Source organism: Papaver somniferum, chromosome 7 (genome assembly GCF_003573695.1).
Source record: "Papaver somniferum cultivar HN1 chromosome 7, ASM357369v1, whole genome shotgun sequence".
NCBI lineage: Eukaryota > Viridiplantae > Streptophyta > Magnoliopsida > Ranunculales > Papaveraceae > Papaver > Papaver somniferum.
In genome coordinates this window covers 29,316,831-29,388,919 of record NC_039364.1, presented here as the reverse complement: position 1 = coordinate 29,388,919, position 72,089 = coordinate 29,316,831, and the positions used below count along the sequence as shown (strand labels likewise).

At 36.1% G+C, this 72,089-nt stretch overlaps 3 protein-coding genes and 1 non-coding gene across 10 annotated transcripts; all 4 read right to left on the bottom strand.

Annotated features, from left to right (window-relative positions):
- Positions 1–9,291: 9,291 nt before the first annotated feature.
- LOC113300813 lies at positions 9,292–9,395 on the bottom strand. The gene has a single exon (XR_003335927.1). It is a non-coding gene; the product is annotated as a small nucleolar RNA R71 (small nucleolar RNA).
- A 6,445-nt stretch (positions 9,396–15,840) lies between these two features.
- Positions 15,841–21,119, bottom strand: LOC113296833 (ankyrin repeat and SOCS box protein 3-like). 6 transcript variants are annotated; one of them, XR_003333164.1, is made up of 11 exons: positions 20,980–21,119; positions 20,822–20,887; positions 20,577–20,753; positions 20,170–20,301; positions 19,367–19,506; positions 19,022–19,108; positions 17,750–17,902; positions 16,865–16,966; positions 16,426–16,568; positions 16,194–16,316; positions 15,841–16,086 (listed from the first exon to the last, which is right to left on the bottom strand). XR_003333164.1 is itself a non-coding variant. In XM_026545187.1 (11 exons), exons 1-10 carry the CDS (start codon positions 21,020–21,022, stop codon positions 16,233–16,235), a joined length of 1,155 nt encoding a protein of 384 aa, XP_026400972.1. In that variant the 5' UTR covers positions 21,023–21,119; the 3' UTR covers positions 15,841–16,086; positions 16,194–16,232. The 6 variants fall into 6 exon arrangements, 5 of the variants coding, with proteins under 5 accessions (XP_026400972.1, XP_026400971.1, XP_026400973.1 ...); XM_026545187.1 differs by having other exon boundaries at positions 16,398–16,568; XM_026545186.1 differs by having other exon boundaries at positions 16,237–16,316; positions 16,398–16,568.
- A 1,243-nt stretch (positions 21,120–22,362) lies between these two features.
- On the bottom strand, positions 22,363–31,373 carry LOC113296832 (sterol 3-beta-glucosyltransferase UGT80A2-like). 2 transcript variants are annotated; one of them, XM_026545184.1, is made up of 14 exons: positions 30,836–31,373; positions 29,848–30,035; positions 29,276–29,551; positions 28,956–29,067; positions 27,142–27,312; positions 26,731–26,794; positions 26,438–26,495; positions 26,151–26,328; positions 25,760–25,890; positions 24,908–25,010; positions 24,697–24,773; positions 23,322–23,369; positions 23,074–23,223; positions 22,363–22,810 (listed from the first exon to the last, which is right to left on the bottom strand). In XM_026545184.1, the coding sequence occupies exons 1-14, from the start codon at positions 31,032–31,034 to the stop codon at positions 22,631–22,633; spliced, it is 1,935 nt and encodes a 644-aa protein (XP_026400969.1). In that variant the 5' UTR covers positions 31,035–31,373; the 3' UTR covers positions 22,363–22,630. The 2 variants fall into 2 exon arrangements, with proteins under 2 accessions (XP_026400969.1, XP_026400970.1); XM_026545185.1 differs by having other exon boundaries at positions 29,276–29,512; positions 30,836–31,368.
- Positions 31,374–37,575: 6,202 nt separating this feature from the next.
- Positions 37,576–41,916, bottom strand: LOC113296831. Its single transcript, XM_026545183.1, has 5 exons — positions 41,244–41,916; positions 38,798–41,138; positions 38,534–38,594; positions 38,215–38,438; positions 37,576–37,957 (listed from the first exon to the last, which is right to left on the bottom strand). Exons 1-5 carry the CDS (start codon positions 41,359–41,361, stop codon positions 37,900–37,902), a joined length of 2,802 nt encoding a protein of 933 aa, XP_026400968.1. The 5' UTR covers positions 41,362–41,916; the 3' UTR covers positions 37,576–37,899.
- Positions 41,917–72,089: the final 30,173 nt, after the last annotated feature.

The window sequence follows — 72,089 nt, the reverse complement described above, 5'->3', positions numbered from 1 at the left end:
CGGAGAGGTATAGGGAAGGAATATCCTTCTCGATAGTGCTAGCTGTAAGGTTGGACTCAAATTAGTCGATTTTGGACGCAGTAACATCAAAGAAATCCTAGAAGTCAAAGATTACGGCATGATTCAACCAATAGGAAATGAGATAAGAGTTAGAAATGGGTCCTACTAAAACTCGGACTTTGTTTGTTTGCTTGACTTTAACTAGTTTTTATTCAAGTAGGGAATATCTGTAGAACTCGATATTACATGTGCGGATAAATGTATATGGTAACGCTTGACTATAGTGACAGTCACAATGGTGAAAAAGTTAAAATGAGGATTAAGAAAATAATTGTTTTCTTTTTGCAAACGAAAACCAAATGGTAAAAACAGTAGGATTTTATGTATAAATACCGTTGTATGTCTCCGTACGAACTCACCATTCTCAAAACTCATCAATCAAACAAACAAAAAATCTCTCTCTTTCTCTGAATATTTTCTTCTCATTACTTATTTTTTATCTTTCTCTCCAAACAGAATGAAAATGTCTGCATTTTTCACAGTTTTCTTGATGTTGGGTTTATTGACATCTTCGTCAATAGCCCAAACCGAAACGCATTGGTATAAAAACAATACGTTGTTTATTGGTTATTTAACAGGCGAGATCGGTTTGTGGAAGCTTAATGAACCTCGTGATGAACCTATTGTGTCAAATAACGGTGTAGTGGGTGATTTCACATATTTAGGAACCGTGCCGGATTATCTATCTTTAGTAGATCACTCTTTTCCATGGAGAAAGAGTGACTTCGATGCTATGGCAGCTTTCATATACAAATATGATTGCCTGGTAAACTCTTGTGGTGAGCTTCTTCCCATAACTTTTCCTCTTGATAGATTCAATAATTACCTACCTCAAATGAGCAAACCAGTAAGGTTCACGGCGCGTGCGGTACTGAACATGTCCAGTTATGGTTTATCTGCTTCGCCGATTCCAAATCGTGAAGTTACATACATAGGGAGGGGTTCCATTCCCGTGTAACCTACAAAATTGACAGATGGTGAGGAGAACGTGCCACTTTTGAAGGTAAACTGAAAAAAGAGAAGAAAAAAATACGTAAAAATTTATCGATTCTCGAAAAGGCGAATATAAAAAGGTTGGTATAGCGGATTAATTTCGATATCGTATAAGCTCCTCCTATTTACTCTGGGTTCATGTGTTGCTCTTCGTTTTATATTTAAGTGTGTTTAGTATGATTGTCAGTTGGTCACTGTATTGTTATTGCTTTGGGTTCGTCTATTGCCCTTCGTTTTATGTTCGTATGTGTTTAGTGCAAAATAATGTATGCCGAATCTGATGATCTCATAATAAGTTGTATGGGTTTGAAAACCTCCAATAAATTGAATGTGTTTGTATCGTAAAGTGGATTCAAAACTCATGAGTATCTATTAATGCCATTAGAAAAAAAAAGAAAACAAGTGACTATTAACTGTAAATTTAATTACGACCACCCATCATATAAGTATGATTGTTTTTATGGAACCAACTCGCTAACAAAATGTGAATTTGGACAAAGCACAATGGTAAAGGATATCCCTTAGTTATCCCTTACTTAAAGCAAAATGTGAATCTGATGATCTCATAATAAGTTGTATGGGTTTGAAAACCTCCAATAAATTGAATGTGTTTGTATCGTAAAGTGGATTCAAAACTCATGAGTATCTATTAATGCCATTAGAAAAAAAAAGAAAACAAGTGACTATTAACTGTAAATTTAATTACGACCACCCATCATATAAGTATGATTGTTTTTATGGAACCAACTCGCTAACAAAATGTGAATTTGGACAAAGCACAATGGTAAAGGATATCCCTTAGTTATCCCTTACTTAAAGCGTAACGAAATGCACCGAAAAGTCATCTCACTATAGAAAAAATGCATCTCTTATCTAAACAATACTAAAATTTAGTTTCCGTGCGAATAGTGCAAAACAGTGAGTTCACGTTTATTTTTTTCTAAATTTTTTACCATGGAATATTTTTATAGGTTAAAAAATAATTTAGAAGGAAAAAAAGGAAATATAATAGATAAATAAAAACAGAAGTTTTAAGATAAAAGAGTGAAAACCAGAAACGGATATTGAGTACCTGCTGGAAATTACACATGAACTCAATTTCCGTATAATTTTTCTTCGCTACAAAGATCATTAGATCTGATCAACTTTGAAATATATCCAAGGGATATCCCTACTCTAAAGCGACATGGAAAATTATAATATTTGGATTTCACTTCAAAGTATAGTTAAAGGATATCGCTATTCTAAAACGACATGAAATACCATAACATTTGGATTTCATTTCAATTAAGCTATGACGAAACAAAATCATTCACCATAGTGCTCGGCCTTAAAGGTCGCTCAATACTTAAGCGAGTGCTTTTAACAAACCTCTATAAAGTATAAAGCGTGTTACCAAAAATAATGTGACACTTTGATGATTTGATTTGACTAAGCCGCGACAGCAAATCCCTTCCCAATACCATTTACAAACCACCCAAGTACTGTTACGTAGAAAGAGATAATTAAACAAGAAAAGAATAATCTCCCTACAAGTATGTTGCAGATGAAAAGAAAATGCTCAACCATCCGCAAGCTGCGAAAAGAAAACAAAAATGGTCTTTGTATTCGTATAAAACCAACTAATGGGACGACAGATTACAAAAAGAAAAGTCCAGCCTATGTCGATACACTAGAAGTCTACAACCAGTCTTTGTATTCGCATAAAACCAACTGAATATTGATATTCATTTTCGGTGTGTTTTGCAGTTATCCTTTAACCCCCTCTATACTCATTTATCATTGGCATTTGTGTATCCCTAGCCAAAATACTACTTAACGCTACTCACTAATTCATTGGGTGTAAAGCGAATCATGGAGATTTTCTTTCTCAAAAAAAAAAGTTTGAAAACCAACCACCATTGGGCTTGCTTATTTATTTCATATCTGATCAAATAGTGGTCTAGACTGTCTAGTGTGTATCCGACCACTCCATGTTCACTTGAAGAAAATAAGCTAAATTTAGAATTTACACAATTAGAGGCAGATGATTGGGTATCTGCAAGGGAATTTCTACTTCCAGACTTGCACAAAGTCGTGGAAGTGTGAGTAAGAAAATACCATAATCTTGCACCTATAAGTACTTAATATGTTCCTACTTACGACCCGTCTAGATTCTAGTGTGGTAAAACAAGGCAGCAATTTTTCTTAAACGGATGGACAAGTTTCTCCATGGGAGAAGTATTCTCAAATTTGAGAAAATCAAAAACAGTGGAAGTTTCTCCTCCTACATCCGTTTAGTTAACTTTAATTCTGATTGTCACTGGCAAGTACATGGAAATGGGTCCCCCAAAAAATCCCAATGATAAGAAGAATGTTTCTGCATTTAGCTTAATTTGAAAACTTTCTTTATCTCAATAGGCCAAGAGAATCTCGCTACACATGTCAATAAATTATTTTAGGTTGAATAGATTACTAAAGACAGTTCTCTTGTTGTCATACTTAAACATATACTAGTTCGTTAGTATCATGGATGAAGAATAGAAATGGAAATTTTCTGACTCATATCACCTTTTGTGAGTTTCTTCCACAAACATGTGATTTTATTTGCAACGTATCTTTTGAAACTATCGACTCTTTAATAGTCGAGCCAGTGGATTACATCCCACGAAAAATTTCAAATTTGGGGAGAAAAAAAATAGCATTCAACCAATTGAATCGAGTTGGTACAAACAATTAAACAAAAAAACACGATTCAACTATAGCCAATATCATATTCAAGAGAACAAAATAGCGTTAAGACCAAAATTCTTAATGATCGAGATCAACAATCATAATTTAAATTGACCGTTCATTTGTTGTGGACTTATCTTAAGACAAAATAAAAAAAAAACTAGGCATTTTCTGAAAACAAATAGATAAGTCTAACAAGTATTCGATGTACAAGTCCGCGTTATAATTACATACCTCGGACTTTGATTCCCGCCATATATAGACAAAATCGGAACAGTTTTAGTCGCGCACGGAACATGAATAGCACAAGACCGACTTGGTTGGATCGGACTAGGTTGGGACGGGTTGGTCGGACCAGGCTGGACCAGATTGGATTGACCGAACCGGGTTGTACCGGGTTGGATGGACCGGACCTGGTAGGACCGGGTTGGCTAGACCAGACCTGGCTTTCCTTCTCCACTTTCCCCGGATCTAACCAGCATACGCTTTTCCATATTCTTCTTCCCAGAGGATTCCAGACGACGCATTATTTGATTCCAGACGATCAACCCCAACACAAACATACGCATATTATATTAGAAAATGTAATCACTTAATTGATTGATCAATCCAAATACAAACGATCACTCAATTGATTAATCAATCCCAACACAAACGATCACGTATATTAGAAAATGTAATAACTCCATTGACTATGTGATTTCCATAGATATAGTTTAGATGTGCCAAAATCAAAAACAGGAAAAAGAAAAAAAAAATCAACTTAACTTATTCCAGCGTTGATGGAAATCATTCATGTAGAAAAGGAAAAAAATCAAGCGATCTCATATAGCTCTGCGATACAACATCGTGCATGATAACGTGTTGCAGTGGAAATATAGGAGAAAGTACAGAGGCAAAAAATAGTTTCTATTGAACAGCATTATCAGGTTACATGGAACAATATCCTATATATATATAGAAAGAAAACTCTAGATATTATATTGCATCCCACATCCATGGGCTACAACCCCTACAACAGTAATAAATTTTTACCAAAAAATTGTGTTTGGTAAAAAAAAAATTAAAATGCTTTTGGACAAAATCATTTCCATTTAGGCCTGCTTTTAAAAGCTGAAAAAGCAGAAGTTACGGGCCCCACATAATTTGATTTAATCGATTTTCTATTTTGACCTTGTTATTTTATTACAAATTTTAGCCAACAATATTGTACATTTATCATTTTTTTCTATTGTGACCTTGTTATTTTTCACATTTATCATTATATTTATAACTTTTGTTTGTTCCTTTATTTTTCATTTTTTCTTTTAAAATAATAAATAATAAGATAATAATTATTATTATTATAATAAAAAAATTGAGGCAAACCATAATCATAATATTCTTTATTAAGTTATAAAAATAATTATCAAAAATAAAAATATTATTTATTTATATAAAATAAAATATATTACTTATATTTTATTAAATATATTCGAATTAAAAATATAATTATTATAATTATAGTGTATTTAAAACTAATTTTAAAACATGTCTATTTTTGTCATTAACTACATCATTGATGAGTGCTAAAAAGTGCATATTTCTATATATTTTTCTTGGCATTTAACTCATCTTTTATGCTCTAATTCTCCATTTTAACCCATATTCTGTATTTTCATTGTTTTCAAGAATAAATCTTTTTATTAATTAATTTTGCATTTTTAGGTACCAAATAAAGTTTGGATGAATAGCGGAGCGAAAAGAGCAAAGACACGGGAAAAAGCCGGAGGAAACTCTAGCGGAAAAGAAGTGCAGAACGCGGTATGGAAGACTTAAGGATGAAAATGGGCTTAAAAAGGAAGAAATTGTTCTTAAAGAAGAAGTGGGCTCAAGATTACCTAATCCCAAATCCAATTCCTAAACCCAAACCCATATCCTAAACCCAAAATTCAATACCCAAACCCGTTTTCCTTTTTAACCGTAAGATTGGATCCATTCCATCATCCAACGGTCGCTGCGTCATCGTGCATCAGATTTCGATGCATCTGACCAACACTACAACACCTAACTCCATCTGGAGCCGTCAGCTTCGTTGTATCACTTAATCCAACGGTCGCTCAGAGCTTGTTTACATCGTGCCGTTCGATTCAATTAGTAAGTGATTATCCAACGTATCACCTCGCTGCGCATCAACTTCAGATGATTCCGCTCAACACCCTAGCCATCGAACCCTTATACCCCAAAACAAACAGCCCCTAACCCATTTTTCTCTCGAGCTCTTCTTCCCCTTCTTCCCAAAATTTGCAGAGCCTGCAAATCCCTTTCCCCGACCATGGCAGAGCTGCTCTCTTCCTCCACCTCGAGCTTCACCACTTCCACCTTCACCCGACACCCCAGAAACCAAAACCCATCACTCTAAACTCTATCTCTCTCACCTCTATCTCATTCACCCTATGAGATAAATCTAAGAGAGCTAGGGTTTGAGTATCAGTCGACAGGAGCATCAGAGAGTATGGGAAAAGAAGGAGAGGACGAAAAGGAAGCATGGGTCGAGCACAGGGGAGACAAATTCAGAGGGTATGGTGAGTTTTTCCCAAATTCCTATAAACCCTAATTTTGTTAAATTTGGGGGTTTGGTGTAAAAACCCTAATTGGGTGTTCTGATTATAAATAGAAAGTGAGGGTGTAATGTTTTGGATATGCCTGGGTTAGCCAGTGTGTCACCCTAGAGCACTGGAATAGCCAGTGTCTCAAGGGTTGGTATTTAATTTTCAACTATTTTTATGTTTATTCCATTACTCTTAATCAGTTTCAATTCAGTTGCTGTTTTTGTGTTTCAATTCAGTTCATGTTTTTGTTTTATGTCTTCTGTGTTTGTTTATGTTCAGTTCAATGCTCTGTTTAGTAATTGTTTTGTTGTTGTTGCTGTTATGTGAGCTCTCATGTGTATTTGTATAGCTAGGCTGAGATGATACCTTAAGTCACTGTTAGAGGTGGAATGTTAGGTTATAATTCTTGTAAATTGAGCTAATTGAGAAATGGAGGAATTTAGTGCTCATTAGCAAGCTTCTTCTCCTTCCATTCCATTTATGTATGCCCTGGAACATAGGCAGGCTTGAACCTTCACCTAGCTCCATTAGGGACAGGGATTTAACATAGAATTACACCATCTGGCTAGGTCACAAGGTGGATTCATAACCTAGTTGTGATGTTTACTGTTTTGTGTGAATGTTAGGCTAAATCCTTTGAAGCATTGGATTGATTGAGCAGTGGGGAGAAACTAGTGCTCACTAGTGACTGTGAGCAAGCTGGTTCTCTTCCCACTCTAGTTGTATGCCTAGGCTCCCAACTTTGCCTTTCATTTTTTGTATCTTGTTCTTTCTTCACTCTTTGCCTTAGGCTAGCTGCCTTTGTGCCTTGTTCTCCCACTGCCCTTGGCTTGTAGCCTTGGTTTGCAACTATCTCTGTTTTGTTATTACTTGGCTTGCACTATCACATTAGCACTATGTCACCATTCATTGTAAATGCCACCTTAGTTTCATAATTGTTTTTGGCCTTTGTAAATACTCCAGCTGCATTGTCACTTCTCTACTGTCATTGCCATTACCACATTGTAAATATGCAACACCATTGCCACTGTCACTGTAACCTTACTTTGTACATAAGCACTGCAGCCTTGCCCTATGCTTCATGGTTTCTTTATGTCATTGTCTTGGCTTGATGCCTTATTCTCCCATGTTAACTCACTGCATTGTTGCACTTCCTTGACCCTGTTTTGCCCTGTCTCAGCTTGGTCCTAGATCTAGCTATCTTGACTTAGCCTTTGTGCTAGTCTGCCTTGGCCACTGCCCTGCAATCCTGCCAGCAATCCTGTGGCTGCTCCCAGCTCCTGTTGCCTTCACTTCTCCAGCCTTGTTGTGCTCCTGCCAGGCCCAGCCTTGTTTGCTGCTACTGCTCCAAACCCAGTTCAGCACAAGCCCAGTTCAATGCAGCCCAGGTTCAAACCATATCCAAAGCCCAGTGCACTTCAAAGGCCAAGCCTAGTGCACTTCAAGACCAACTGAGCCCAAGCTCAGTTCACTTCATTATCAAACAAGCCTATAATCCAAAGGTACCCTAAGCCCAAAAGGCTTCATAGTTAACCAACAACAATTTAGGAGCCCAAAACAGCTACACACTCCAAAACACACCCAGTCTCTGTGGATCGACCCGTACTTGCACGAGATACAACCGACGACCGTGCACTTGCGGTATTACTGTAGGCCCGTTTTCATTACGCTTCAATTTTATACGCTTTCCCGGGTTCACCAAGTTTTTGGCGCCGCTGCCGGGGATTGGTGCTGTGTTTTTCTTGTAGTTTTATTAGCTATTTTTGCATTTCACTACATAGCATTTGCATCTGCATCTGCTTCACTTCATTTGCTGTTGGACCTGCTGTTCTGAACCAGTTTTTCCTCTGCTGGGACGCCACCAAGGAAAAGAACCAAAGCCCAACTGGGTTTTTGCAACAATATCAGAGCAGCTGGGCTGTGCTTAAAAGGTAACCCATTTAAGAGAACCCGAATTGTGGGCTTCCAATTTTTAGTTGTGGGCTTGTAATATTAAAGCCAATTTTTGGGCTTTTTATTTTCTGTTGGGTTTGTAATTAATTTTTGTGGGCTTGTTTGTTTAATTTGTGGGCTTGTATTTAATTTTTGTGAGCTTGTTTAATTTGGACTGGTATTTTGTATTCTGGGTTTTTAAACCCAGCTGAGCTTGTAACCGATCACGCTAGGTTAACTCGTTAGTGGGCCGAGTACCCAAATTCTAGGCCGAGATTTTGGACTCAGTTTCACTAAACGTTTTCAAACCAGCTGAGCCAAAGCAAACACAAAACCAAACAGTGGGCTTGCTCCCATTCAAAAACCAAATTTTATTTTCTTTTTAAAAAAAAAAAAAAATTTACTTTTCTCCCATTCAAAAAACCAAATTTTACTTGCTCCCATTTTAACAACCAAATTTTTTCTTCTTTATCCCATTAAAACCAAACTTGCTCCCAAATTAAAAAAAAAAAAAAATTGCTCCTTATTTCAAAAACCAAAATTTTCCCAAAAATCCAAACCCATCAAAACCAAATATTTTTCCCAAAAATCCAAACCCATTAAAACCAAATAGTGGGCTTTGTGTCTTTTCAATATGGGCCAACCTAGTGCTCTCCATGAATACATGTATCCCACAATAAAAATTCCATTATCATGTATTGTATTACCTCAAACCAATACCCCTTTTAAAATAAATGCAAGCATGATACAAATACTTCCTATATTTCGAGGGTTCGATTCTGAGAACCCCTATACTCATGTAAGAGAGTTTGAACAAATTTGTCGGACTATGCAACCTGATCATATGTCCGAAGACTCTCTGAAATTGCGTTTGTTTACATTTTCTCTAAAGGAAAGGGCTAAAACATGGTTTTACGGTTTGAGACCACAATCAATCACCACTTGGGAACAACTCACTAATCAATTTTTCCAAAGATTTTTTCCACATCATAGGACCATCGCTATTCGTCAAAATATCAATTGTTTTGTCCAGTTGGATGAGGAAACTGTTTTTGACTATTTTGAACGTTTTAATGATTTGTTGAGCGAATGTCCACACCATGGATTTGAGAAGTGGAGACTTGTCGCTATCCTCTATGAGGGACTAGACTTTAAATCTCGAGCCATGGTTGAGTGTATGTGTAATGGTGAATTTCTTGATAAAACTGTGGATGATGCATGGAAATTTTTAGCTGAGATTGCAGAGAAAACCCGTCACTGGGAGTCCATTAGGGAAACTGAGACACTGTCACATGATATTGGTGGTAATGAATTGAACTTTGGAAATAGCATGTCTAGTCCTTCTCATGTGTATGATATTGAATATGAACCTAATCTAGAGGAACATGAGTTGACTAATGACACCACAACTGCTAATAGGGACAAGTATGCATATTACTATGATGATGATGATGATGATGTTATGTTAGAAGAACATGTCTATGCTGAAAATGTTATGGAACCTTTGGGTTCAAATACATTAGGCTTCTCTGCCTCGACCTTCATGAATGATGTTTCTTCTAGTATTCCATATACATGTGATGTTGATACTGATTTTGAGCATGTGCATTTGTCCTATGAAGATGACTTAGGTAATATAGAATCTTCTGTTGACACTAATATGCATGAAAATATAATTGTTGTGTCTGATTCTCTACCTGGGTCACGTTGTGATGTTTCCACTGATTTGCCGATGCATGAGAATAATTCTTCTGATGATGTTGATGATTCTGATTTGTGTGAGCATGGTGAGCATGTTGTGACACTTGTAGAAGACTTAGGAGATGTTGATGTGATTAATAATGATGTGCCTATCTTCCTACATAAGTCACAATCCGATGGCCTTCCACCAACCTAGATTTGGTTTGTACCCATATTGTCAAACCGACTTTTCTGAGAGTCCCTAATCTAGGTTTGGAACTGTGTGCTTCCCAAGTCCTCTTGGACTATTTTGCTTCTAAGTATAATACATTTGAGGAACCACAGTTGGAATTAGCATGTTTGCCCGTCCCTAGCACAGTTCACTTTGAGTTAGACCTTGTGCATGATGAACCCCCGAAACTGCGCGATTTTGTTTTCAAAATTATATCTTCTGTAAAATCCAGGTTTGGGGGTAGCTCATTTTGTTTCACAGCTTCACTTGCATGCCTACCATATTATTATTGTGTGAAGCTGTTGAAACCTCTACACTTTGTCTTTTGGGTTGATCCTCAACTCTTTAGATTGTTAGTGTATGGTGAATTTTTGTATATAATCCAGTAGATAAATTTTAAAACTTTTTGGTTTCTTTTGTATATATTTTTGCTAATCCAATATGATCTAAGTTGAAAATGTTGGATTCTTGCCTTGAATAACGGAGTTCTAATATTGCTTTCGCCGAAATCGGGTATTCTCTTTCCTTTTTCTCTACTCAACATGATCCTCTTCATATGTTGTATTATAATTTTGTTCATATTTTGAAACATTGAGGACAATGTTTAGTTTAGGTTTGGGGGTGAAAAGTAGATACTTTGATATATGCCATAATTGAAAACAAGAACTCATTCTTTTTGAGAAAAAAAATGAAAAAATCAAAATTAAAAATTAAAAAAAAAAAAAAAAAAAAAAAACGATGTATATATTCAGAAAAAAAAATATATCAGAAAAATACAAAAAAATCAAGTATTTATCAATTCCATTCTCTCTTGTTCCAAAAATAAAAAGAGAGTAGTCAATGTAAATAAGAGTCATGTAAAGAGTCATCTTTTGTTGTTTCATTGTAATAAGCAAGGAAGGGTGTATGACATTGATGTACAACGCGAGTAATTGTGAAACACCTCCTACTCATTCACAATTCTCGTAAAGTCCGGACAGCTAGCTAGATTTCGACCTTGGTTCTTAGCCTGAGAAACTATCTCTTGGTGATTAGTAGTCATAACTTCAGATCTTTCTTTACACATGTGTAGATACACTTTACACTCTTATCACATGTCTTTATTTGTTATCAGTGCTAGGATTGTGCCTTTGATAGCTAGATTGACATCTCCATTTTGCTGTGAGCTTAAACTGACTTGCACATGTCACATTTGATGGAATCTGAGCTTATATTTTGACCTAGAACTTTGTAGGTACGTTCTAAGCAAACCTTCACGAGACTTAACTCGTCCACTAGGGACACTTAGTGGTTTAAAAGGCTTATTGCATACGCTAAATGCATTCGAGAGACCAGCGACAGTGGTATAGGTAGGATTTCCTTAGTTTTGTTTTACTTGAGGACAAGTAAAATTCAGGTTTGGGGGTATTTCATGAGTGCTAAAAAGTGCATATTTCTATATATTTTTCTTGGCATTTAACTTATCTTTTGTGCTCTAATTCTCCATTTTAACCCATATTCTGTATTTTCATTGTTTTCAAGAATAAATCTTTTTATTAATTAATTTTGCATTTTTAGGTACCAAATAAAGTTTGGATGAATAGCGGAGCGAAAAGAGCAAAGACACGGGAAAAAGCCGGAGGAAACTCTAGCGGAAAAGAAGTGCAGAACGCGGTATGGAAGACTTAAGGATGAAAATGGGCTTAAAAAGGAAGAAATTGTTCTTAAAGAAGAAGTGGGCTCAAGATTACCTAATCCCAAATCCAATTCCTAAACCCAAACCCATATCCTAAACCCAAAATTCAATACCCAAACCCGTTTTCCTTCTTAACCGTAAGATTGGATCCATTCCATCATCCAACGGTCGCTGCGTCATCGTGCATCAGATTTCGATGCATCTGACCAACACTACAACACCTAACTCCATCTGGAGCCGTCAGCTTCGTTGTATCACTTAATCCAACGGTCGCTCAGAGCTTGTTTACATCGTGCCGTTCGATTCAATTAGTAAGTGATTATCCAACGTATCACCTCGCTGCGCATCAACTTCAAATGATTCCGCTCAACACCCTAGCCATCGAACCCTTATACCCCAAAACAAACAGCCCCTAACCCATTTTTCTCTCGAGCTCTTCTTCCCCTTCTTCCCAAAATTTGCAGAGCCTGCAAATCCCTTTCCCCGACCATGGCAGAGCTGCTCTCTTCCTCCACCTCGAGCTTCATCACTTCCACCTTCACCCGACACCCCAGAAACCAAAACCCATCACTCTAAACTCTATCTCTCTCACCTCTATCTCATTCACCCTATGAGATAAATCTAAGAGAGCTAGGGTTTGAGTATCAGTCGACAGGAGCATCAGAGAGTATGGGAAAAGAAGGAGAGGACGAAAAGGAAGCATGGGTCGAGCACAGGGGAGACAAATTCAGAGGGTATGGTGAGTTTTTCCCAAATTCCTATAAACCCTAATTTTGTTAAATTTGGGGGTTTGGTGTAAAAACCCTAATTGGGTGTTCTGATTATAAATAGAAAGTGAGGGTGTAATGTTTTGGATACGCCTGGGTTAGCCAGTGTGTCACCCTAGAGCACTGGAATAGCCAGTGTCTCAAGGGTTAGTGTTTAATTTTCAACTATTTTTATGTTTATTCCATTACTCTTAATCAGTTTCAATTCAGTTGTTGTTTTTGTGTTTCAATTCAGTTCATGTTTTTGTTTTATGTCTTCTGTGTTTGTTTATGTTCAGTTCAATGCTCTGTTTAGTAATTGTTTTGTTGTTGTTGCTGTTATGTGAGCTCTCATGTGTATTTGTATAGCTAGGCTGAGATGATGCCTTAAGTCACTGTTAGAGGTGGAATGTTAGGTTATAATTCTTGTAAATTGAGCTAATTGAGAAATGGAGGAATTTAGTGCTCATTAGCAAGCTTCTTCTCCTTCCATTCCATTTATGTATGCTCTGGAACATAGGCAGGCTTGAACCTTCACCTAGCTCCATTAGGGACAGGGATTTAACATAGAATTACACCATCTGGCTAGGTCACAAGGTGGATTCATAACCTAGTTGTGATGTTTACTGTTTTGTGTGAATGTTAGGCTAAAGCCTTTGAAGCATTGGATTGATTGAGCAGTGGGGAGAAACTAGTGCTCACTAGTGACTGTGAGCAAGCTGGTTCTCTTCCCACTCTAGTTGTATGCCTAGGCTCCCAACTTTGCCTTTCATTTTTTGTATCTTGTTCTTTCTTCACTCTCTGCCTTAGGCTAGCTGCCTTTGTGCCTTGTTCTCCCACTGCCCTTGGCTTGTAGCCTTGGTTTGCAACTATCTCTGTTTTGTTATTACTTGGCTTGCACTATCACATTAGCACTATGTCACCATTCATTGTAAATGCCACCTTAGTTTCATAATTGTTTTTGGCCTTTGTAAATACTCCAGCTGCATTGTCACTTCTCTATTGTCATTGCCATTACCACATTGTAAATATGCAACACCATTGCCACTGTCACTGTAACCTTACTTTGTACATAAGCACTGCAGCCTTGCCCTATGCTTCATGGTTTCTTTATGTCATTGTCTTGGCTTGATGCCTTATTCTCCCATGTTAACTCACTGCATTGTTGCACTTCCTTGACCCTGTTTTGCCCTGTCTCAGCTTGGTCCTAGATCTAGCTATCTTGACTTAGCCTTTGTGCTAGTCTGCCTTGGCCACTGCCCTGCAATCCTGCCAGCAATCCTGTGGCTGCTCCCAGCTCCTGTTGCCTTCACTTCTCCAGCCTTGCTGTGCTCCTGCCAGGCCCAGCCTTGTTTGCTGCTACTGCTCCAAACCCAGTTCAGCACAAGCCCAGTTCAATACAGCCCAGGTTCAAACCATATCCAAAGCCCAGTGCACTTCAAAGGCCAAGCCTAGTGCACTTCAAGACCAACTGAGCCCAAGCTCAGTTCACTTCATTATCAAACAAGCCTATAATCCAAAGGTACCCTAAGCCCAAAGCCCAAAAGGCTTCATAGTTAACCAACAACAATTTAGGAGCCCAAAACAGCTACACACTCCAAAACACACCCAGTCTCTGTGGATCGACCCGTACTTGCACGAGCTACAACCGACGACCGTGCACTTGCGGTATTACTGTAGGCCCGTTTTCATTACGCTTCAATTTTATACGCTTTCCCGGGTCCACCAATCATCAGCACTTTAAAATATCAATTTACCAAACAAAATTTACAGTTTGTTAATTTAACAGCGCTTTTTAAATTGAGAAGGGATCCCCTCACACTTTTATTATCACGCTATCTCACACATTCGACATCATTTTTGCGAATAAAAACCAAATTGTAACGGATTTGAAGCTAATATTTTGGGGATATGTTAGTATTACATAGCTATATGTTCCTGCCGAAAAAAAACATATTCCGAGATGTATAACATCACCATGTACTACTTTGAAAATGAACCGTTAAAATTAATGAATTTCTGGCCCTCGAAATTAAGACCAGTAGATTGTAAGGTTTATATTTCGGAATGTGCTCATTTTTGGTAGGCATATAGAACTTGGTAGGAGAAAGATATCCTCAAAATATTAGCTTCAAATCCGTTACGGTTTAGTTTTTATTCGCAAAAATGACACCGAACGTGTGAGATAATGTGATAATAAAAGTGTGACGGAATCCTTCCTCTTTTAAATTATACGCCGCTTTATTTTCGCAGCACAACACAGCAACATAAAGGTACTTTTTTTAGAATTCAGATCAATACCAAACTAGCTTTTAAATGAAGACTATTATTGGGGGGTCACACTCCAATAGAGGGGCTTCACTTGGATTCTTAATGTTCAAAAAAATGGTTATGTGATATCCTAGCACAAATACAAAATGTCTAGATTACCCTTTAACTAAAATAAAAACTTAAAAACCTAATCTTTTATATTCTAATTCAACAACCGATTCAAGCAACTGAGGAATCAGAATTTCAAACTCCTCAATAACAACCCATGGTGTATGTTAGGTAATAATATAACAAACCCATCTTTGTTTACCCGTTTTTGTGCTTAAAATATGTTAGATTGAATGAAATTGAAGTAAAATTAGGGTTCCAGTACGTTTCTGCGAGTGTTACGTCTAGGTTCGGTACTGCTTTTCTAGCCGTAACTTTAGTTTATGAAGAACTTACGGCCAGGTTTGGATTAATTCCAACCGTAAAATTTGATTTGCATGTAGTTTTACGCCCCAGGTTTGAATTAATTCCAACCGTAGAAGTTGATTTTACGGCCTGTTTATTGACTAATTTTTCCAACCCTATCGAGTTACGTCCAGGTTTATCCAAACCTAACCGTAAGTACAGATTACGGTTGAGAACGAAGCTTCAACCCAACTGTAACATGAGCAGTAAGTGGAAAAAATTTAATTTTTTTCTTCTCTCCAGTTTTTCTTCCCACAAAAACTGTCCCAGAATTCATCAAGTATATAACAAAATTCATTAATTTAATTATTATTTAATTATGGGTGACCCGTTTTGGTTGTTTAATTAAATTAAATTAAAATTAACTAAATAAGGGTTGTTTGATCATTACAAAATTATTTGAGATAAGGTGTTTTTGAAATTATTTATGGGTGACCCGTTTTGGTCCTGTTAAGTGACACCGATCTAATGAAATGTGACGCCCCAATAATAACCTTCTTTTAAATATGGACTGTTATTTCAATTTCCCAGTTATTACACCACTTTGTTTATATATGTGCATATAGATATATATACATATAAAAAAAAGCCACTGACGTCTTGCACGCTTGTATATACTTTCACTTGCATAATTTGTTCCCATGTGAATATCTTCTTGTCAATTTAATGCTTTCATCTCCACATTTCACAGCATTCTCTTCTTACACTCTGATAGAGTTCAATTTAGCTTCAATAGCTTTCCTGGTAAAGAAATACGGAACAATATTAGTATCAAGGAACCAACTAGATCAGCAATCAGGGTTCTTGATGTTGGAGACAATCAGGGTTTCTCGGATGCTGGAAAATACCCAATCAGGGTTCTTGATGTTGGAGACAAGGTAAAAACTTTACATGTAGGCCTCTTTAAGCTCTTTGTTTCTCGGATCGAGCGTCAAACCCTTAAAAAAGGCATCTGCTGCATCATCATACCTCTGCAACAAAAAATGCAGCAAAGAGTTGAAAATGGGTATTGTTTACTGGATAGAGCAAGGTAACAGAGGGGAAATGCATGCTTTATGTATATTGAGCGCGACACCTAACCGATAGTATGCCTTGGGCCATTCAGGACTTTCATATATGCATTTAGTGGCATAGTCAAGCGCCTTGACTCCATCATCCAGATGCGCATAACAGGCACTCATGTTAGATAGTACAGCTGCATCTTTGGGAAGAATGGACAAGGCCTGTATTCCATTTTAAAAAAAAAGGCTAAATCATCAAAGTAATCAACATTAGAGGAAATATGTTAACTAATCTAGCTAGTGAATGTGAGAACAATTCAGTGACGGCAAAAAGGTTACCTATCTGCCAATAGAAGAAAAAATACCTCGTGCAAAAGACAAATCAAGTAACCCAGTTTCTAATTTACACTAACTGGCATATTTGCTATAAACACTAATTTACACTAACTCAGTCATTAATCACGATCCAGTAATAACACACAAAAAAGTAAAAACAAAAAAAAACTATTGAAAACTACCTCTTCATACCAAAGCGCTGCCGTAAGATACTGCTCTCCCTGGAATGCATCTCTTCCTCTTGATTTTGCCTGGTGAAATTTTTCCTTTACATGGACTACCCTCTGCCAAAGATATTCCAAATTGTTGATGAATTCGCATCAAATTTGGGACTTCCAACACATTCAAAGTACTAACTTAACAGCGGATGTAAGAGATGTGAGATGACAGAAATTAGCATTGGTATCGGTTCACCATAGCTAGATGAGTCAAACAGGTGTGCTTGTCGAGTGACAGGGAAAGACAACCGCGCACGCTAACAACTCAAGCTAAACAGCCTGGTGCCACACCCATTGGCTAGCCTATGTGCATGTTGTTTTAGTTACTGGGAATACAAATTATCGTGTGAGAGACAATAAATAGTCCGAGTACTGCAATATTTCATATTCGACTTCAAAAAGTATATCCAGCCATCTCAAAGAGCGTGAATGAGGTTTCATTATACAGTGTACGAGCCTTAAACTTGAAGGCATGCTCCACAGATAATTGACTAGTTGAGGCAATAACATCATGGCACGACTAGCATGTGGTCATGAGCCACCTCATGGAGCCATACTTGTTCACAAGAATATTGGTAAGACGGCGTATTCAGAGTTTTAATAACCTAGCAGTACTGCTGATGGTTTATACAAACTTGATGACTCATACTGAAGGCGAAAAAGAAGGCATGGACTAGGAGGGAAGTCTGCTAGAGGTTGACGAACTAGTGGAGAGGAAAAATAAAGCTGTCAACGATTTTTCTTTAATGAAAAAAGAAGGCAGAGGAACACACTAGATAATATACCGTGAAAGTACGGGAAACAAAGCCATGTGAGACAACCTCGAGACATACGACATAAACTCCATACCTGCATTTTGTTTGCATCAGAATTTACATGCCTTATTAGTCCGGCGATGCTCCAATCAGGATAAGTTGGAATGCGAGACGTCACAGGAAAAAGAACCCCAACAATTTGATAATTGCACTTAATAGCGGCAATTTCTAATGCTGTCATCCCTTGCTGCAATGGAAAACAGATTCAAAATTAGATAAGAAATTGAATGTCACACAAAACAACATTTTAGTAGGGAATAAACATGCTACTTATAGTTCTAATGCAATAAGGTTTAAAGCAGTTGGGAAGTCTCACAAAGTCCCTTCTTTATTCGCTAGACGTGACATAGATATAAATAGACTACGAACATCAACTATCATATGTATCAAATATAGGCCAAGAACTAATACCCAGACAATCATTAGGGTACAAAGTTTATGATGATATTGTATGGACCTGCATAATCATCTGTGTGGAGATAGCACATATTCTCAGAAGAATTCAAAATTTGGACAAAAATGTAGCAAAATTTAATACAGCAGTACATTCATTTTATAATTTGGATCTGCACCAGCTTCCAGTAAGGGCGTAAATGTCATCTATGCCTCTATCTCTTGCTGCAAGTGTCAGAGGTGTATTTCCATATGATAAAACATTCGGGTCAGCGCCTGCCTATATATATATATATATATATATATATATGTGAATTGAAGAAGTTATTACATGCTTTGGCACAGGAAAGCCATGAAAGATGCATATAATAGGATGTAGATTTACAGAAGCATGTGGTCCGCTATGCCAAGTAATAAGATTGAGAGTTTTTCCAAACCACCAGAATTATTACCCCTTTTATTATTATGGCCTAAGAATTATGTATTCTCCCATCCAGTAACATTACGTTATGAGGCTCCATATTAATTACTAAGCTTTTGGCTTTTGTTCAGAATTTCAATATTAAAAGGAATGAATGATCAAGCATAAAAAAATACTAAAAATATAAAAGGAATTGAACAAATCCAGTTACGAATCTTACGACAAACAATGTAAACCAGTTTGTTAAAACCTGGTGATCTTAACTGAATATATCAAAGAATACGAAAAAAGAAAAGTGAAATATTAAGCAAATGCTATGAAGTAAACCTGGTTAGATGTTAGTCAAAAGAAAAAAATAGTGAACGTTCTCAAAAATATGGTAATCGCCTCTTCTGATTTATGAAGGAACACACAGTTACAACTTCCAACACATGGCTTAGTCCGAGTAAACAAAAAACATTGTGCCACCAGAAAGTTCAGTGATTTTGTTACCTGCAGTAAAAGGTTCATACATCCCTGTGACTTGACAAGAATGGCTGAAATTAGAGGTTTCATATGCAAGTACATCTCACAATTAGGCTGCATGGTAAAGAAAATCAATTAAGTTTGACAACAATTGAATAAGCAAGTACATATGTTGCTCTCAGTTAGAGATAACTGTCCTAATCATTTTAACAAGTAAAATAAACTGCATAAATTTACAGAAAGAGAAGATCGGTAACTTGGTATGCTTTTAAGAGTTGAAGTTGACATTCAAAGGACAAGTTAGATTTTCATCTTGATTGATTACTTTACGGACGAACAACTGTTAAATACCAGCAGAAGAACCCAACTTACATTTGCACCATGATCCAACAACACTTTAACAGCATCTAGAAGACCATGATGAGCAGCTAACACAAGGGCAGGGCCACACCTAGTTGCAACATCTACGCGAACACCCCTTGAAAGTAACAAGGTTATCATATCTGCATCACCTGCACATAAAACCTCATAAGAATTGCATGCTTAATTATAAGTTCAAACGAATAAAGATTTTTGGTAAGAAGTTAAGAAACATTTTATTGTTACTCCAAAATTCAGACTTCATAACCTACTTTGAGGAAATCTAGGCTCTAGACAGATCTAGTTAGATCTACACCAAAATTGAGTATTTTTCCATGTTCGTGAACCACTGGAAGGTAGTTCAATAATCTTCACGTTGACCTGGGCATCTATATCACGGTGTAAAGTTGGGAGTAGGATATTACAGCCAAATCAGGATGGCTCACTATTCACTATGATATCTTTTTGGTTGGCTATGAATTAACTGATCCACCAAATTGGCCAGGGCAACAGGTAATCTAATCCTAGCATGTAGCTAGTACTAATAGTAATAAGAGATTACATACGGGCACTTGTAACCAATTCACTTGATGAGTTACATCCTTCAGTGTATCCTGATAAGTGGAGTTTTTAACGCACTCACAACTTCATCCATTAGTAAATATTAGGTGTAATGCATAAATGTGTAATTAAAATCTATATAAAGGTTGATTTAAATTTTAAGGTGGGATGGGATGGCATGTTTAGACTTAAAGTTACCAATGAAGATCTAGTATCTAACGTAAGACTGAAAAATTCATTTAGTGAGGGAGTACCTGATGATGCAGCAAAATGTAAAGGATTGTGAGTCATATCAGTTGTCCCATCAGTATTGGCACCCTTTTCAAGAAGATACCTAACCGTGTCGAAACGCCGCTTTGTAGTTGCACGATACAAGGGTGTGCTACCTGTAAAATAGACATATCTACTGAATATTTACAATAGCAAATTATGAACAGTCTAAAAGAGTATACCATGACTTGAAAGGTCTCAAGTCTTAACTCTTAAGTAATTAGAATTTTTTCTAAAGAGAAATAGCAAACAAAAAATCCTTGATGTAATTAGAACAATTGTCATTAGCTTGTCAGCATAAAAACAAACAATTGAAAAATCAATCTGACCCATAGAACAGAATATCATTCCCAAACGAGACAAATTCAATTAAAAAGAAGAGGTATAATACCTCTATCATCTTTGGAATCTAAATCAAATTTCAACTTCTCAATCAAGTATCTGCAAACGTTTAAACTTCCTCCTGCCGCAGCAAAATGAAGAGATCCTCCTCCATCTTCATCTTTAACCTTTCCAATCGCTTCTGTTACTCCAACCCCTTCACCTTCAGCAATATTCAAAGCCAACCCTAAAAAATAACCAAACAAAAATGTATGAAAATAATGAAAAAATAAAAATGAAAACTGTTTTTCTTACTCTTAAAGCGATTGAGTTTCCCAGTATAAGCGGCATTAAACAACTCAAAATGTGGTGAGGTTGATCCTGCATACAAAACAAGGAATTTTTTTAAAAACAATCTAGGACTTGGAAAAAGTTTAAGGAGTTGTAAGGGGAGGGAGAATGGAGGAGCAGACTTGGTGAATATCCCAGATAGTCCACTAATCTATCCATATCCATAGCTTGTGGAAACTTTGATTTCTCAAGTATCTCAACTGAAAATGAGAAAAGAAGACAACAGAGACGGTGAAACTAACATCCAGTGCTCTTATTTTTTTTTCTTTTTCTTTTTGAGTACTTTTTGCGCGGTAAATAAATAACTACTTGTCTTACTCTTACCTAACCGTTCGTGATGAGCATAAAAGATACCAAATGAAGATGTTTGTTCGTATAAAGATGGCGCAATGCCTGTCACGTTCAAATAGTGTGCAAAGGTGAACAACTGAGAAATAGAGTACCTGAGCAATAGACTTTCCCTTGGACAAGGAAATGTGGTGCAGCACCTCAGAGTCCATAACTCCACTAGAGCCCCAGTGGTTTCCTTTTGCTCCCAAAGGCGAGTATGCTGCGACCATAATATTGTTGGCTTTACAGTAATCCCGCAGTTTCTTTTGTTGCCAAATTGGGTTCATTTCTACCTTTATCATAGTGGGTGCATCAAAAAATGAGATTAGTGCTATATTTTATCAAAGCAGTAGAAGTAGGATCAAATTAACACTAATGCATTTATAAAGCTCACTTGATTAACGGCGTACAGGAGTGACGAACTTCCCTGGCTTAAAGCTTACTGGCCAATGTATCAAATACAGGTCCAGGTACTCCAATTTTAGATTCCTATGTTTTACAAAACAAAATTCATTATTTTCTTAATTTTGAAAATTCAAAAGACGTTATACTAGCAAATACGTATCTTCTTGTTTTTTTCATGTACTCAAGGGGATTTACCTCAGAGAGCTCTGAAGAGCAAGAACGACCTGATCAGCGTGCGCATCAGTACACCAAAGCTTGGAAGTGATGAAAGTTCATCTCGAGATCTAATGAGGCCAAGTTGAAGTGCTTCAGCTACAGCTTCACCTATAGACTCTTCAGTCTGGTACAAAGAAGCTGTATCAAAATGTCTATAACCCACCTCTATCGCATTAACAATCACGGACTTCACCTTGTCAGACCCTTGAAGAAGGTTTTCAGCTGTTCCAATACCTAAAATAGGCATCTTTCTGCCTGAGTTCACTTCACAGTGATTAGAGGTACCCCACCACTCTCCATTGTCTCCGCTTCTCTTTCAGTACTTCATGTAATACTTCTTTATATAGGTGATGGCCAAAGAGCAGGTTTTAGTGTATAAACACTTTTTGCATTATTATGTATCCATTTCATAACTGGTAAATACCTTTAGTTAGTGGCTGATTAGGCAAGGATTCCAGGGTTCATTGGATTATGTCACAATTTAGTGGTCACACCACAAGAGCAGTTTAATACGCGGCTGTGGTATTTACAAAACTTAAGATGTTTAGCTCATATTTAGAGAAAATAAAGCAGGGTAAAAAGATTTACATTGCAGAAATTACATCATTTCCAACTCCAAAACTTCTCAACTTTAAATATTCAGCAACTGAGAGTGATGTCCCGAATATGTAACTAGTTAGCAGAACTCTAACCCAGTTTGCAGTTGTGGTTTGTCTGGGAAGAGTTTAAACTATACATGATCGAAGTTTGAAAGTGAGAGATCTCAGTGACAATTAGTAACACAGCATACAAAACCAAGGGACAACAAATGGAGCTGCATATTCAGGAACAACCAAAACACTTCCCTAATCCAAACAAACCCCCTGATGGTAATGGCGTAGTAGCCTGTTGATCCGAAATAGGCTTTTTTCGTGGAAGGTGTTTAAAGAAAGCCTTCACAGCTCCTGTAACTCCGTCCTCATTTTCCATGGCCTTTGCTAGTTCCACAGCAGCCTCCTTGACCTACAATTAATGAAGAATATCGTTAGGGAATGGATGACGAACACACAAGACTCTAAATATCCATTTATGTGAGTATGCTATCACTCGAAATTACTGAAACAAACAGTTTTCCATTTCAAATTTATGCCTATCGATACATCATGTAGCATGATCACACTTTTCCTTCTTAAAGTTGTTTGCTCAAAACTGAATGTCAACTTTCACGGCCAAACAACAGATGGGCTCAATATGAATTTGCAACTTGAGAGCAACTTGCTCGTTACCTTGGGGTCCAGCATGAAGTTTATTGCATCTACCAGCTTCTGCAAGGAAAATTGATCAATAGGAATAGGAGGTGGACCTACACCTCTAGCGTGAACTCGCTCTCCCCAAAATGGCTGGTCTCCAAAGAATGGCACAATAGCAGTTGGGCACTAGAGAAAAGAAAAATAGTGATTTATGACAAGTCATCGATATGATCAACTATAAACTTCCAGCAAATAAATTAAAATAGTAGTGTAGCAGCATTTACCGCAGCTTTAAGTCCAGCAGCTGTTGTTCCAGCACCACCGTGATGAACCTACAGATAATGTCGGAACAAATTACATAGTGAGACTTGACATTTCTAAGGAAAAAGAAAACTGAAACAGAGAATGAAGTTTGAAAATATCTAAGGAACGTAGCTTAACCATGCATACAAGATTAGATATTATTTATTGTGGAAGCACTCAAACATAGGTATCTCTATCTTTCTTATCTCAACTGTATCCAATTTATAAATAGAACATGGTTTTCATTTCTTTGATGAGGTGATAATAGTAGATATCCCTTTCCTCGTTTAGCAAACCCAATACCCATTTACAACTTCCTCAGGCATGGTAAGAACTACCACCTTTTGGCATGTCCTGGAAAACCCCACACCTTGACCTCATTGGGTGGTTAAATGAGGAAAATATTGATATTCACTAGGAGCGGTGTAAAAAAACAGATAAACCCACCTCCAACAAGAAGAAAAGAAAAGACAAAGGAAATCCCTAGTGTGATATCCTACTTGCCTCTAAGGGCGTTACACTTATGGTTCCAAGTCTTAACTTGCAATCTTATGTCGTTTTGAGAGAGAGTTGGGCCAAGGCTCTCATAAAGAATGAAACCCCAGTGGTATTATGCTAACTAAAATGCTATATAATTGGGTTGGCATGGTTGGCGAGACCACGCCAACATTCAAGCACCAAAGGTACATTTGACCGAATGCAATTTGAGCATTATTTGTACTGTATCCAATGGAACTGTCAACACAGGTATAATGCTATTAACAACTATAAAATTCAGCAGCTGACTCTAGTAGACACTTCCAAACACAAGTAAGTTTTTGTTTTTATCTTGAAAAGAAGCTAGATTTTGTTGTTTTGAAATGAAAAAAATAGTGTTGCGTACAGCGCAAAATGACAGTTGGTATTCATTACCATGAAAATCCAGAAGCTCTCAGCAATTGCATGTATTTCTTAATTATGCATTCCAATACAGAACTGCTAGTGCAAAATATAGGTGGATTTGTTACGTTGTGCGACATTTCAAAACAACTCCTGATACATCAATGGGATTTGGGTGGGACACAGCTAAGTTTCTCCAAGTATTAAGATAATGTAGTGGAAGCTTGAAAATTAACTACAACAACAGAAATTTAGTTCAAAATAAAGCTCAATGAAAAAGTAACTAAAACCATTGGTGCTCAAGGAGTTCTACTTAGAGGACATGAACAAGGATAATTGTAGGAAGAGATGCCATGGGATGGATTTATATTCTTGATTTTTCACAAAAAGAAGTAATACTTGATTAGGGCAGGAAACACATTAAACAATCTTTGAAGAATGACGATTTCAGACATAAGTAATGAAAGCAAATCGTACCACAGCCGTGCATTGTAAGAAAAGCCAGTCATGGGGACAGTTGTCCAGCAAATAAATTGATTCCTTAGGTTCTGCCACTGATCATGTATTATCTCATGTTAATAAAAGAAAGAAAAAAACAATGAAAAACTAATATAAGAACAGAAGAAACTTTCTCGAAATACCAATGGAATGGCTAACATAGCGTGTGGAGTAGAAAATACGAACTTACATTCTCCAAGACCACCCCACCCTTTGTTGATTATGCCTCTCTGCCCGGTGATTTCTAGAGCTTCAACAATGATCTGGGTCATTTTCTCAGGCTCTTGAACAGGCTTCAGAGGAACGCAACTTGTTATGAAACGCAGCCGACGGTTGTAAAGAAAATTCAACAAGGAGATGCAATACAACTTAATATATCATACAGTATAACACAATTGTAAAGGCACGTTTCTGTGGTTAGAATGTACAGCATCACTCATCACTTCCACATCACATTCATACAAAATGAGTTTCTCACTTTTGTTTGCTTTGCTTTCGTCTTTTTATGCTGTTATCATATCGAACTGAGTACAAATTGCTTGTTCTTTGACTTAGATTTCAACTCTCCAATACTAATTAAACAGATCCACCGGAGAATCCAGACATGAATCTCCAAGCATCATCTCTTTACTGTCACTCCAGCTTCTGGTCTAACGCACAACAACCACCTCAGAATGATCTCCTTATAGTTCAATGCGAAGGTATGCGTAATACAACTTGGTGCTGATGGTATTTGTAAAGCTAAAGCCAGTGTATCAAAGAATTGATTCTAAGTGGCTATAGATATCAAATTATTAAGTTAGTGTATTCATTTAGAGCGTTCAGTCAAATTTTATCATCTAATTATTTTTATGCCAACCAGGAAGTATAATCGAGTTAGGCTCTAAGTTGATAAAGAGTTTAGTAAATTTTTGTTTTGAAGAATCCTAATATGTACCAATGTAGTTAGAGCATGACTGAGCACTTCCAAAATGGAAACATAATTAAATACTTATATTTTAAAGAAATTAAAAATCCTACTCAAGAGAATAAGAACACTCACAAGGCTTCCAAACCCGATATAGATAGGCTTTGGACCGGATTCAAGCCAGTCTAGCAGAGGTTTTGGTGGTGTATAATTTGACGCAAGGTCAAGGAAGCAAAACCCAACAACATCGATTTTAGGCCCCCAATCTGCAAATCAAGCAATCAAACTGCATTAGACAATTTCCTAAACCAAAATGTATGAAAACGGTATCCAAAGAGTGGTGCATTCTCCACGACCACATGAATTGGTGAGCTTTAGCAGAACCAAAGTCATCTTCAAAGAGTTAACTCCGAATCTGAATTGACTACAGAGTATATATTGATATCACTTCCAGGCCAGTTTGGGTTTAACGCCGCACCTAACCAGAAAGACGTTTAATACCGACAATGGGAACATAGATGCATACCTTTGGGCTTTGGAACGAGGTTAGGACTCCAGATATACCCATGAGGAACATCAGATCCAGATCCATGGGCACCACTTAAATACGTAACTGGTCGTAACTTCAGCTTTTTCTTCCTAAATTCATTTATCATATCTCGGATTCCAAGCCAAATCATTGAGTCAACAATTTGATATGATACCTGTAAATAAATTCAGAACAAAAATCCAAAAGAATCAGACAGAAAAATAACCTGCCAGATCACTCATTAACAATCAAAGAAATTATAAGTTAATTTGAAGTGGACCAACCCTATAACCAGCTTGCTGCTTGACACGGGATAAAGGATGTGGAAATTGACTAGTTGGCCTGTCATAAGATAGTAAATGAATGCATCGTCAACTTAAGTAGACCTCATATCATATTGTGGAAAAAAAAAATGAATAGTGCAAAGAACGGTGAAGAGAAAGACTCTTCACATCCACACAACTTTTGTATCATGTCTGAAGATACAAGAGCCATGCGAAGTCACAAAATACAACAACAAAAAACAACAAAAAAATGGAGATATAATAAATGAATAACTGTTGATATATAATCTTACGTCCATGGCATTGTGAAAAATATATGGATCGGTATTTCTAGATGCTCTGCTACATGTGCATGTCCTGCAAAGCATAAATAGATGTTAACAGTTGCTCATGCTCACGAAAACACATTATCTCTAAATCTTATGATGATCATTTAAAACAGAAGATAACAATGGCAATCACAAGTACAGACTATGAACGTGTTTGACTTCTGCACATCATGTCTGCAAAGCCAATTCAGATGATCCTTGCATTTTTTATTTTATTAGCTACTTAAACAACTTTTTAAGCAACAGCTTTTAAGAACCCTTATAAATGCTACATGAAAGAGACCCTAAGTTTGTCACATTGCATTATGAGTGCTGAAAAACATACAGGCAGGGAGAGTTAGAGAGTCGCCATAACAGAAAAGTAAGTAAACCTACCATATGCCGGAGGGTTGGCAATTATTGCTTCTGCTTTGAAAGGAATACCAGAATCGAGATCTGGTTCTTTGCATGCCGAGAGTAAAGAAAAGATAATTTCCTTCAACTGTTTACGCTGAATAGGTATTTCTGAAGGAGTAGAAGGCAAAAATCCTTTGTTTTTTACCATGTCTGAAAAGAAAGGTAAATTAGTGGGGCATATGCACATACATGTATTATGTATACTACATATCTAAAACTAATTAAAAGAGCTAGATGTGTCATGCTTAAAACAGTTGAACTATATGTACCAGGAATTAAAAAACAAGGCACCTAGACAAATTTAACTTATGTTAGCATGAAAGAAACTATCTCAATAAGTTGGCCTGACCTTGCAATCCCACATATGAAAGATGCAAGATATTTTCAGATTGAAATATAAAAAATTCTGAGTGGCTTTAGTTTTACATTATGATCTGGTCTTACAATATCACCTACTCCATGCATGAAAACCAACTAAAAGTAAACAGAAAAGAAAGATCATCAACTTTTATCAGTAAACAACTGCAATGGTTATAAAACTGTAGGAATGAGTCATTCATTGCTTCGTCTAAATTTAGAGAAAAAGGATGACTGAAGAGAGTAAACACAAAGCAGTGAATTCCAAGATATTGGTGCTCATATAATAGATAGTAAACAGGAAGCAAAAGACTCCAGGGCATTGGTATTCCCAATTTCCCATAATAAATCTGACATAAATTTTCTCGCAAGAGCAGAGAGAAAGATAAACACCAACTTAAGTTTGGATTCCAACAGTGTAAAGAAGATAATGCTTTACAAAAACTAAAACTAAAAGTTTCCTTTCTCTGCTCTTTCTTTTATCTTTTATTAACATCAAAAATACCATTTCTATTAAATCCCATCTCAATTAAATCCTTAAAGAATATCGACTACGATACAGCCAGAACTCGAGGAAAATTCACTGGACTGCTACTAGCTTGCTAACAGAACTGCAGGATGATCCATTTACAGCACAGTAAGATCAAACATCAATCTATGAGATCATTAAACAGCTTTAATAACAAATTGATTCCGTATTAAGATAACAGTCTGAGTCACCTCTCTGGTAACAGAAAGCTCAACTGCTCAAAACGTACAAAACCACCTTCTTCTTTTTTGTTAGCAACTTTTGGTTTTAGGAATCACACCTAAAAAACATAAGATCTGTGTCTTAGAAGACCCAGATACTGTCTTGAAGGCTTTGCCCTCTTAACCTCTTTCTACATTTATTTACTGAACCAATGTGTAATATCTTCTCTTCACAAATGATAGTTTCAGATATAGTTTAACAAACTGAGACTTTCCAACACAAAACCAGAACGAGTTTTTAACAAGATAAACAGATGATCCAACAAGCAAATAAAAACATGTTAGGGTTTACAACTTTGTATTTGAGCGAAGGACTTTGTTAGGTTTTTCATTTGATGCTTGTATAGACTAGCAGGACTAGCTAAGCTAGAATGTGAAACCAATAGTACATTGGAACAAAATGACCCCATACATGCTTGTGGTAATGGAAATAATATGACTGTAGGGACTATTGTTCGCTTCTAGAAAATTGATCAACCACAAAATGTCAATCCAAATAAAAATAAAAACATTTTGTTTAAGAAGCACCAAGATAGGAAATGCTCAAAAATTGCATATCATTTGAAATTCTCAGCAGCTAAGCATTCAGATAGAGTCAGAATAAAAATGCAATGAGGTATCCAATAAAAATTTGAGATGTTGATTCAGAAGTGTGAACTACTCAAGAAGTTACGGAAATTACGTACATTCAGCAAGAATTTTTGGATCTCCACCTAAAGGATAGAACTCCAAACCAGCAGTCAAGACAAACTCCTTGAAGTTCCCATGGGTTGCTAGTCTAACACGATGACCATAATCCTGTATGAGAAAGGGATGACAACACCAACCAAATTAGTGAAATGTACGTCGATGAGGACAAGTAAGACTCTATTTTCTGCAGACATGCTGGGCTTCTATTTCTTGATGTAGTGCTGCTCCCAAAGTGACAAATAAAAGCTAAGCTAAGGGAATTCCGAGATGTCATGAAAAAAATGTCAGTATACAGAAAAGGGTCTAAGCTTATAACCTGCAGGCGTTTACCAATAGCAATAAATGGTTGTACATCTCCACGGGTACCAACAATAAGCATTACTATTTGCAACGGTGGTATATACTGAAGGTCTGTTGAGTCAATAGGTTCCTCATCAACAGCTTCACTACCAGCATCTTCAAAATCAAAACCTCCATGTTTAGCATCCACTGGAACTTCAAACTCAACAGTACCATCATGTTTCACAGTACCCATCCGCTTCAGCATTTCAAGCTGCATAATTGGAAAATAACTTCTCAAATGAATGGCAGACTGCAGAAAAATACGAGAAGAGCAGATAATAGTGTGCATTTTGAAACACAAACTGGCATATTTTTCCTAAATCTTTTGAAGAAGGGGAGTAATTAGAACTGCGATAAAACCAATTGATTGTGACAACCAAAATGAACCATTTAGAAAATCTGAAAGTTTGATTTACAAAACCAAATAGTTTTGTCCACTGTGATCAGTGTCAGTAATGTATTACTATTAAGACGTAAGGGAATATAAAACAAGTAATACTAGAAATAATTAAAACTGAAAAGAAAATAACCCAATGACTTGCATACCTTTTTCTGAATGGGCAAATTTTCATCAAAAATGCGTGCTGCCTGCTCAGCAGGTAATGGACTTTGTTGACGCCTCTCAGTTTTAGACCTTTCCAAAGTCGGTTCATTCATTTTCAACTGTGGTTTATCAAGATCTGAATTCACTTCAGACATATTCGTCCCCCTAGGCGAACTCCTGTCACCAGTTCCTAAATAAATAGCATGACATGAATAGTGGTCCAAAAGGGATGACATAGCAATTACAAGTGTACTGTTTAAAAAAAAATTATCAAAAAGGTGGAAATCTATAATCGAACAATTATATCATAGGAAACTTTCTACTCCGAGTACTTAGCTAAATCAATACAACATGCATTGCCATTATGTAGAAAAGACAACTCAATAGCTAGTTGGGGTGCCCCCTGGAAGTCGTAAGGGACGAGAAAAACTAGAAGGATAATGCAATAAGCACCACAATTATGGCGAAAAATCAAAGAGCTTTGTAATTTCGCACAGATACACATAAAGATGATGTCAGTTGCCAGGATTGAGTTTGTTAAGAGGATGGTTACTCAGCAAGGTATGTCATCATAACCAAAACTTGCATCATTCATCCCAGACCTTTTGACCTCTATACAGCTTCATGCTCCACAAACTCCATTACTTAAAAATGAAGACTCCTAACTAACGGAAGGAGTAATCTACATTCCAAAAAACAGCACTCTGGTACATCATTTTGAACCCTATGTCTGTAATGCATTTCAAAATTTACAACAAATATATTTAATCAATTTTCCTACATTAGATTAAACAAGGCAAGAGCCTATAATATTACAGTTTCTTTCTCCTATGTACCCTAAACAAGCGATTCTACATTAAATCGATTCACTGAACTTTTTCCTCTCTAAAGCATTCCTAACCCTAAGGAATCGGCCTTGAATTGGACCAAATAAAAATAATAAAATTCAACCAGAGACATAATTTATATAAAGAGTCACAAAATCAAAACCTGAAATGCTAGAGTTGTTGGCATCATCATCTTCCCCTTTCGATCCAGGAGTTCCTTTGGTTTCCTCCAGTCCACCGGCATCAATACTTTCCATAATTACACTAACATCCTCAGAAGAAGAGTTGTGAGGATGATGCAATTGTGGATCCACCGCCATTTCTGAAGAATTCTTTCCTTCTTCTCCCCTTGATGAAGTCATGGGGAGAGAGACAGAGAGAGATACAGCTGGGGAAGAAGATTATTAAACACAAATTTCTGGAGATGAAGAACAGATAGATTCTTCTGTATATTAAAAAGACCAATTCAAAACCCTAAGCAGGGAGAATTGAAAGAAAAAAGAATTGGAGTTTAAAAAATTCTGTGAGTTGGTGCTTTACATTTATTTTTTTTCAGACCTAAAGTGTTTTTTACTTGTGTTAGAACGGCAGGTATTCTGGTTTTTCCCTCTAAAGGAAAAATAAAAAAAGAACGGCCGTTACACTTTCTTTTTCTGAAAATGAGGTTTGCACGTGAAGTTGGTGTTCCCACATCATGACATTCTTTCTTTTTTCCCAATATTTGCATTTTCATTTGTCAAACCGACATTTTGTTATTTTTGACTTCTAGAAATTAAAAAACTACTTCTCAGTTAAAATCGAAGTCACTTTTTTTAGGTAATTAATAGGGTATTTGGATATAAATTGCTTCTGATTCTAAGATATTTAATAGCGCGTTTGGATATAAACTGTTTCTGAATTTTGATTCTCCAGAAGTCGAAGTCAGAAGCAAAAATCATAAACAAAACTATTTTGCTTCACAAAAAGTTAATTTTTGGACTTCTATAAAGTTGTTTTGAAATTTGACAGCCAAACAGACTTGTGATTTTTCGACTTCTAGAAGTCGAAAAGCTATTTCTAATGTGCTATCCGAACGGGCTATAAATACCGAAAGCGGAAGTGTTTCTGCTTCTCCGGAAACACAAGTCAATTTAAGAAGTCAGAAATAAAAACATTATACTTCACGAAAAGTTAGCTATTTGCTTCTAAATGTCATTTTAAAATAGACGTCAAACTAATTTTTTGTTTTTTGATTTTTAAAATCGAAAATCTACTTTTCAAAAGTTAAGATTATAAAAGCAACAAATTGTAACTTTTGTCAAACAAATCGTTTTTGTTTCCGAGTTTTGAGATATGCTTCTGATAACACTACAAAACAGGTGGCTTCTAGGGACGGCCATTTTTTCAAAATCGTCCCTAGAGATGGTTATTTGGGACGTTCATGGTCTGACCGTCCCTATAGGTCACGGGATAATTAATTTAAGGCTATTTTTAGGCCGTCCCTAAAAAAAAGTATGACAAAAAAGTATTAGTGACGGTAGAATAGGGGACGGACACAAAACCGTCACAAATGCTTCTTGGGACGGTTTTAGGACTTCTTGGGACTCTTTTTGAGCGTCCGAAGAGGCCTTCTATTTTGTAGGGTAAACAAACACCTTATTTTGTACTGCTAGGCTGCTGATGAGCCAATTTAGCTCTGGGCTCTGCCTTCACCTCTTGTGCTAATAATAATCATAGCCTTTACAAAGTTTTCTAATTCAATATCTCAATTCAACAACTCACTCACGGTGACATTCTAAAAGTTTCATTTGGATCCACATATCGAAATACTATGAATAGGATTAGCATCATTATTTCTTCATTTACAGAATCACAATAATGAAAAAAATGTCATTACCAACTCCGTCCGGCAAAAAAAAATAATGTCTTTTTACCTTTTCTAGTTTTGCCTACTTTTTGCGGGATGGAGTATAAGAGAGTTTTACACAGAGCAAACCAGCAGAAAACCCTTAGCATGACTGTTATCCAACAACTCAAGCAGAAAACCCTTCATATGATATTACTAGAATATGATCCGGGCCGTCTTGGTGTTACTGCAAAATGGGACGTTATGTGTAGAGAAGTAAACATATCAAATTTAATAGCATTATGTACCCAGACTATAACTTTAGATGTATTATTATTAATATTAGCACACAATAAAATCCTCAATTCATTTCCATTAGCAAATGGTATGTTCGGATGACCGAAATTGATGAAGAGAAATTATACTTACTGTACCAAGTAATGTGATACAAAAAAAGAAAAAAAAAGAAAAACATTCCTCAAGTATTTCATGCAGTGGACGGCTGCCACATTCTTCCAGCAATGTTACATTTTGAAGGCTATTATTGGGGCGTCACATTCCATTAGAGGGGCGTCACCTAATAGGACAAAAACGGGTCACCCGGAAGTAAAATCAAAAATCCCTTATCTCAAATAATTTTGTAATGACCGAACAACCCTTTAGTTAATTTTAATTTAATTAATTTCTACGGTTGGAATCAATCCAAACCTGGACGTAAAACCAATTTCTACGGTTGGAATCAACCCAAATCTGGATGTAAAATCAATTTCTACGGTTGGAATTAAAAGGAACCTGGACGTAAAATTGAAATTTACGGCTAGGTTGACGAAAGGAAAATTCAGTAAACTAAACCTAGACGTAAAATTGAAAAGTACGGTTGGAATTCAACTAAACCTAGACGTAATACAACATGCAAATCAAAGTTTACGGTTGAATTGAACTAAACTTAGACGTAAGTTCTTCAAAAACTAAATTACGATTGAAAAATCTAGTAGTAACGTACACAGACGTAACACTAGCAAAAAGTAACTAAAACCCTAATTTTACTTCGATTTCATTCAATCTAACCTATTTTAAGCACAAAAACAAGTAAATAAAGATGGTTATGTTCGATTATTACCTTACATACACCATGGGTTTGTTCGATGAAATGAATTCAAACGGATTTACGATGAAAAGGATGAAGAGAAAGAGGAGAGGAAGAAGAAGTGCAATTGAAATGTGAAGAATGAAGAATAGAAATTAGGTATTGTTTATGTTTTTTAAGTTTTAATTTTAATTGAAGGGTAGTTTGGACAGTTGCTATTGAATCAAAAGTACCCCATAACCAGATTTTTGGTCACTAAATATCCAAGTGAAGCCCCTCTATTGGATGGTGACGCCCCAATAATAGCCTTCTACATTTTACGGTTGATCGAAGAGAAAAGGAGAACAATGGGTCAAACATTTTATCTAACGCCTTCACCCAAATCTTATACTCCCCGAAACGCTCTTAGCTTATAAGTTACACACGAGCGTGCGAAACGCTCTTAGCAGGTAGAGCAGACATCACCAATATGATTTTAAATCCTCTCAACCCATCTCCATCAGGAAGTATGTCCCCAGTCATCTCTTAATAGATAAACCAAAGAAAATAATTAGCCTTGGATGCTTCCGTATACAAAAAATAAAAAAATGAATCGAATGACCTTACAACTACAAATCAAAAATTGATTTAGCACCTGCAACCATGTACATCGAGAGAGATATTTAGTGTAGAAAACAAAGACATATTTATGATACAAAAGGGTTCTTTAAGAAGTAGCAGTTTACACTGTGCTACAGACTTGAGATCAATTTTTGTAGCCAAACTGGTTTAATCAATACCTGAAAATAATCTTTTTGTAAGAAAGTAATTAATGCGATAAGGTTTTAGCTCATAATATGGCTACAATAAGCTACAGGTAACAGGTAAATGAAATTTGAAACCACGATTATGTAGTTTAATTTAACTTATAATGCCGATTTAGACATAAGTAACCGAGTAAGACCGTCCACGATTCATATTCAGGGATAAACATAAACCACACTATGAATTCAAATTCTATTGGTTTATACCTTTTGCAATAACTGAAACGACACTATGAATCCAAATTCTTCTTCAGGTAGGATAAACAGAAGTCTCATTAATCCATTACAGAAACAACAACAACAACAACAAAAAGACAATTAAGAAAAAAGAAAAAAAATACCTTACAAGATTTGATTGATGTTATTCTGATTTTCCGTAAGTTCAGTTCTTTCCCGTCAAAAATAGTGGACAGAACTTCCAGGAACATATTTTATATTCAAACATTGAATCATCAGCTATTCCTGAAATTTGAGATTGTTCTGATGTTCACTGTCATGTTATCAGAAGCCTGATGAGTGAATATCATTCTTATTCAATTTTTAAAATCCTGAGTACCTAAAAAACCTTATGTTAAAATGAGTATTTGTATAAACATTGTAAATAACAATAAGAATCGTTGAGTTAATTTTGATGTTAAAAAACAACAAAAATGGCCAGATTTAGACATGGTTAAAGAATAACGTATTCCTAACATCAAAAAATGATATTAGAAGAGATGACAGGGAAAAATCTCATTATCTAAACCAACAAAGATCCCACCTTGGTTCAATTGTAACAGTTCTTATTGAACTCAAACGATGGCCTCATGCATCTCTAGATGATACAAATCAAGTTAAATTAAATCAATACATATTTGAGATGGATGATGGCGCGCAACGCAACAATAATCTCCACAAAAATCTGCCATAATTAACTCCCATTATTTTTGCAAAAATCTGTAACAAAATTTTAAACATAAAACTGCAGCTAAGAACCAAACTGAACTCAAATCAAATACGTAAATATCAATCACCAAACCGAACTCATAAAATTTGTTATGATTTATGAATACAACTTAGATCAAACTATACTAAATAAATTATGAAAAAACATATAGTTTAATCTTACCTAAATATATGAGTTAAATTGATAAGTCCAAATCAGATACAAAAAGTATCGCCTAACACTGCACACCCACAATACAAAGTAATTTTTTAAAAGATCAGTACACTTTTGTTCGCAGTCACTGCGAAAAACATATAATAAACCTCATTAGCACCAATCAATTCTTCTTTCCACTGATTATGCCTAAATAAAACCACATAACAAAATTCAGACTATGAAACATAAAATTAGTCGAAGAAAACGAAGATACCAACAATCAGTCCATTTAAAACTGAAAAATACAACCGGAGATGGTGTTCAGTGTTGATTTAGAGGATTTATTACCTGAGATGGATGCCGGTTCATTTCTCAATATGTCCTCGACCAACCAAAATCTGCGATAACCAATTGAACAACACAACTAAATCAAATAAAAATCTAAGAAAATTAACAATAAAAAAAATTCAGAATCAAAGCATGATCTAGAAAGAAATTGAGAAGTGAGAACCTTTTGAACATCTTCAGGGATTGATTAACAGACTTAATGGAGTTGTTAGTGGGATCCTTTTTCGTAACGTATGGTGCTGGTAATGTGAGCTTTGATCGTAACGTATGAAAATTGAAGGGGGGAAGAGTCGAGGTGAAACCATATATCTGATCTAAACAAATCTGAGCGGTTGGAGGTGGACGTAAAACATGGGTTGATTCTCAGCCACGATTTATCTTTCAACTTTGGAAGCAAATGGCGGCCATCGATCACTTTAGAAACCCCTTCTAAAACCGTCAGATTTGTCAAAAGACAACCCCTTCTAGGATATGAACCGTGCCGTATCGGGCCGCGATTGGGCCTTCTGTTCGACATAGAAATGCTTTTTTTTCCATATTGGTGTTTGGAAAAAATATATATAGTAATAATTTTCCATATTGGTGTTTGGTAAAAAAATTCTAAAGTGCTTTTTGTCCAAAGCACTTCCAAAATTCTCCATTTTTCATAAGATGGGGGGAGGAGCTTTTAAAAGCTCCAAAAGCATAAGCTCTGGTCCCACCTAATTTTAAGATTTCATTTCTCTTTTATATCCCTACTTTATTTTATAAATGACCAAAATTACCTTTAAATCTTTTACAATCAACATCTTATTCTCCATATCATATTTCTTAAAGATTGTTATTTTCAATCTATATCATGCTCTTTAAAGATTATTATTTTCAAAAGAAATGGAAAAATTGAGAGATGAAATCGCTAAAAGTTTAATGGGAGCTTAAAAGAAAATATGTATGTGGTGAAATCAATAAAAAAATTTAATCAAAAATAAAAATAAGAGCCAATATTAAATAATTGTTTGATCTTAATTTATTTATTTTATCCCGTAAGGTGGTTTCACATTAAAATGTTATGTCTATTTTAGTCATTTGCTACGAATACAATAACTGAACTAATGTTTTACCAAACACAATTTGATAATTTTTTTAATCAGCTTTAGCTTTTAGTATATAGTTTACCAAACACCTAACTGTTATTTTTTACACAGCGCAGCACAGCACAGCAAAAAAGTGCTTCTGCAAAAGACACAGCAGTACCAAACTCAGCCTAAGCCTAAGATTATAAAAGCAACAAATTGTAACTTTTTGTCAAATAAATCGTTTTTGTTTCTGAGTTTTGAGATCGGCTTCTGGTAAACAAACACCCTAATTAGTACTGCTAGGTTGCTGACGAGCCAATTTAGCTCTCGGCTCTGCCTTCATCTCTTGTGCTAATAATCGTAGCCTTTACAAAGTCTTCTAATTCAATATCTCAATTCAACCACTCACCCACGGTGATATTCCAAAAGTTTCATTTGGATCCACATATCGAAATACTACGAATAGGATTAGCATCATTATTTCTTCATTTGTTACACTTGGCATAAAGAAATTACTTATAAGCGAGCCCCTACGGCTGCCGCATGAGAAATTACAGCTTACCGTTTTCTTTACATGCACACAGAGTAAACCAGCAGAAAACCCTTAACATAACTGTTATCCAACAACTCAGGCAAAGTAGTCCAACTGTTCATATGATATTATTGAATCAAAAGTTTGTGCACAACAGTTTTAACAGGAACCAGAAAACAAAACTCAATCTTTCATTCTTTTTTCCATTCTTTGAGATAGGCGATTACAATTACAGAGTTATACACATGACTAGTATAATGGTTAATAGTAGTTTCTGTCACAATCACAACAACACTACTTTTGAATAATCAATCAATCACAAAAATCTGATTAGCATAATGAGAAGAGAAATTAAAACGTCTCTCCCAGCCAACAACAGTTAATAATATACCATAAAAAATTCAGCTCCAGTACTTGTTGATTGTTCTGGAAATCCATTTTTCCTCGCATGTAAATAATGGCAGCTGAAGTATTCTGACAACTAAACCGTAATTGTTTAGGCAGCTGCCGGTTTCGGAACCTTCATTCCAAATCCACGTTTTAACTTCTCGATTCTGTTCACAAGTAAAGGACGTTTTCAGATATAATAGCATAATGGCTGTTCGCTAACTCTAATCTAATGCCTTATATTGAAGAACATTTGAAATTGAGGAAAGAACTTTAAGCAATGTACGTGATTTTATAGCTCTAAAGTTATCTTGGACGAGTGAAGGATTGAGTAGTGTTTCAACACCCTAATTATAATATACTAGTTCAGTACTTCAGTGTAAACTAAAAGAAAGGGAGAATTTGGGGGAAGTTCAAGACTTACGTAGGGGCAAGTTTGCCAAGGCTATCGAGCTCTTCTCCTGAATCATTATCCACCACCGAACCTGATATCTCAATGGTATAAGATTTATTTTCGGTAACTGGAAGACCCCTGCTTGCAAGTAAATTTAGATCTTTCTCACGAAGTTCTCTCCCATTTACAATAATACTGGTGTCTCCACCGGAACAATCCTTGGGCATTGGATAATTAAATTCTTGAATATGTGGCTGCAGAGATTTATGAATATAAATTAGTCAAAAGGTGTGAATTGAAACTTTATCCACAAACGAATCGGAAATGAATTGTTGTTCTGTAATCTCACCGGAATCACGCCAGAACAAGGTTGACCCATTGGACCCCAGAAACCAGCTCGAAAATCATACCTGAACAGGCAGCCAAATACAAAAGATCATAAGTGCCTCTAAATAAAAGAGCATTTTTGTGATAGTAGAGAATTCTTCTTGAGCATACATGTTTCTACAAGAAATACATATACCAATGCAAACCTTAAAAACGTTAGGTGGAAGTGTTTCTACAAGAATTCTTCTTGAGCATACATTTTTGTGAAAGCAGATGGAATGCTTACCAGTATTCACCAGGATAGATACGCCCAGCTTGCTTTTGAGCCTTCCTGACCAAATGATCTGACAAAGGATGCCCATTTATTGAAACGTTGGGTGTCTCATTCTCCACGGTATAATCAGAATCTGAAGAGTATATTGAGCTCCTCGTGGGAAGATCTGCTCTGGCTGCATCAGAATCCTGAGACGTGTAGGTATCGTTAAATGACGTATCTATTACGGTTGCCTGAGTTACATTTTCCGTAGAGTTCGGCAAGGAAGTGGGCGTAGTTGGCAGATCAGGGACCATTTCCACTTGATGTTCCATGATTATGCTATTGTTTCCACTCCCAGGTTTGTCCACCTTACGCATGTAAGTAGAATATTCAAATAATTCCTGAAGGCTAGAACCTGGAGGTGGTTGAATTACGTGTTTTGATAGGTCCAACATCCCCCCTTGAGCAATCACATTATGAGGACTTACCTCACCATCCGTAATAGCAGTAAATGAAGAAGGGAGATTCTGTATCTTCTCAGACTCACTTGGTTTCAAACTTGGATCGGTTGATGACAAGATGGAATCAGAGTCCATCGACCGATAGTTACCGTAGTCGTCGGAGTAAGAGTTCGTGCTGTCCATTTTGGCATGACCATGAGATTGCAAATTACTTTCTCGAGCCACCACAACAGGCTCATCATTTGCCTTCAAAGGAGTTTCTTGGATACAAATGAGTTTCTTACTTTCAACCAAAATCCTAATAACAGTTGAACATGCCCCACATTTCAGCATTCTTTCGCTCATTTGCATCAGCAAAAACTTTCTTGGAAGCTTCAACAGTCCGAAGCAGTTATGGCACGTAATAAATGGAGCCCCACCCGCAGCTGGATAACAACGACGTTTAACACTCTTTGGTTCCAGTTCCCTCTCTACACCTCTATTACCAACACTACCAAATTCAGAATCCAGACCAACTGGCACCTGTACACGAGGTTCCGCTTCCCTCTCTACACTTCTATTACAAACACTACCAAATTCTGAATCCAGATCAACTGACACCTGTGCACGAGGCCGAAACAGAGGAGGATTGGCACCTCCATGATAATAACTCCTTGGACGAGACCCGATATTGTAACCAATTGGGTTGCTAGTGGGATTTGTGAACCTTCTATCTCTCAAAACTGCAGAATGGACTTGGGGAGGAACTTGCAAGTGTTTGTTGTAGCAATGAACACAAGAACATGCAGGTTGGTGGAAGAAAGTATTGTTAGGGTATGAAGAACCAGTCTCTGGGTCAAAGCCTCCATGGAAGTAATCATGAGATGGTCGATTTCGGTATCGCTGGGGTGAGTGGCTCAGGTTTCTTCCATGAGTTGAACCAATCATATCCGGGTACCCTGGGAGTTCATTTGGTGGATAGAATGTCTGCAAGTCTGCCAAATGTCTGTTCATTACATTATTGACAGACGAGCTGCGAACATGTTTTGCAGGAAAGTAAGGATGCGACGGAGATGTTACAAATCCAGACGGCTCAACTGGCAACCTAGGATCATGAGCACCGTAAGAACCATGAGTAGCCATTCTCGCATTCTGTGGAACCCTTCTATCCATTGGTTTAGCAGTAAGATCAGCAGAACTTTCTAATTTAATTTGTATCTCTTGCAGTTGTTTCAAGAGCTCAGCTCTATCATTTTCAAGAAACTGGACTCTCTCAGCCACACCAGAGCTGCTAACAGGGTACGATATATGTTCGTCATACGGATAATTAGAGCCCCCGACTGGTATCCCCCCGCCGTACCCATAGTTAGAACCTCGGTTTGACATCTGCTCACCATAACCAATATTCATTTCAGGGCTTGACATCGGTTTCCCATAGCCATAACTATAACCAGATTGTTGGTAGCTGGATGAACCTTCATCAACATATGACGCACTCGGAAACCTACCTCTTCCATTTCCAACTTGTTGCATTCTCTGATTCGCCATCATCCCATCTAATCTCGGGTTAGGCCGGTGCGGAATTTGATCTGGTCCCTGATAAACATTAGCAATTCCAAATTGAGGTTCAACATGAACAAATTCCTTCTGAGTACTGACACTCAAGACCTCATCTTGATCTATGTTTAAACCTCTCTGAACTAGAGATTCATGCATCGGAGATTTCGACCTACGTTTATACTTAGAATCATAACCATTTGCCATGTTTTCTCCCACAATTTCTTCATCTCCAACCTTAGGACAACTAGTTGAATTATCATCTTTGATTCCAACAACCACATCAATTTCCCCCCTATCACTTCCTGATTTCACAGAACCTATATCTTCATTAGATTTCTGAGATAACCCATCTGCTGCTGGTTTAATTTTCGCTACATTTACAGAACCCCACAATCAAAATATAATAAAACAAATAGATAGAAACAAACAAATGGAATATAATAGAAAAAAAAGTGAATGAAAATGATTTTGCTTACCTTGAAGAATAGTGCCACAACCACCACATTGATATACAGGAGAATTTGGCGGTTCAGTTAAGATTTTACTGCATTTGGGGCAACGAACTCGTCGAATTTTTGTTCTTCCTTCCTCCATTGGTGAGCAGAATCGGAAGAAATACAAAAAAAATCAAATTAACCCACCACAAAGTAGAAGAACCTCCTCAACCAGCAAGAAATTTCTTAGAAACCCATCATTCTTTTTACAGAAAAACCCTCAACCCAGAACTCAAATTCAAAACTTGAACCAGAACCAGAGAAATCTCTAAAATCCGAGAAGAAGAAAAACCTCAAAAAGAGACTCAGAGGTGTAGGTTTTCAGCTCAACTGATCTCCATGAATGAAATGAAATTCAATGAGAAGAAAAAGAATTTGCCGTCGCTTCTTGTTTCGGCTGTGAATTATAGGAGTTGTCTGCAAGTCCTCTCTCGACAAAAGTCAAAAAGAAGATTTCCAGAGAGAGAGAGAGAGAGAGACTGAGAGAGAGGGGGATAGTTCCAAATCCCAATAAATGAAATGTTTATGTGGAGGGAAATTGGAAGGAGGGTTTTCTTCTTTGAAGAATTGGTAAAAGGTTTTTGGGTCTTCTCTGAAGCTACAGATTAGCATTTTCACCTGCACTTGCAGTGCAGTGAAAGCAAAGAATCACATGAAGTAGGTAGACAAACAGCTAAAATTCCCATTGCACCAAAGATCATCATAGTATAAAACATGGTCAACCAGGCCATAGTTAATGTCGACAAATGATAGAGATATTATTATTATTTTGTAGATACCATACCAAGGCTTAATCTTGGTTTATTACAGCTTCCTTTGTAATTCTAGCTAAAAGTCAAACACCTAATCAAGACAAGGTATTAGTAGTACTTGGTCGTACGTTAATAGTGTTTGACTAGTATTCACACGTATTGTGGATTAGTCAAGGTTGTTTGAGTAGTAGTTGTCTATGACTAAGTCAACTTAGAGCCAGTGGTACATTAGTCAAATTATAATGCCTACCCGCGAGTAAAGTAATTGAAGTAATAGTACAATGTGGTTCATTGAGTTTGTTTGATGTGTAATCCTCTTTGCCCTCTCTATGACAAACTTACATTATCGGCATCATCTGATGTTGGATCGAGCATCCATTTGGATCCCGCAACAAGTAATTCTGCAAACAAACAAAACATCATAAAGAATCGGATATGCATCGGTTTGAAATTCGCGGATAATCTTAAACCATGGGCAATTTCTGGAAAAACTGGATTTGATGCACACTCTTTTAAAGACTGTTAATTTGGTATCTCTATTTAATTGGTAAGGCAGTTATCAGATGATCCCTTTATCAAAAATTTAATTTAGATGAGTTGATATTTGTTAGAAGTGTGTAATTATATATCGAAAATAATGATGAATAAGAATTCATGAAAAATGAATTAAATCAGATCCACTTGATAAGCAAGCTGTCCTCCACCTAATTATACAAAAAATACTTAAAAGATTAGCGATGTTAATATCCTACATTGTTGTTGTGTCCATGATAACAACTGTGTTTGGCAACTAGTGTATAACAATACAGTAATTACCCACCCATACGAACTAAACAACATAGATTAGAGAAGATAAAGGAAAAAATATGGTTTAGTCCAAAATCATATCTAAAAATACTAGTTAGTCCATACCCATTCAACTAGGTACAAATCAATCCATTATTTGTTTAAAATACGAAAAGTACACTAATAACCCTTATTATTACAACTTAGTCCAAATATTTGCAATTTAGTCCACATTGATTTATAATGATGTCACCAATTTTAAATAATATAAAAATAATTTAAAAACGATTTATCTTTCTAACCGCTCGTCCAAAATTCACGAACTTTATATATTCGGAAAGCTCTTTCCGATAGCTACAAAAAGAGTACCCATATGACTATATAATTTTCATTTTTTTAAAAAAAAAAATAATTTTTGCTTCAAAAAGGTGCACATGCACGAAATTTTCATAAGTTTTTCAGTCAGTTTTTCACATGTGCACCACTTGGTACATGCCTACAAAACATACATAAAATTGGTCATTCATATCCACTCTCAAACCTACTTTTTCAAGAAAATTACACTAGTGCACCAATATGTGCACCACCGCAAAACATGCATGAAACCGTTTGTTCATAACCACACACCAATTTACTTTTTCATGGGAAAATACACTGGTGCATCGATATGTACACCCCTGCAAACATGCATAAAATCGATCATTGATCACCACACATAACCTTCTTTTTTATGGGAATTACATTGGTGCACCAATATGTGCATCCTGCAAAACATGCATGAAACCGTCTATTTATAACCACACACAAAAATACGATTTCATGGAAAAATACAGTGGTGCCTCAAGATGTACATGCATGAAATAGTCATTTCATATCCATTTTCTGACCTACTTTTTCATAGGAATTACATTGGTAAACCTATATGTACACCCCTGCAAAACATGCATGAAACCATTTATTCATAATCACACACAAATTTACTTTTTCATGGAAAAATACACTGGTGCATCAATATGTACATCTCTGCAAAACATGCATAAAATCAATCATTCATAACCACACCCTAACCTTTTTTTCATGGGAATTACACGTGTGCGTCAATATGTACACCCCTCCAAACATGCATACAATCGATCATTCATAAACACACACAAACCTACTTTTTCGTGGGAATTACACATGTGCATTGATATGTACACCCCTGCAAAACATGCATAAAATACACCATTAATTTCATACACTACGCCGAATTATTTTCAATGGAAAAGCACAGGTGTAAATATATGTGCACCCATACAAAACATGGAAAAAATCAATCATATTTCCCTACAAACAAATCTATTTCATGGGATTTATACAGGTGCACTAGTATGTACCCACCTACCCATATTGTATAAACATAACAAGGAAACTCAGATGGATTTGAACCATCAACCTCCGCAAAAATTGTGATGGGCTTGGGCGCTCTACCATTTTGAGCTTGTGAGTCCCTAAATTAAATGCATAAGACGGAGAAATTTTTGTTGATGTCAAAGCTGTATATATTATAAATTAGATACCTGTAAGATAATCACATCTGAGCTACACATGTCTGAAATTCTATGGCTCAAAGAACGCAAAATGAATTATTTGTTAACGAAAAAATTAATCCTGCTCATAACACAGATATAGACTCACATGTGTAGGATCACAATTATTGTACAAGATCGGAAAGGACTATCCCTATGCCGTATAGGAAAGGTTAATGAGGACTTGCAGACTCTGTGAGTAACGGTAGAGATGACAAAAAAAGGTTTAATACTTGCTCAAAATCTGAATACCCTAAAGGAGAAATAAAGAAATAACTGACCATTCTTGACCGAGAGTGTCCCAAATATGAGCTTTGATGACTTCAGTTTCAACTTTCAAACTCTGAGTGACATGTTCTTGTGTGTTTTCTTCTTCATTACTTTGGCCGCTAACATCTCAAAATTTTCTTGTGTTACATGCGCTCTCCTTTACCTTAAAACAAACATTATGATATTCTATGGTCCATACATCATGTGATTAAGAAAAGAGTTCATCAAACACAATTTTGAAGGAAAATAAGCAACAATAGAAATAAAACTAATAATGCTACAAAAACAGAAAAACCCACAAGACGATGTAATCACACCTTAAATTCCGCACCAGAAGCACTACTCATCTGATCTCTAATCATCAAAGAGATGAATGCAAGTCAAATCTAGGCTCCAGGCAATGTTACATTTAGAGGAATGCCAGACATTATCTATCGCCTGATTTGGTTTTGGGATAACTCGCATATGCATCCTAAAAATCAATAGGTGTAAAATTATGTGCACGTTAAAAATCCACGGGTGTACAACTATGTGCAAATTAAACATGTATACAATTGTGTACACGTTAAGAATCATCGTGTGTACAACTACGTTCACATTAAAAATTAACTTAAATTAACGTGTTTACAGTAGTGTACACGTTAAGAATCAGGTTATATTATTTATATCTTATGAACTACTACAAAATGTTGAATGCATATCGGCCATTAAACACATGAGGAGATAAGAACATGAACCTAGGGTGTTAAATCTTAGATTGGCTTCAGACAAAGTTCGACTCTAGAGAACACTCTGGAAAATTGACTATAAATGAACACAACAACATTATATTTGACGAAGGTGTACAATTATATACACGTTAAGAATCAATAGGTGTACAATTAGGTACACTTTGAGCTTCCCTACTGCAGTTGACACAACTTCAAAAATCAAATTTATTGTTTTATAACAGGAATTCACAAGTTATGTTAACTAAAACATTCAAATATTTCGATGAGTTCAACTATTCATAACAACTATGTATTGAGCTACACATCTCAAAATAGTACATGCAACAACAATTTAGAGAGCAATTAGTTGAGAATAATAAAAACCGAACCAACAAGGTAAAAATATGTGATTTACAGGTCTATGATTGTTCATTCCATCAAAGTGAAGGATAGGACCGTGGCATTTTATGATAGCATATCATTAGTATTCAGCAAAGTGAAGGAAAAGACTGTGGCGTTTTAAGATGACATCTCATTAGATGGTTTTATGTTAAACCTTACCAACATAATAAAATTTCGTAAGTGCTAATGTACAAGAAAATTAGTTAGGATGAGAATACTTCGTGTTGGTGAATGAGAAGATGCTTACCAAAAGAGTTCTTCTCCCTTCCAACCAGGAATTACTCCATATACACCTTCCATTGCTAGTACAAGTTAAAGAAATTGCTGAAAAATTAAAAGGATTAATAAGAATCCACGTGAGAGAAGTTTATCTAGAAATGGGTGCCTTGACAGGTCACATATTTCACCATGAATTAAAAAGGAAGAAAAAACCAACATAAATAGAGAAAGGATCAACTTGAGGTCAGTAAGAAATGTGTATAACTGTGTACACCTAAATAATCAACATGTGTACAAATATGTACACATTAAAAACAAAATTTGCACAAACTACTAAAGCAAATGTTTAAATTAAACATGTCTCTTTTGATAAAATAGAACGATAACTCCTAAAGAATAATGTCATGAACAAAATTATGTAAGAATGCATGACAAAATATAACGATAACAACTGAGGCTTATGTAGTCATTTTTCTATATGTGCACCAGTTTGTACACCCTTGTTATTTACACATGCATAAGCTTATGAAGTACACCGTAGTTAACTTAAAAATTTGGATACGAAACCCCTCTTCGTATTAATGTACTAAATGTATTCGAACCCTCTTAATATTAATGTACCAAACGTACTCCAGTAATGTGGATGGCGGTGAAATGCACACTAAAATTTAAACGCCCGACCTTTACTATCACTTATATGATATAAACAATGAGTACTAATAGTAATTACCTCTCTCTAGAAAGTACGAGCTGCACTTCTTCGGACAACAAATTTTAACGGATAACGGATCACTATAAAATGATGAACAAAACAAAATGACAAGAACATTTTTGTCTTTCTAGTACTTGCTTACTACTAGATGACGATTTCTACCCTTTATGTGATTAACAGTGATCATTTCAATCCCTATACAACCTCTATAGTGTATAGATTTTTTTCTTTTTTCATTTTCATGCAAACCGAAAAAAAAATCCATTAGCTGCACACTCAATCACCATAATCCTCGTGTATAAACCTATAAAAAATAGAAACAGTCCAAAAAACTTATTCGTGTACGGAATTTACAAACATAAACATACCCATCAGTAATGTAATTATCACGAATGTTGTTGTAAAAGTTGACATTAACGTAACATGATTAGAAATTTCGCATGAAGTTTATAATGGAAAATCCCATTGTCTCGCCACACATACCCAATCTTAAATGTCTTAGCCAGCTAAATTAACACTCCCAAGATATTTGTAAGCATACATAGTCATATAGGTAAAACAACTTTAAAAAATTAACATCATGCAAATCATTAAGACCAACAATACCAAACTAAATCAATAATTATCAGGGACAAAAATGAAAGAATCCATTCGGTCATTTCTTACAAAAGCTCAACTTTTCAAAAATGACACCATTAACATTGGACTACACAACAACTAGTGTCCAAAATGAAAGGATTTAAAAGGACCTAAGCTCCAAAAGTAGGAGTGTCATTTAGAGGAACATATAATAGGGAATTCTTTCTCAGTAACATAATGCTCATGAAATTTAAATGATACCACTAGCGTCACAATTCAGCAATTCGTCACATGTACTACACAACAACTGTTTTTACAACTCACTGTTACAAATGTATGAAAGACGAATCATAGAATTTATTGAAATTTTTTATATCAACTGAATTCTCAAATAGAAATCAAAAAAATAAACATATAATGAAATAAAAAAATAAACCAAATTACCTTAAAATTTAGAACTCTTGAGCAGATCCTTTGAGTAGAAAATCACATCTAACTATCGTCCGCGTCAGAAGAATTCGAATGACTTATTTTTCGAAGAAGAAGATCCAAAACTCTTGGTATCAATCAAAACTAATAGATCGAACGAACATTGAATCACACACTAAATTAAAATATGAATCTCCCCGTTTATATCTAATCTCTACACATAAACCTTACCATATATCTGGTGCATCTCTATCATTTCTAGGGTTTTAGAGAAAAACTAAATCTAGAAGAAGAAGAAATCAAAGAAATTTGAAAGGAACAATCGAGGCGAAACATGATGAACGACTAATATAGTTTTTTTATTCGATGCACATCTCTGCGGATAGAGAACAAGGAAGAAATGATTAAGAATCAGTATACTGTTTTTACGTAAGGGCCATTTTTGTCATCATAAAAAAAATGTTTTGGACTGAATCGTTTATTTAAGGACTAACTCATTCCGGAATATGTAAATTTGGACTTCCTAGTACTAGGATTGAAGAGGCGGGACTAGAATGTCTAAATCCCAACTAGTTTGGGATGAAACGTTAATTTCTACGAAGATAAATCCCGGTTGCACAAAGCAAAGCGAGAATAGGGGAAAAGAGACGGGATAGTAGCCTTCCCTGGTTGGTTTGGATAAATAATTCCTTTTGCTTTTGTAGGCAATCAAACAGGTAAAATCAATATGAAATTATGACAGAATAATGTCGTGAAATTAAGATAGTCAAAAAGGGAAAAATGGTCAGAAAATCTTCAATCATGAACATGACTGATATGTTGCAAAAAATAATTTTTTGTAAGCTAAAGACAATATGTCGGGTCAGACGCCCCTCATTAAGTAAAACATTAACTAGAAATTCAAAAAAAAAATTGTTATTTGATAAGTGCATAATTCGTATGATTTAGTGTCCATTCCATACTTGTTTTAGCTATTATTCTTGCATGTATTCTTGTTATTACTCTTGTTTTCTCTTATTCATCTCCATTAAGTGAATCATCTAAAAAGGATCTGCAAAGTCCTAAAAAGATATAAGAAGAGAAGTATTCCAAGTATCCAAGTGCCCAAGTCGAATACAAGTGGAAGAAGTGCGACGAAAATGAGCAAAAGCGCTCAAAATCAAGAGACGGGCCAAAGACCAATCTTAGCTCATTCAAATTCAGGAGTTTTTATCACCATCTTGAAGATATTTGAATTACAAAGAATTACAAATAGAATGAAAAAATAATCAGGTCATTCCGAGTTCAGACGAAGAAGTTACGGGCAAAACAAGTTCATCAGATATCGAAGATGGGAGAGGTATGCGTACTGGTACGTGTACTGGCGTAACTTGGAATTTCGTCAACTGGAGGGGTATGCATATCTGGTATGGATGATAAAATTTCTCGGACTCTATTTTAAGGGGGGTACATGTACCATGAAGGCCAAAATTCACGAATTATCTTTTAGGTTTTTCTTTCATAGCTTAAGGTCGGGTTCCTTAACCGACTTAGATACTTGAAGGCCAAGCAATGTAAACCTATAGAAATAGATATTAGGCTATGCATAGAGGTAACACTAAATTGTAAGTCTTAGAGAGGAGAAACAACACACAGAGCGAAACCTAGGGTTTCAGAGCGGTTCCTCTTTCGTTATCTCTTTACTTTCTTATATGTATATCATGAATGTTTCTACATCCATGAGTAGATAAACGCCTATTGATTGAGGATGAATTATAAGTTCTGAACTTGATTTTAATTAATATATGAATCTATTTTGATTTCTTCATATGATTATTGTTTATTTCTACTATAATGAATGTTTATGATTGATTGATTGGTTGTTCTAGGTGGCCAACTAAATCAATTTATTGATTAATCTAAATCTAGTAAAGGGTTACGATATCCGTGTAATTGTTGAATAATCCCTACACAAGTAGAAAACGCGAAACCTTGCAAATAGATTATGTGGAGCAGTCGCGCGTAGAAACAGTACTAGAAAGTGGACCTTGCGCTAAGAGTTTAACTACTATAATTGACCTAAGTCACAAAACATGAAACATTCGACCAAGCCACACCTTGAGTGCGCTACTACTTGGTGGCTTAGACGAATAGAATCTGGTATTTGAGCGCTTCGGTATCCGGTGGACAAAGGACTTTGGAGGATAACACTGCTCTAGGTGCTTTCCTATGGTTGGTGATAATCTATGATTAATGACGAATATATGAATATATTAACTCATTGACGGTTTAGTAACGAAGAAGGATTCTTCGATCATCTCTCTCTTTATTGCTTATAACTTAATCTTTTCAATTGCTTTATTTTATTTTGTTTAAAGTCTAAAAAAAAACCCTCCCTTTGTGACACTTTAACAAATAAAACTCATTGCTCTTCGCTGGAACGAACTTGACTTCCATTATATTATTTATAATTGAGTGTAAAATAAGTTCACTAATTTGTTGTGCCTACGTCACGCAACATTATTTTCTTTAGAAAAATCCAAAACAATTTTGATATAAAGATAAATCTTGGTTGACCTAGTCCAGGCCTAATCCTTGCGGTGCTTATGGGCGAAGCACCACACAGATGCCAAGTTACCATAGAAAGCTTGTTGATCCAAAGGGGAACCTAAAAATGGATGTTCATTTTATAACTAGAACTAAAACTAAAATGTTTGTAATTCGAAGTATGACCTTTGGATCAATTCCAATCAAGACCATAAAAAACTCAAGTCAAAACTCCTTTTCTCCAATAATGATATTATGTCATACTTTACAAATTCCGTTTTGTTTAAGAAATAACAAAAAATTTATAGAAAAGAAGATTGTCCAGTAATATCCATATATAACATATGTTAGAACATTGCTTGGTCGAACTCAAAAGTGTTGTTATATCAAGCTTGTTTTCAAATTTAGTTTCCAAAACTATATCTTGATTTCTAGTCTACAATTAGTTAAGTCTCGGTCTAGGATGGTGGAGTTGAGAAACGAACCAGTCATAATTTGCGTTCTACTGTTTGAAGGCGAAGATCAACCGAAGTTTTTGGATAACTTCATCAACAAAAGGTAAGTGAAGACTGAACCACCTATTTCTCAAGTTATAATAACTTTTCTATCTTAAGATAATTTTCGCATAACTAATTAGACTAGCTTGCATAGACAAGAATTTCGAGTCGAAAACTAATTATTTGGTTTACGAATTTCTCGAAATATCATGACTAAGCTTAATGAACATTTGTTCATACTTGATCAAATTCGATGGAGAACAATTTAGTATTCGGAACCAAAACTTGATTCAAGTTGATATATCATTCGAAAATATCCTGGAACAGTTGAAAAAGCGGGGTATAACAACCACACCCAATAATTCGTTTGGAAATCTGTATGGACTAACTCCAATATAATTCCGAGAGCACCAACTTATAAAGCGAGCTTAACCAATAAATATACCAAAGAGTTATATCTCAATTTCTCAATACAATCTGCAATCAAACATTTAGAAATCTGTGAACCCGATTGATATGAGAAATAACTTGGACGATACCAAAGACCAACGCCCAAGTGTCAATCATTTTATATCAACAACCAAAGGTTGGATTTACCAATTGATTGAACTACACACAACCTGTGATATTTCAATTATATAAACAAATATAATGCGGAAAAGAAATAACACAGACACCAGAAGTTTTGTTAACGAGGAAACCGCAAATGCAGAAAAACCCCGGAACCTAGTCCAGATTTGAACACCATACTGTATTAAGCCGCTACAAACACTAGCCTACTACAACTTAACTTCAGACTGAAATGTAGTTGAGCCCTAACCAAGTGTTAGTGAACTGCTCGGTCGAACTCGCAAGCGTTGCTATCTCAAGCTTGTTTGTCAAGTTTAGTTGTCAAAACTATAAGTCTTGATTTCTAGTCTACTTATAGTTATGTCTCGGATTAGGATAGAACATTTAGTTGATATTTAGCTCATGGCGTTCATCGATTGAATACGAAGAAATACTAAGGGGAGCTTGTGGAACTTCATCAACAAAAGGTATGTGGAGACTTGAACTCATCTATCACTCAGAAGTTTATTTCTATTTTATCTCCTATTGAGACAAAAGTCGTATAGCTATATAGACTTTACATTATACACATTTGATATTTCGATCTAAGTTTAACTCGCTTATGTATTTCTCGAAATATGTGTTGGTAAGCTTTCGCTTTAACCAAGTTCATCTTTTATTCTTGATGAAAGTCAAAAGATTATCATGTGAAAATCGCCTGGTAACATCTTACATGATTTGTGTGAGATAATCATTTGATGTTGAAAAGTGGGGGTCTAACAACCAAACCCAATATTTCACTTAGCAATATGTATGGACTAACACCAATATAATTCTGAGAGCACCAACTAATAAAGCGAGCTCAGTCAAGAAATATATCGAAGAGTTATATCTCTATTTCTTAATGTAATAAGCAAATCAAACAGATAGAAATCCGTGAGCCTGATTAATATAAGAAACAACTTGGACGGTATCAAAAACCAATATCCAAGTGTCAATCAATTTAATCAACAACCAAAGGTTGCATTCACAATTGATTGAACTTACGCACAACCTGTGATATTTCAATTATATAACAAAATATAATGCGAAAAATAAATAACACAGACATCAGAAATTTTGTTAACGAGGAAACCGCAAGTGCAGAAAAACCTTGGGACCTAGTCCAGATTTGAACACCATGTTGTATTAAGCTGCTACAGACACTAGCATACTCCAAGGTAACTTCGGACTGGAATGTAGTTGATCCCTAACCAATCTCACACTGATCAAGGTATAGTTGCGTTCCTTACGCCTCTTGAACCACGCCGGATTCTGCGCACTTGATTTCCTTAGCTGATCTCACCCACAACTAAAAGTTACTATGACCCAAAGTCGAAGACTTGATAAACAAATCTGTCTCATACAGAAAAGTCTATTGAATAGATACATCTGTCTCCCACAGATATACCTATGAGTTTTGTTCCGTCTTTTGATAAATCAAGGTGAACAGGAACCAATTGATAAACCAGACTTATATTCCAGAAGAACATCCTAGTATTATCAATCACCTCACAATAATCTTAATCGATTAACGAAACAAGATATTGTGGAATCACAAACGACGAGACAAAGATGTTTGTGACTACTTTTCAATCTTGCCTACCGGAGAATAAATCTCGAGCAAATCTTAAAGAAGATAGTACTCAACACGATAGAAAACAACAAGATCAGAACGCGCAACTACAGAGTAAATAGCTGGGTCTGGCTTCACAATCCCAATGAAGTCTTCAAGTCGTTAACCTACAGGGTTTCGTGAAAAACTTAAGGTTAAAGGAGAATTGACTCTAGTCGCAACTAGTATCACATAGGAGGTGTGGGGATTAGGTTTCCCAGTTGCTAGAGTTCTCCTTTATATAATCTCCAAATCAGGGTTTGCAATCAATGTTACCTTGGTAACAAAGCATTCAATATTCACCGTTAGATGAAAACCAGATTAGCTTCAAGCTAATATCTTTCAACCGTTAGATCGAACTTAGCTTGTTATACACAAATCAAATGTACCATCATTTAGATAAAGGTAACCGTACCTAAACGTGTACACTTAGTTGGTTCAACAATAGTTAAACAATGGTTAGCCATATGAGCGCTTTCATATCAACCTTATTCATCTTTATCATAACTAGTTCAAATGACTCAAATGAAGCTAGTTAGAGAGTTGTTCAATTGTTTATATTCTCATAGAAGTATACAAGACACAATTGAAGCAAAATCGATTTTGATTCACTCGAATCATTTCATGAACATTATAGCCACGGTTTGCAAAAGATTGCATTCCTTATTATATAAATGTATTAGTTCATGAACATACCGATTTTAGAAAATAACCTACTTAAGTATGCAAACGGGTACGCATACCTAAGTAGCGGGACTGAATTTGGTTACGCCAGTACGCGTACGGGTACGCATGCCATTTTACTCTTCCAAACTCCAGCAAAAATTCACGGAACTTGAACTTCCGCCAGTACGCGTACGGGTACGCATACTTAGTTCCCGGACTTCCAACAACCAACCAGTACGCACACCATGGTTCCCGGTTTTGAACTTTACACAAATGTGAATACACACTATGTTTATATCCAATCATGATTACATGTTCTAAACCCTCATTTCAATCATTGAAACATTCTTGTAAGACGACAATAGCAGTCTCACACAAACTATTAGATTCAAAGCAAATTTCAAGTGATCGAATGATCAATACGAAACATTCCGAGTCTACATCAAATGACTATCTCACACAAATCATGTAAGATGTTACAAGGCGATTTTCACATGATCATTTTTTCACTTTCGTCAAGAATAAAAGATGAACTTGGTTAAAGCGAAAGCTTACCAACACATATTTCGAGAAATAGATAGCGAGATAAACTCAGTTCGAAATACCAAATGTGCATAATTAAAGTCTATATATCAATATGACTTTTTTTATCTCAAATAGGAAATAGAGTAGATGGACTTTTGAGTGATAGATGAGTTCAAGTCTCCACATACCTTTTGTTGATGAAGTTCCACAAGTTCCCTTGAGTAGTTATTCGTCTTCATTCGATGAACGTCGTTAAGTATAAAGATCAACTACACTTATTATCCTAATCCGAGACTTAGCTATAAGTAAAATAGAAATCAAGACTTATAGTTTTGGAAACTAACTTGACAAACAAGCTTGAGATAACAAGGCCTGCGAGTTCGACCGAGCAGTGCTCTAAAAAATGTAGACTCAGAGTGTTTCGTATTGATCTATTGATCACTTGAAAATTGCTTTGAAGCTAATAGTTTGTGTGAGATAGCTATTCCCGTCTTCTAAGAATGTTTCAATGATTAAAATGGAGTTTAGAACGATTAACCATTGATTGAATATAGCACAATATGCGTACTTGTATGCTAACTGTTGCAAGTTATTCCAAGTCCGGGAACCATAATATGCATACCCGTATACGTACTGGTTTAACAGTTGAAGTCCGGGAACTTAGTATGCAGACCTGTATGCGTACTGGCTTAACAGTTCAGCTACGGGAATTTAGTATGTGTACCCGTTTGCATACTAAATCAACTGAGTTCGATCGTGAACGATAGTATGCGTACCCGTTCGCATACTGACGGACAGACCAAGTCCGGAACTCTAAGTATGCGTACCCATTTTCATACTTGAGTGGGTTAAATTCCAAAATTGGTTTGTTCATGAACAAATACATTTACATATACTAAGGAATGCAATCTTTTTCAAACCGTGGCTATAATGTTCATGAATTGATTCAAGTGAATCAAAATCGATTTTGCTTCAATTGTGTCTTGTATACTTCTATGAGAATATAAACAATTGAAAAACTCTATAACTAGATTCATTTGAGTCATTTGAACTAGTTGTGATAAAGAATAACAAGGTTGATATGAAAGTGTTCATATGGCTAACTTCGGTTAACTATTATTGAGCCAACCAAGTGTACACGTTTAGGTACGGTTACCTATATCTGAATGAAGGAACATTTCATTTGTTCATAACAAGCCAAGTTAAATCTAACGGTTGAAAGATATTAGCTTGACTCTAATCAGGTTTTCATCTAACGGTGAATATTGAATGCTTTGTTAGCAAGGTAGCATTGATTGCAAACCCTGATTTGAAGACTATATAAGGGAGAACTCTAGCAACTGGGAAACCTAATCCCCACACCTCCTGTGTGATACTAGTTGCGACTAGAGTCGATTCTCCTTTAACCTAGGTTTTTCCTAAAACCATTATAGTTTAACGACTTAAAGAATTCATTGGGATTCTGAAGCCAGACCCAACTATTTTCTCTGAAGTTGCGTGTTCTGATCTTACTTTGTTCTATCGTATTGAGTACTATCTTCTCTAAGATTTGCTCGAGATTCAATCTCCGATAGGTAAGATAAAAAGTAATCACAAACATATTCGTCTCATCGTTTGTGATCCCACAATATCTTGTTTCGCTACCATACAATTAAAATTATTGTGAGGTGATTGATATTGATATTATTAGGCTGTTCTTTGGGAATATAAGTCCAATGTATCAATTGGTTCCTGTTCACCTTGATTTATCAAAGACAGAACAAAAACTCGAAAGTATTTCGGTGGGAGACAAATTTATATATTCAATAGACTTTTCTGTGTGAGACAGATTTGTTTATCAAGTCTTCGACTTTGGGTCGTAATAACTTTTAGTTGTGGGTGAGATCAGCTAAGGGAATCAAGTTCGTAGAGTCTTGCTGGGATTCCGAAGCATAAGGAACGCAACTTTACCTTAATCAATGTGAGATTAGTTAGGGTTCATATACGTTAAACGCATAACCTTTACGTGGCAGAACCGTGTTCCAAAACGTACATAACCGGTTCAGTTTTTGTTCCACCCACACATAAAAAGAGAATGAGCATTTCTCGTTCTTTCCACCCTTCTTCTTATCAGTTCGAGAACGAAAAGGAAGAACTTGAGAGTTCGCTAACTCTTAATCTCGAGAACCCTATGTTCTCAATTGTTTTGAGTTTTCTTTGTACCGTTCGATTCGCAACAGAAAACTTATTCATTTCTTGCAGTTCCAGAGCTTTGCCATTAACGTCGGTTCGTATACCAAGTAAGTTTCTCATCTCACTCTGTGTTTCTTTTCTCAACAATGGCATCTAGGAAGAGATTAAGTCGTGGTGAGATTGCAGGTGGTATTGCTAGTGGAGAAACTTATAATGATGCTAGTTTGCGTACTAGATTTGTTAGCAAAGAGGCTCGCGATCACTTTTTGGAATATAGGATGAAAGCACCTATTATGGAAAGATTTTATGATCCTTCAAAGATTAGTGTAGAAAATCTCTCTAGGTTCTTTGGAGATTTTGCATGGGGCATAATACATCAACCTATGGGAACTGCTCATCCTGAAATGACTGCTCAATTCTATGCTAATTTACATGAACCAGACACTGTCAACTGCACCTTTAAGAGGGAATAAAATTATTTCCCTGAATCGCCAAGTTATTGGTGAACTTTTGAACTTATCCCGGTTTGGTAAATTCCAATTCCCACCACCTGAGCATGAAAGACTATCTCCAAATATGATGTCAAACCTTCTTCTTAATAAAGACGTTACCTGGAAAGAAGGAAAGATTGATGTTCATAGTGCGGATATGTTTCTTAAAGTTGCTGGAAAACTGGTCGTGGCTAACATGATGCTGAGTACAATTGAAAAAATGTCATGGACCATATCCCTTTATGAATTGGTCTGTTACATTGTTGAAGGGAGAGATATTGATTTTCATGGTCTTATTATTCGTCAAATGATAAGTATAAAACAGACTTCGAGTAAGACTCCGGGCTTTCCTTGTATCATTTCAAGGATTTGCAGTCATTTTGGCATTGTGGCTTTTGGAACCGATCTTGGTGGACCAAAAGTTTTAACCATGACAATCATTGCTGAGATTATTCGACTTCGACAAGAAGTGGGATGTTTGAATGAGCAGCTGGAATATACTATTGAAGCCTATCCGGAATTGATTGAGAAGTTTGATGAAATTTCTTTGGCTTATTATGAGAGCTTGAGCTAAATTCTTTTCTTTTTCTGTTCAAATTTGTTTTATTATATTTTCTGTTGAACTTCTTATGTTGAACTTAACTTTTATGGTTGTAATAAATTGAATGGTATTTTAGCCTTAAACGATTTTATCCTTCAATTAAACTGCTAAATGTGTTAAATCCATAAGAATCTTAGCTGAATATATGTCAAAAGTTAAGTCTATTATGTCATTATGCAAATATTGATGGAAAATATAATGAACTTTTGATGTCAAAGATTAAGTCTATGGTATCATTATGCAGATATTGATGAAAATAGAATGAATCTTTGTATATTCCGCGGTATTGATCTTTCCCTGATCCACTTCTATGTGAAAGTAATGTATGGCTCCGTAAATTCTCTTATGTTGAGCATTTCCAATTAAATTAATCATGGGTTCTCTTGTGGTTAATTTAATTGAGTTTTCTGGATACAAATTCATGTTTCATGCATTTGTTAATGCCCAAAGAAATCCTTCTTTTCTTTTAAAAGTAAGGTCGCTCTTGTTGTTCTTTCGGGAATGACATTTTATGGGGGAGAGTTCTTAATTGAACTTGTGCTTAATTGCCAAATCTTTATGGGAAGTGCGGCTGTGGAATATTGTAGGAGTTTTCTTGTATCTTTATAAACTCCTTGATGAATACACTAAGTTTCGAATATGTGAAATCATCAAAACAAAGTTGATATGTTCTCTTTTAGTCATGAAGTATCTCTATGAGAATTTCATTATGATCCCACTAGTTTTCGTACCTTTCCCAATTTATATTGAAAAAAAGGGCATAATTATTGTGTAGTTCACACTAAAAATACATATGGTTTACGGATCATTATGTAAGAGGGAATGGTTTTCATTGTGAGATGAAGTATTGACTGAAGGGTAGTGATACATATCACCGTATTATTATTCACAAAGTTGTGATATTATTGAACTTTGATGATACTATGACATTGTATAACATTAATTGAGAACAATGGTTTTCTTATTGTTATGGATACAAATCTTCAACAACTATGATGCTGAGTTGAACACGTTTAGAATCACTGGAGTACTTGGAAGTAACGAAGATTTCGAGTAATGTTGAAGAACCAAGGAAATCAAGCATTTGGATGAGAAGCTACAAAGTTTATTTATTTTGTAATTCATATGTATTGATAGGTTTGTCACTAAAATTGACAAAGGGGGAGATTGTTAGAGCACTGCTCGGTCGAACTCGCAAGCGTTGTTATCTCAAGCTTGTTTGTCAAGTTTAGTTATCAAAACTATAAGTCTTGATTTCTAGTCTACTTATAGTTATGTCTCGGATTAGGATAGAATTGAAAATGCGGGGGTCTAACAACCTCACCCAATATTTCGATTAGAAATCTGTATGGACTAACTCTAATATACTTTTAAGAGAATCAATTAGACAGTCAGACTCAATCTTAATAAAAACTATATCAAGGAGTTAATATCTCTATCTCTTGATTTAAATCTTACTCAAGCAATCTGCGAGTCTCGATTAAATACAAGAGAGATAAACTTGGATGGTACCAAAGACCAACATCCAAGGATCAATCAATATCCAATCAACAACCAAAGGTTGGATTTCACTATTGATCGATATAACCCACAACCTGTGATATTTCAATTATATAAAAAAATATAATGCGGAATAGAAATAACACAGACACCAGAAATTTTGTTAACGAGGAAACCGCAAATGCAGAAAAACCCCGGGACCTAGTCCAGAGTGAACATCATACTGTATTAAGTCGTTACATACACTAGCATACTACAAACTAACTTCGGTATGGACTATAGTTGAACCCTAATCAATCTCACACTGATTCAAGGTACAGTTGCGCTCCTTATGTATCTGATCCCAGCAGGATACTACGCACTTGATTCCCTTATCTGATCTCACCCACAACCAAGAGTTGCTACGACCCAAAGTCGAAAACTTTAATAAAAAAATATGTATCACACAGAAAAGTCTACAATGATAGATAAATCTGTCTCCCACAGATAAACCTAAAAGTTTTGTTCTGTCTTTTGATAAAAATCAAGGTTAACGAGAACCAATTGATAAACCGGACTTATATTCCCGAAGAACATCCTAGTATTGTCAATCACCTCACAATAATCTAAATCGTATGGTGGCGAAACTAGATATTGTGGAATCACAAACGATGAGACGAAGATGTTTGTGATTTCTTTTTATCTTTCCCTATCGGAGATATAATCTCAAGTCAATTATTCAATTGAACTCGTAAGATAGAAAATGGCAAGATCAGATCACGCAACTACAAGAGAAGTAGTTTCGTTTGGCTTCACAATCCCAATGAAGTCTTTCAGTCTTTAATCGACAGGGTCTCGAGAAGAAACCTATGATTAAAGGAGAATTGACTCTAGCAAACCAACTAGTATCACACGGGGGTGTGGGGATTAGTTTTGCACAGTTACTAGACATCTCCTTATATAGTTTTCAAATCAGGGTTTGCAATCTAAGTTACCTTGGTAACAAAGCATTCAATAATCACCGTTAGATGAAAAACCTGATTTATCCAAGCTAATATCTTTCAAACGTTATATCGAAACTTAGCTTGTCACACACAAATGAAATGTATTCATATAGGTTTGAGTTATCGTACCTAAACGTGTACATTGGTTGGTTCACAAATGGTTGACCTATGGTTAGACATGTGAGTGATTTCATATTACCCGTATTCATATTTCTCATAACTAGTTCAAATGACTCATAAGAACTAGTTCAAGAGTTGTTCAATTGCTTAGGTCTTTATACATTGACACAATTGAAACAAAATCAGTTTGATTCATTTGAGTCAATTCATGAACAATATACCCACGGTTTGCAAAGATTTCATTCCTTATAATTTATTGTTTTAAGTCTACTAACTACCGAAATAACTATCTTGGGTATGCGTACGGGTATGCGTACCTTAGCTACCGGATTTTTAGTTGGTTTTAGTTTCCAAACTCAGCAGACTTTTTCGGGTGAAAAAGTTCCGCCAGTACGCGTACGGGTACGCGTACCTAAGGTGGCTGGTTTTTGAGTTCGTAAACATCAAACTCAGCAGAATTTCACGGACATGAATTTCCGCCAGTACGCGTACGGGTACGCGTACCCAACCCGTCTCCTTCACCAATACCGCATGCACACATATACACGCGTTAGACATAAAGAATCGACTATCGTTATCAAAGCTATTTTCAAGATTGAAACGTCATCATGACTTTCGTCACGGGTAAAGATGAAGTGGTTAAAGTAAAAGCTTACCAACACGTATTTCGAGAAAAAGATAGGCGAGTAAACTCGGCTCGAAATAGCAAATGTGTATGTATGAAAACTATCATACTTATTCGACTTTTGTCTCAAGAGTAGGAGATATAGTAGATAGACTTTTGAGTGACAAGATGAGTTCAAGTCTCCACATACCCTTTGGTCGGATGAAGTTCCAATGGTTCCTTGAGTAGTTTTTCGTCTTTGCAAGATAATCTCCATGGAGTCTGGAGCTCAACTATTCCTAACTATCCTAGACCGAGACTTAGTCATAAGTATACTAGAAATCAAGACATATAGTTTTGATCACTAATATTGACAAACATGCTTGAGATAGCAACGCATGCGAGTTCGACCAAGCAATGCTCTAACAATCTCCCCCTTTGTCAATTTCAGTGACAAAACTATCAATACATATGGATTAGAAAATAAATAAAACTTTGTAGCTTATCGTCCACATGCTTGATCTCCTTGGTGCTTCAACGTTACTTGAAACTTCTTCTTTTCCAAGTACTCCCATGATTCCATGGATGTTCAATTCAACATCATAGTGATGGTATTTTTAAAGTGGTTGTAGAAGTGGTAAGAAAGTGGTTCGTTAAGACTTGTGAAGGTTGTGATTTTAGATGTAAAATTTAAGAATAAAGAAAATAAAGCAAGTAAAAGTTGATGTAAAGATTAAATTAGAGAAACCGGGGTTCAGGATTTCACCATTCACCAATATTCATGTGATTCAATGTTAATTTTTATCATGTAATTCTAGACAATATTACTCCAATTTAAAAGAACTTGTGATTCTAATCATTGCCTTAACTAGATTTTCAAAACATTAATTGTTAATCGCAAGCATGAAGTATCAAAAGTCCTAAACTAAGCATACTTCATCAAGAGAAAACACAACTAATTAATAAAAATCATTTACTCAATTTTCATTCGGTGCAAATAATCATAAAAGAATTGCGTAAATAATTTTAAATAAATTTTACCACATAATTATTGGAAGAATGGCTTCCTCCATCGCCCCGAAGGTTGGGGTTAGCTCCTCATATTATTCACTCGCTCAAAATATTGGTTCATAGCTCAAAAGTGTACAAAAAGAGGTGAAAAGAGCTAATACAGAGATTCGCAGCAGTTATAAGTGTTGCAATTACACTGTTACAGAGAACGATAAAGATGAACTGTCGTGTTTACTGTAGCAAATAAGTCTGCCTACAAAGTGTCACTGTTACTGTAGCATGAACGATAGTTTTTGGTGGGTCGTTGTTCTTCGTGTTCTTCACAGCACCAGCAAAAAACTCGCCTCTGCAACTCTGATTCCACGCCTCTGTGATGCTCTAAACTCCGCCGAAACTCTCCATCCTCCTCAATGAGACCCCAAGAACCTATTTATACCGCAAAACACCAAGAAATCTCGCTCATTATCCCACAATAATCCTCCATTACTCGGTGTTAAAGAAAATATTCTTGGGAATATTTCCTTTCCATCCTGGTCTTCTCACGCGATTTTGTTGCTGTCGAATATCCTTATTTGTCTTCTACACGTTTCTTCTCCAGTTTAACACATTCCAAACACGTATAAATCTTGTGCAATCCCGTGATAGCCTCTTCCGAGAATAAACTCCCCTGAATTTTGCTTGCGGGTTATCTAGTCCAACTGGACTGAATCCAACACCTATACCACGCTTGTTGAGCCAAATAACACCTCCCCTAACGATTTCAGACGTTGAGTCTCATCAAAACACAATCGAAAGTTCGAACAAAAATTTGCAGCGAGTCTGCAAAAAGTTTCCCGCCAAAAACCAGATTTGAAACTTTTGTTTCAAATCACTGTTCTAGCCATTTTTGCTTATATCAGACGACCATACCAGGCCTGTTTAGGCATAAGAAAGATACCCATTCAATATCAACACTTTAGTCTTATTGTAAAGCTTCCAATTCTCAAACCCTAATTCTGGCCATTCAAACCCTAATTTTCCCGCCAAAATTCAAATATTCAAAGGTTGAAGATGAAGTGCCCTGATCCAATATACGGGTGCCTCTAATAACTGGGATGTCTGGGGGTGCCCTTATCCAAAATGAGGGTGCCTTTAACCCCTTTTCTGGGTTGCCTTTAACACTTTTTCTGGGGTGTTTCAAGTACTTTCTCCGGGAGTTCTCCGAGCAACTTTTCGAACCGAATTTTCCAACAATATTTATTACTCAAAAATACCTAAAAATACATTAAAAAAACACAATATTAGTACAAAAAATCGAGTTCCAGCAATACAAACATTGAGGACAATTTAGACACAAAAATGTGTCTATCAAATACCCCCAAACTTATTATTTGCTAGTCCTCGAGCAAAACGAAAATAAAACCAAGTTAAACTCGGGTGGGTTTATCAGAGGTGTACCCACAAAAACCATGACTTCTAATTGGTCACAAGTATCCAAAGAGCTATGAGGACATACAAATTCTCAACGTATCTCCAAGTAACTAGAATGCCAGAGAAATTAAAGGTGTCATCTCTAAAGCTGATTGAAGAAAAGGGGAGACACATCCGCAACACTGCTAGATAAAGAGATATCCGCTACACAGCTAGATAAACATTGTAAGATGCGTCCGCTGCTTTACAGCTGGATAAGATTAGGAGAGAGATAAAGATGAGAGGGACATCTGCTACACAGCTGGACTAATTACGTGTGATGAGTTAAACCAGTGCTAGAAAGATCTTGTGCCATATTGAAAGCGGACTAACAAAGCAACCAAAATGCATCTTTCTTCGACTCTCTCATAGTACGCAGTAAAAAAAACGTCTTCTTCGGTCTTCAACTGTTGATGATAAACTCTCGAACCTCGTAGAACCTTGACATTTTAACTTTTCTCCTTAATTTCTTGCTTGAAACTTCCTTATAGATTTCTACTTCCCTATGGCCTTATTGAACAAAACGAAACGATGATTTTTTTCATTTTTCAATTTTTCATTTTTTTTTTGACACAAAAATTACAAGACAAAATTTATATGGCCATGAGAGAAGGACTTTCAAAACTTGGATCTTCGCAAATTGTGATGTCTTGGTATCATGGATTCTAACAACTTATATCATTTGCTCTTATAACTTCAACTTTGATTTTTGAATTATTCTTTTCTATTGTTGCTTCTAAACCTAAAACGTCTTCAACTTTCTTCATAGATTTTGATGTCGCTCCGCTTGTTGATGATGATAAGTTTCTACTGAGAGAGAGTCGCAATCCAGTAACTAAGACTACATTGTGAGGTTGCTTTGTCTTTCTGGCATTTCTTGACCTACTTGCCTTTCCATCATGTATGGTTAGGTCCATCACGTTTAACCTCTAAAAGGAACAAGTTCTCTCCTGAATTTCAAGGATCTCAATGTGTTTTTCTCTAATGTCTCAAAAGGTTGTTATCCCTAGCATTCCAATTTCTATCTTTTCGGTGAGAAACAATATGTAAACTTAGCTAACCGGATACCATGTGACGCTAGAAGTTTCTCCCTTACCCCCAAACTTAAATCTAACATTGTCCTCAATGTTCTAAAGATGAAATTAAAAACATGAACAAGGATAAATTGTTACCACTTGAGGGAAAAGAAATAAGGAAGGATATTACTGTAAGCAAGAGCGTAGGTGCCTCCCAGAAAATGCTAAATTTAAAGTCTTTAGCTAGACATCAAATACCTCAAAATGAACTTTCACCTTCCAAAGTCGTATACCAATAGCCGAAATAATTGTGGGTCCATAAGACCAAATAGGGCTAACACAAAAATGAGACAACTGCACTAGTTTAGAAAAATGAATAGAAGGAGCACATCCTCATCTAAGGTTTCTGTTAAGACAAATGGGTTTATCCGGGGGACATAAGAGAGCTTCATATGTGTGTCTCGATAAAGAGATTCATCTGAAATACTGGTATTTAATAATCGGGCCACCTTCTGGACAGTATCAGGAGGATCGGGTTGCGGAGTCTGAATAGACTCAAGTAATATCTCAGACACACAAAGATCGAGTCCCAAGTTAGGGACTCCAATTAGCGAAACTTGACGATCACAAGAACCATCACTACCCCCAAACTTATGGTTTTCACTATTCACAGACAAACCTCTAACTATTACTTGAATTTCTGGGTCCGTGAAGTCTTTAAAATACTCAAGGGCTTATTATAAAGATTGATCACATATATGGTCTAAGAGAATGGTTTCCTCAAATTCATCTAAAGAATCTCCCAATAGAGTATCATGCCAATTATACTGAACTAAAGTGCTGATCATATTCACTTCTTCTAATTCATCATTCTCAGAAGGTTGTCTAGTAACATTAAAGACATTTAGTTCAGTGGTCATATTACCAAAGGATATGTTCATAATCCCGGTCCTACAGTTTATGACAGCGTTAGCGGTGGCTAAAAATGGGCGACCTAGAATCATTGGGATTTGAGCACTTGGGTCCTGAACTGGCTGGGTGTCTAAAACAACAAAATCCACTGGATAAATAAACTTATCAACCTCAATCAGAACATCCTCTATCACACCACGAGGGACTTTGACAGACCTATCAGCTAACTATAGTGTCATTTTAGTCGGTTTCAACTTACCAAAACCTAGCTGGGTGTATACATGATATAGGAGTAAGTTAACACTAGCTCCTAAGTCAAGTAATGCCTTATCTACCATGTGATTACCAATTGCACAAGATATGTTGGGGCACCCAGGGTCCATATACTTAGGGGGTGTTTGGTTCAGAAGAAATGAACTTACTTGACCAGCTAAAAAGGATTTCTTATGCACATTCATCTTACGCTTTCGTGTACAAAGATCTTTAAGGAACTTGGCATAAGCGGGCATATGCCTAATTGCTTCTAATAACGGAATGTTGATGTTCACCTGCTTAAATGTTTCCATTATCTCGTTGAAAGTCGACTTCTTCTTTGTTGGGGCTAACAAATGTGGATATGGGGCTCTAGGCACATAGGTAGACCTATCAGGAATTTCTTGGGAATCCTTAGAGACACCTCAGCTACATGTTCCTCCTCTTGGTAAGTAGAAGGTGGAGCTACAGTATGTTCACTAGTCATGCCTACCTTATTGTCTACTGTTTTACCGCTCTTAAGGGTTTTTATTGATTTCACATGGTTTGATGATTCCTCACCAACTAAAGATATTTGATGGACCCCCCTAGGATTAGGTTGTGGTTGACTAGGAAACTTTATTTTTTCTCTCAAAGTCTCATTTATCTGACTATCCTGATTTTTTAACTCGAAAATGGCATGGGAGTTAGCATAACCTATGTTTTTACTTTCTTCTATCCCTTGTGCAACCAGATGGTTGATCTTTTCAGAGATTTTAATAAACGAGGCGAGAGTTTCTTCTAAACTCGAGATCTTTTTATCTGAAGGGTTCCGAGTTTGTGCTAGTTCTGAAGGATTCTTATGATAGCCAAAACCTGGGGGAACCTGAGAGTTACTAGACTGACCTTGATTATGGCCCTTGGACCAAGAAAGGTTTGGGTGGTTTCTCCAACCAGGGTTATAGGTTTTTGAAAATGGGTCAAACTTCTGCCGGTTTTCAAATCTAGTGTTATTATAAAGAGCACTGGATTGCTCTTCAACCATCTGGACCTCCCAAAAAGGATCAATTTTACCACTACTACCACTAGAATGACCTAATTCTAAGGCTTCTAACCTTTTGGCTATGGCAGCTATTTTAGCATCTGACTCATAATATCCTTCTATCCTATTGACATTTCCTCTACTTAGAAGAACTGTTTTCTTGGGTTCCCTACTATTTTCCCATTGTTGGGTCTTATCGGCGATTTCATTCAAAAATTTCATCGCCTCATCAACATTTTTATTCTCAAACCCACCAGTGCATAAGGACTCAACCATGGTTGTTGTTGAATAATCTAAACCTTCGTAGAGGATCTGAACTAGCATAACTTTCTCTAAACCATGATGCGTACATTCAGATAACAAGTCATTGAACCTTTCCAGATACCTATATAGAGATTCTCTCTCTTGTTGAGCAAAAGTACAAATTTGTATCCTAATAGACGATGTTTTGTGCCTTGGGAAAAACTTATGTATAAAGGCAGATGTAAGTTGGTCATAGGTTTCAATTGACTCAGAATCCAAACTATACAACCAAGATTTGGCTTTATCTTTTAAGGAAAAGGGGAATAACCTAAGTTTCAACTCATCATCACTAAGGTTTTTAATTTTCAGAGTACTACAAACTTCCTCAAATTCCCTAACATGAAAATAGGGGTTCTCATTCTCTTTTCCTAAAAAGATTGGGAGCATCTGTAAGTCCCAGGTTTGAGTTCATAATTTGCCTCGGTTTCGGCTAACTTGATACAAGACGGATGAGAGGTCCTAGTTGGGTTTAATAAAGCTTTCAAAGTTGCCATTTATGGCACTACCAAAGGACTAGGAGTATTTTCTTCACTAAATGTCAAGTTTCCAAAGCTGAAATTTCCAAAGACAGGGCTCTCAAAAGAAGAATCTTCGAGCTCCCCGCCTTCACAAGAAGAACTACTAGGTTTGTTACTAATCAAATGACCTAGAGTATTTCTTTTCCAAGCCGGTTCTTTAATGACCTCGGGCATACACTAGAAAAACAAAATTAAAAAAAAAGAAAAGCCCTAAAAGGAAGGGAAGTTCTATGCAAACACAAACAAGGCTGACTCCACCACAGCAAACCTACTGAATTATAGCAAACAAAAAGCATGATGGCTCCACTTAGATTGTTTCTAGACCAGCTTCTAATCCTTCGAAAGGGAATTCGTTACAATTTAAGCAAACCCCTCTAGAATCAATCCGAGTCAAAGTAAGTTGAATTGAGGCGAGGGAAGCTCAGTGGAGCTTTGATACCCAAGGCCTCACCGCTATTACAAGGTGGCTCAGTCACGCATTCAACTCACAGAAACCATCATGAACTTCGAAGTACGCTTAAAAGAGTAACCAATATTTTTCGAACAACTTTCCTACTAAGCTCGTTACCCTATAGGTCTCGTTCTATTCCAAATTTTAAATCTTAGGTTCGCGTTTGGTTTCGTTTTCCTAAGGCGGGCAAGAAGAGAACGGTGATGAAATCCGAACCCTTATCTTGTATGGCCAGTCCTTGCCCTTTACTAGGAAAATAAAGCAGCCGTTTTCAGTTCCTCAGCAAATACGCAAACGAAGGAATACAGTAACTCGCTAGCAGGGGATTCGCGAGTGTTTCGACAAACTTACCTTCCGTTCCAGACGGGGGATGAACCACTGAAGTCGACTCGGGCCACGACTCCTATGTTATGTACGAACCCAAGGGGCCGAGGCGATATCGTAATCGCCGTCCTTCTCTGCAAACAGTTTAATATTTAATACTACCCTTCCGTAGGGTTTAAAAATAAAAGAAAGTCCAAGTGTCCAAAGTCCAAAAGAGAGTCCAAAAATAAAGTGCAAAAAGAAAAGAAAAAAGAAAAAATCAAAAATTCCTAATACAATCTAATAAAATAAAATTCTCTCTCTTTTTTTTTATTTTTTTCTTCGTTCTTTTCGGTTTGTCTTTTGACTCCAAATCTTCAAGTAATCACCAACAGCTTTGGCAACTTCTTCTTTCGCTTCGAATTCCAAACTCTGTAATGAAAAGACAAAAAGCCAAAAACGTAAAATAGAACAAATAAAATTAATAAAAATAAAAACCTAAAAAATAAATCTAAAAACTCTAGCCTAAAAACAAGTCCGCGTCGGCGACGCCAAAAATTGATGGTATTTTTACAGTGGTTGTAGAAGTGGTAAGAAAGTGGTTCGTTAAGACTTGTGAAGGTTGTGATTTTAGATGTAAATTTTAAAAATAAAGAAAATAAAGCAAGTAAAAGTTGATGTAAAGATTAAATTAGAGAAACCGGGGTTCAGGATTTCACCATTCACCAATATTCATGTGATTCAATGTTAATTTTTATCAGGAAATTCTAGACAATATTACTCCAATTTAAAAGAACTTGTGATTCTAATCATTGCCTTAACTAGATTTTCAAAACATTAATTGTTAATCGCAAGCATGAAGTATCAAAAGTCCTAAACTAAGCATACTTCATCAAGAGAAAACACAACTGATTAATGAAAATCATTTACTCAATTTTCATTCGGTGCAAATAATCATAAAAGAACTGCGTAAATAATTTTAAATAAATTTTACCACATAATTATTGGAAGAATGGCTTCCTCCATCGCCCCGAAGGTTGGGTTTATCTCCTCATATTATTCACTCGCTCAAAATATTGGTTCATAGCTCAAAAGTGTATAAAAAGAGGTGAAAAGAGCTAATACAGAGATTCGCAACAGTTATAAGTGTTGCAATTACACTGTTACAGAGAACGATAAAGATGAACTGTCGTGTTTACTGTAGCAAATAAGTCTGCATACAAAGTGTCGATGTTACTGTAGCATGAACGACAGTTTTTGGTAGGTCGTTGTTCTTCGTGTTCTTCACAGCACCAGCAAAAAACTCGTCTATGCAACTCTGATTTCACGCCTCTGTGATGCTCTAAACTCCGCCGAAACTCTCCATCCTCCTCAATGAGACCCCAGGAACCTATTTATACTGCAAAACACCAAGAAATCTCGCTCATTATCCCACAATAATCCTCCATTACTCGGTGTTAAAGAAAATATTCTTGGGAATATTTCCTTTCCATTCTGGTCTTCTCACGCGATTTTGTTGCTGTCGAGTATCCTTATTTGTCTTTTACACGTTTCTTCTCCAGTTTAACACACTCCAAACACGTCTAAATCTTGTGCAATCCCATGATAGCCTCTTCCGAGAATAAACTCCCCTGAATTTTGCTTGCGGGTTATCTAGTCCAACTGGACTGAATCCAGCACCTATACCATGCATGTTGAGCCAAATAACACCTTCCCTAACGATTTCAGACGTTGAGTCTCATCAAAACACAATCGAAAGTTCGAACAAAAATTTGCAGCGAGTCTGCAAAAAGTTTCCCGCCAAAAACCAGATTTGAAACTTTTGCTTCAAATCACTGTTCTAGCCATTTTTGCTTATATCGGACGACCATACCAGGCCTGTTTAGGCATAAGAAAGATACCCATTCAATATCAGCACTTTAGTCTTATTGTAAAGCTTCCAATTCTCAAACCCTAATTCTGGCCATTCAAACCCTAATTTTCCCGCCAAAATTCAAATATTCAAAGGTTGAAGATGAAGTGCCCTGATCCAATATACGGGTGCCTTTAACAATTGGGATGTCTGGGGGTGCCCTTATCCAAAATGACGGTGCCTTTAACGCCTTTTCTGGGATGCCTTTAACACTTTTTCTGGGGTGTTTCAACTACTTTCTCCGGGAGTTCTCCAAGCAACGTTTCGAGCCGAATTTTCCAATAATATTTATTACTCAAAAATACCTAAAAACACAATATTAGTACAAAAATCGAGTTCCAACAATACAGACATTGAGGACAATTTAGACACAAAAATGTGTCTATCACATAGTTGTTGAAGTTCCGTAGCCATAACAATGAGAAACCAAAAGCTCTCGATCATTGTTATACAATGTCATAGTATTAATACCTAGTACCAAAGTTCTCATATCACAATTTCGACAACAATACTATGGTGATATGTATCATTCCCCCTTAGTCAAAACTTTCGTCTCAACATGAAAACCACTCCCCCTTACATAATGATCCGAAAATCATATGTATTTGTAGTGTGAACTACATATTAATTCTCCCCATTTTTGTCAATAAAATTGCAAAGGTACGAAAACGGGATCCTAATGAAATTTTCACGAAGACGCTTCAAGACCAAAGAAAAGTATATATCAACTTGTTTAGATGCAATCATAAAACCGAGGCTAAATGCATTCATCAAAGAGTTTATAAAGATATAAGATAACCCCTAAATAATTCCACAGCCGCACTCCCCACAAAGATATGGAAATTAAGCGCAAGTCAAAAGAACTCTCCCCCATTTGATGTCACTTCCAAGAGAACAACAAGACCGACCTTGCTTTTACAAGAAAAGAAGGATTTTATTGGACACCAAAAACCATAAAAATGATTTTCTATATCCAAAATTCTCAATTAAACTAACCACAAGAGAACCCATGATTAATTTAATCGGAATACATAACCAAAATAACCACAAACGAATCTATGATTAATCTAGATGGAAATGCTCGACATAAGAGAGCTTACGGAGCTACGACTAAGTTCACCATAAAAGAATGATTAACTCAATCGGCTTATGCTCAGCACAATAAAAACTTATGGAGCATTGAAGTATACACATAAAATATGGATCAGGGAATGATCAATACTGCGGCATATACAAGGATTCATTCTATCTTCCATCACTATTTGCACAATGACATACAATAGGCATAATCCTTGTAAACAAAAGATTTTAACCTGTCTTCCATCAATAGTTGACATAATAGGCTTAACTTTTGTTTGTCAAAAGTTCATCGATCTTGTATCAATACTCGCATATCGACATACAAAAAACATAACTTTTGACACCATATGGGACAATAATAGTTCACGGACGCAAACACACATATCCCATAACATATTGAAATATATAAAACCATAAAGATTAATACTGCAAAAATCATCTTCCAAACAATTTTAGAATTTAAATAAATAAACCTAAAAAATAAAGATGAAAAAAAAACGATGGACATAGCTATGCGTACTCACAATAATGGCTATTCCAAACTCTAGTTATTCTTCCTCTTAAACAAAAAAACAAGAATAAAATTATTTTAAGAAGTTTCACTAGAAAAATAAATCAGTTTTCTTTGATTATTTCATACCTTTGAAAAGGTCCATCAAAATAGGAGTCACTGATATCCTTGATCTTCTTGACCGTAGAGACGCCATGTTCATGAGTTAGAACATTAGTTTTTCGGTCAACGATGCGAGCAAGATGCCTGGCTTTGACGCAATCAAGGATGTCTTTCTTCTGGTTCCTGATCAGGATATTTTGATTTTAAAGGATTTTTGTTTGTCCATCCAAGAGTTGGTTTATCTGCAATTGAATATTAGCAAGCTCGTTCTTAACCTCAGTCTGAATGAAGATTAAAACCTTGACAGATTCTCCTATCCAAGAGTTATACTCTTTTCTTTCAAGCATCTTTTTCAGAATCAGATCTTGAGTTGAATCACATCCTTTGAAATCTTCTTCCATCTCAATGTTTACTTCTTTTTGAGGTTCAACAGAGGTTCCCATAAACATCTTTTTCTGGGAGCAAGATAAACACATACAAGACATATATATGTTGTTAATCAAGGGAGAAACCCTAGATTTCCTTAGAGAAGACTTTGACGTTCGTGGACCTGGAGAAAATATCAGAAACAAGAAGGACCCAAACGGAAATACAAACTGTTTCTCAAAATGTCTCTCTTAAACAAGGCTCAAAACTGAAAATTTAGAGCAACTGAGATTCATTAGGTACAAA

What these genes read in the sequence shown, in the direction of transcription:
- LOC113296833 (XM_026545186.1), bottom strand. Translation starts at nt 21,022, where the DNA reads ATGGATATGGATAGATTAGTGGACTATCTGGGATATTCACCAA. An exon ending in AGATTCCAAAGATGATAGAG is followed by an intron (nt 20,302 to 20,576) that starts GTATTATACCTC and finishes TCTATTTTACAG; the next exon opens with GTAGCACACCCTTGTATCGT. An exon ending in TCGCGCTCAATATACATAAA is followed by an intron (nt 16,317 to 16,397) that starts GCATGCATTTCC and finishes TTTTTGTTGCAG; the next exon opens with AGGTATGATGATGCAGCAGA.
- LOC113296832 (XM_026545184.1), bottom strand. Translation starts at nt 31,034, where the DNA reads ATGACTTCATCAAGGGGAGAAGAAGGAAAGAATTCTTCAGAAATGGCG. An exon ending in ATATCGGGTTTGGAAGCCTT is followed by an intron (nt 25,011 to 25,759) that starts GTGAGTGTTCTT and finishes GTTCCTCTGAAG; the next exon opens with CCTGTTCAAGAGCCTGAGAA. An exon ending in GTGGGGTGGTCTTGGAGAAT is followed by an intron (nt 24,774 to 24,907) that starts GTAAGTTCGTAT and finishes ATACATGATCAG; the next exon opens with TGGCAGAACCTAAGGAATCA.
- LOC113296831 (XM_026545183.1), bottom strand. Translation starts at nt 41,361, where the DNA reads ATGGAGGAAGGAAGAACAAAAATTCGACGAGTTCGTTGCCCCAAATGC. An exon ending in TTGTGGCACTATTCTTCAAG is followed by an intron (nt 41,139 to 41,243) that starts GTAAGCAAAATC and finishes CTGTAAATGTAG; the next exon opens with CGAAAATTAAACCAGCAGCA. An exon ending in CTTGGCAAACTTGCCCCTAC is followed by an intron (nt 37,958 to 38,214) that starts GTAAGTCTTGAA and finishes ACTTGTGAACAG; the next exon opens with AATCGAGAAGTTAAAACGTG.